Consider the following 72089-nt stretch of genomic DNA (forward strand, 5'->3'; position numbering starts at 1 on the left):
CTGTAAAGTGCCAAGTGATTGGCGCAAGGCAAATGAGGTGCCCATATTCAGGTGCGGCACCTGAGGGGTTAATTGTGCGGATCACAGCCCCCTGTAAGAGATCGGGTGCTGCCAGGCAGCAGGGGGCAGTTATGTACACAGTTCTTAGTATATTTTAACTTGAAGCATCCCCATCACCATGGGAACGCATCTGTGTTAGAATATACTGTCATATACCATGTTATAATGGAAAATAATAAAGTGAAGTTCGGGTCTCCATCAACTTCAACTTTTTTTTAAAGTTCGGCCGAACTCCCCGAACCCGAACATCTAGGTGTTCGATCAACTCTAGTGCTGGGCCCTTTATTATTTTATTTATTTATTAATGATATCTAGGATGAGATTAATAGCACCATTTCTATTTTTGCAGATGACACTAAGCTATATAGTACTGTGCAGTCTATGGAAGATGTCCATATACTACAAGCTGACTTGAACACTCTGAGTGATTGGGCATCAACTTGGCAAATGAGGTTCAATGTGGACAAATGTGAAGTTATGCATCTTGGTAGTAATAATCTCCGTGCTTCATATGTCCTAGGTGATGTAGCACTGGGAGAGTCACTTATAGAGAAAGATTTGGATGTCCTTGTGGATGGTAGATTAAATTACAGCATACAATGTCAATCAGCTGCTTCTAAGGCCACCAGGATATTGTCATGCATTAAACGAGGCATGGACTCGAGGGGCAGGGATGTAATATTACCACTTTACAAAGTGTTGGTTGCGGCCTCAGAAATCTGAATCTCAATTCCTTCTGGGATTCAAATCCCCACCTATCCCTATTATTTGTTTTAACTTGATGGACTTAACTATGTAACTATACTAAATGCCAAATATATTTTTTCTTTTTCCACTCATACACAGCAAAAAGGGCTTTAGAACATATAACTGCACCGATGAACGGCAAATATATTTTTATTTTGCCACCAATACATGACAAAAAGGGCTTTAGAACATGTAACTGCACCGCTGAACGGCAAATATATTTTTATTTTGCCACTAATACACGGCAAAAAGGGCTTCAAAACATATAACTGCACCGCTGAGCAGTAAATAGGCCCTTATTTTATTCCACTTAAACACACCACAGAAGGCTTTAGAACATATAACTGAACAGCAAATATATTTTACTTTTGCCACTAATACACGACAGAAAGGGCTTTAAAACATATGACTGCACCGCTAAATGGCAAATATATTTTACTTTTGCCTCTATTACATGCCAAAAAGGGCTTTAAAACATATAACTGCACCGCTGAACGGCAAATATATTTTTCTTTTGCCACTAATGCACGATAAAAAGGGCTTTTGGATCCCTAGTCAGTGCAGCAAGTTGTAATAGGATTGTTTCCAGGCTGTCCCCTCCCCTACTGAACCCTGTTCAACATAAATGCTGTGGAATTATTCCTCCCTATCCTTTCTCTACACCTTGAATAATCCTTCCATGCACTTGTAAATCGTTATTTTAGTAAGTTTTTTCTAGCACTGTCCCTAGCGCCTGCTGACGTCTCTCCCTGCACTAAGTACACTAGAAAATGGCATATTCCAAGATGGCTGCCGCTATTTATATGGCTGTGACATCACAGGGCTGGCTAGCTGCTGATTGGCTGCATGCATGGCATTATGGGTGATCCCACCTTCCCAGAGTTCCTTGCTCCATGTTCTCACACGTGCAGCAGCCATTTTAGGATTTGTGATTCGTTACCACAAAGCGTGAGGAAATTCGGATTAGGTGCAAATCGAATTTTTCCTGAAATTCGGATCGAATTCCACTTCATCAACTTCGATTCACTCATCTCAAATTGTAAAGATTAAACAAACTTGAAAAAGAAAAACTACAATTGTGACTTTCATTCTCAATCTTGCTGCACAAAGCGGCATTACAGTCCATAAGTCAACGGTTGCATACAAAAGACCCTCACATTTCATCCTGCCAGCTGTTGTTGGCAAGCTGCAGAGGATTCATCTTTTGGTCTTTTTAAACTGAACATGAAATACACTGATGTAAAGTAAAAAAATACTTCTATCGGAATAAAAATAAGAGGAAGCTGTAGATCAAATCACTTGGATACACTCTTATGTTCTGGGTCAAATCTTGGAAATGCATTTCAATCAATCAAAACCAACTGCATATAAAAATGATTCTTTACGTGTGAAAAAAGTATTGGGATTCTAACACATTATACCTTAAGGAGTGTTTATGACGTCCCATTCTAATTCCATGGGCATTAATACGAAGTCCTCACCCCACTATTGCTTTTCAGGGAAGGCTTTCTACAAGATCTCGGAGAGTGTCTGTGGGAATTTTTGCCCTCTAATCCAAATGTGAATTTGTGAGGTCAGACATGGATGTCGGATTTGAGGAACTGGTTCATCTCAAAGGTGCTCAATGGGGTTGAGTTCAGGGCTCTGTGCAAGCCAGTCAAGTTCTTCCACATCAAACTCACCCAACCATGCCTTTATGGACCTTGCTTTGTACAGGGGGGCACATTTATGGTGGAACAGAAAAGGGCCTTCCCCAAACTGTTCCCACAAAGTTGTAAGCAGACAATTGCCCAAAATGTCTTGGTATTCTGAAGCATTTAAATTTCCGTTCATTGGACCTAAGAGGCCTAGGCCAATCCCAGAAAAATAAATCCCATCTCCACCATATTTTAAAGTTGGCAAAATGCTGTCAGGCAGGTAAGTTCTCTTGGCATTTACCGAACCCTGACTGGTGCATAAGACTGCTAGAGAAGCGTGATTCATAACTTTACAGAACAAATTTCCATTGCTCCAGAGTCCAGTTCTGTGGGCTTTACACCACTCCATCTGATGCTTGGTATTATGCTTGGTGATGTAAGGCTTTCATGCAGCTAATTGAACTTTGAAACGGGCTTAAGACACGGGCAATTTGAGCAATCTACTATGATGCTCAAGAGCAATACATCATGGAGCAGGCATGCTCTGACAAAATGATGAATTTTCTATTTTTACTTTGACATTTTTTTTAAATGGTCAGTTGGACAAAGTCCACTGTAATTGTGATACGTATAACCATTAGAGGACAGAGATTTTCCAAAAATTTGATTCACGTCCAATTTGAGTTGACCTGATTTGATTCAGATCTAAATGAATTTAACTAGCTATTGTTTTCTATTCACTGTGAGATAACCTGTCTGTAGCTGTGTTCAGAATTGTTTCCTATATCTAACAGATGTGTTAGCCCTCCAATATTCAACTCTACAAAAACATGGCAGATCCTGGCTGGGAACTTAAATAGGGCCTAAGATACGTCCACTGACATCACAGCTAAAGTTCCTTATGGTAAGCTGAGGCTGGCTGTAGGACATTATGGGCAAGCCCAATGGACCTGTGATCGTCATCATCTTCTCATCCTTCTTGTGTTCTGATATGTAATGTGATGGATGCTATCTTCCCAAAAACGTCAGATTCATTAGATACCAAAGCTTTTGGGAAATTTGTGACAAACTCAATGTGTTTAGAATCAATTCACCATTCATCATTTATAAAAATGTTGTGCGACATTATAGTCGCACGGCAAATGTTGTAGTTAGTGATGATCGAATCGAAGCATACGAAGTGGAATTCAATGCAAAGTTTAGGAAAAATTTGATTTGCAACGTATCCAAATTTCCTTGCGCTTCATGGTAGCAAATAGTTTTTTTCCTAAAATGGCGGCTACACATGTTACAAAGTGAAAGTAAGAAGCCTGAGAACATGAGATTACCCATAATGTCATGCAGCCAGCCAATCCATAGATAGCTGTCTCCTGTGATGTCACAGCCCGATAAAAGCTTCGTACTGCCTGGACTCTGCCATTTTACTATAAACTGATCATAGGGACATACAAAATAAGTGCTAGGGACAGTGTTTCACAAAGCTTTTGTGATAGCCTGTAATATTATTACGCTCCAGAAATACATCCAGGCCCCTCTTGAATTCCTTTATTGTACTCACCATCACCACCTCCTCAGGCAGAGAGTTCCATAGTCTCACTGCTCTTACCGTAAAGAATCCTCTTCTATGTTTGTGTACAAACCTTCTTTCCTCCAGACGCAGAGGGTGTCCCCTCGTCACAGTCACAGTCCTGGGGATAAATAGATGGTGGGAGAGATCTCTGTACTGACCCCTGATATATTTATACATATTAATTAGATTTCCCCTCAGTCGTCTTTTTTCTAAAGTGAATAACCCTAATTTTGAATCTTTCAGGGTACTGTAGTTGCCGAATTCCAGTTATTACTTTAGTTGCCCTCCTCTGGACCCTCTCCAGCTCTGCTATATCTGCTTTGTTTACAGGAGCCCAGAACTGCGCACAGTACTCCGTGTGTGGTCTGACTAGCGATTTGTAAAGTGGTAGGACTATGTACTTATCACGGGCATCTATGCCCCTTCTGATGCAACCCATTATTGGCCTTGGCAGCAGCTGCCTGACACAGTTTTTTGCAGCTTAGTTTGCTGTTTATTAAAATTCCTAGATCCTTTTCCATGTCAGTGTTACCGAGTGTTTTATCATTTAGTATGTACGGGTGACTTGCATTATTCCTTCCCATGTGCATAACTTTACATTTGTCAGTGTTAAACCTAATCTGCCACTTATCTGCCCAAGCCTCCAATCTATCCAGATCCCTCTGTAGTAGTATACTGTCCTCATCAGTGTAAATTACTTTACACAGTTTAGTGTCATCTGCGAAAATTGATACTTTACTATGCAAGCCTTCTACAAGATCATTAATAAATATATTGAAGATAATAGGGCCCAATACTGACCCCTGAGGTACCCCACTAGTGACAGTGACCCAATCTGAGTGTGTACCGTTAATAACCACCCTCTGTTTTCTATCATTGAGCCAGTTACTTACCCACATACAGACGTTTTCTCCCAGTCCGAGCATTCTCATTTTACATACTAACCTTTTATGTGGTACAGTGTCAAATGCTTTGAAGAAGTCCAGATATACGACATCCATTGATTCGCCGCTGTCAAGTCTAGAACTTACCTCCTCATAGAAACTGATTAAATTAGTTTGGCATGACCGATCCCTCTCGAAGCCATGCTGATATGGCGTTATTTGCTTATTTCCGTTGAGATGCTCTAAGATAGCATCTCTCAGAAAACCTTCAAACAGTTTACCCATAACAGATGTTAAACTTACCGGCCTATAGTTTCCAGGCTCTGTTTTTGGACCCTTTTTGATTATTGGCACCACATTTGCCATGCGCCAATCCTGTGGGACATTCCCTGTGAGTATAGAGTCCGCAAATATCAGAAATAAGGGTACTGGCTATAACATTACTTAATTCCCTTAGGATACGGGGGTGTATGCCATGCCATCCGGTCCTGGAGATTTGTCTATTTTAATCTTTTTAAGTCGCTGATGTACTTCTTCAGTGGTTCTGGCCCAGGCACACCAGCAACTTGGCCAGGTTATTATAGTGCCACCTCTGCGTAGTAATCATGGGATTTCTGAACCAATGTCCTCCTCTTCCTCCTCATCCTCCTTGTCCTCAGCCTCCACTGTAGGCACAGTTCAGAGTGCTCCCCCAGCATACCACCTATGCAAAGAATGGCATTCTGCACCTGGTCAGTCTGATTCAACGGAGTCACACCGGGGAGGAACTGCCCAGCATCATCAACCAAGAAATCAAATCCTGTCTGTCTCCTCGCCAACTAGAGATAGGAACCATGGAGGGCAGACCCATGCACCCTGTAAGGCGCTGGTCTTCAATCTGGATGTCAACCAGTTCCTGAAGTCTTCCATGCAAATTTCCAGGAAACTGTGCATGCACTTCAGCCACTCTTACCATGCAAAATACACCCTCCTTGACCTCCGAAGGCAGAATGGTGTTCCCCTACATCGCCTCATATGTGACATTGGAACTCCACGCTCCACATGTTGGACGAACTGTATAAGCAGAGGAAACTCATTACCGATTGCTTGATAATGCAGATGGACAGGACTACTCCTCGTTGTAATTCAAATGTTAGACACTGACAGCTCATGCGTGTCATTTGCCGTTTGCTCAGGCCCCTGCACCTACTGTAATCTGCCTCCAGCTTGTGCTGTTACTGCCACTGCTTTTTTCCCTGTTCCCAAATCTGTTCTAGGGTCACTATTGTGAATCTTCATGCTGTTGCCACCCTCATCACTCTGTTATGGGGCCATTATTGTGACTTTTCATACTGTTGCCACCCTCACTAGTCTCTTATGGGGCCATTAGTGTCCCTGTTTGGCTGTGTTGACAACACCATTTATTTTTCCTTTCTTATGATCTGTCAGAAGAGAAGAAAAAAAAACGGTCCTGTCGTTTGAGTGTCCATAAGGCCTCTATCAGGATTTGATCATGATTTGGAAGCCGAAAGCAGGAGTGGGTCCAAAACATAGAACAGGTGCACATATATATTTCCATGACATTTTATCTCTGTTTTGGACCCACTCCTGTTTTTGCCTTGCAAATACTTATCAAATGCTGACCAAATAGTGACCGTGTTAAGGAGGATGCTCAAAATATAGAATCCACTTTTTTTTGGCTGTTCTTCTGACAGACCAGAAGAAGGGAAAAAAAAATAGTGACATCAACGCAACCTTACTGCAGACACCCTCTATCATGGTGCCACTACTAAAATCTAGGGCCACTACATGGTTCAGTCCATGCTGATAAATTAGACCTGGTGCTAACTTTGAGTTCACACTTCAGTTATTTGGTCAGTTATTTCCATTAGTTTTTGTGAGCCAAATTCAGGAGCCAAGCCAGTGGTGTACCTACCATATAGCAGACCACGCAGCTGCTATGGGGCCCGTGGCATGGGGGGCCCAGAGTGCATGGAAGGCCCTGCCCCCTACCTCTGCAGACAATTTATCGGGCATTGAGGCAGCCCGCCCACTTGTCCTCCATTCAGTCCTGGCCGGACCCTGCTTGCTTCTCCTATGCTCAGTCAGGGCCCCCCTCGAAACTCCCCCGTCCCCCCTATTCTGTACACAAAGGGAGCACACGCTGCTGATGTCCCAACCCTCCGTATCAGGCTCAAGCAGACAGAACTTCACCGGCCATGCCCACCTCCATGAAGCCCCGTCCTGTGAAGCCACGTTCCCATCACCAGCAGGGAAAAAAAACTGCAGCAGGAAAGAATCTCAGGTAGGAAACTAGCTGTCTGCCACCTCCCTCTATCCGGCTGTTGTTACCTATTAGCTCCCTCCTGGCCCCCACAGAACCTCTCTTGTATGCCCCTCTACTACTCTCCCCACAGAATAGCTGCCTCCAGCCACTATCATCTTTTATGTTTCCTGAAGTCCCCAGAGACTCCTTGCCACCTTCTGTGACCCAAAGAACCTGTACCACTTTCTGTGCCCCCTTCTCATAATAGAGCCCCTGCCACCTTTTGTATTCCTTGTCACCACCACCCACTCACAAAGCCCATGGAACCCTCTGTCCTCCTCCAATCTGTTTCTGTCCACCCATCAGTAACTCAGCCCCTATCACCTATTAGACTTGATGTGCCCAATTCCTTAGCACAAAGTCCTTGTCAACTTCTGCCCCCTGATCTAACAGAGTCCATGCCACCTGCTTCTTTCCCCTTTCATATAAAAGAGCCCATGCCAGCTGGTGCTAACCTCCCTCTAATAACAGATCTTCTCCATCTCCTTTTGTCTTTTATGTTCACTCCCCTCATAGAGCCTCTAGCAGCTTTTAATCTCCCACCCACTGCAGTGTCCCTGACATCTGCCTCCTCTAACAGTGCCTAGTGGCACTGATTTTGTGGCAATTATGGGACAAAAAATTGTTAATAGCTGCCCTGCCCCACTGCGTACGGGATATGGTGGCTTTATCTGTGTACATTGTATAAGGGTCCATTCAGACGTCCGTTGAATGGCTCCGGATCCATTCCACAATTATGTGGAATGGGTGCAGACCCATTCATTTTCCGGAGAAGATGCGGACAGCACACAGTGTGCTGTCTGCATCCACATTTCCAGTCCACTGCCGCGATCTTCCGGTCCTTGGCTCCGGAAAAAAATAGAGCATGTCCTATTCTTGTCCGCAGCTGCGGACAAGAATAGGAATGATCTATTAAGTGTCGGCGATGTGCATCTAAATGGACCCGTAACAGGATTATTTATCTGTATAGCATATTATGTTATTATTTGTGCATAGTGTATGGGAGAAGCACTATATGGTGGAGTTACTGGTGTGTGCAAGGTTTAACATTTTTGGTGTGTAACGTGTAATAGATTATATTTTTTGTGTATAACGTATGATGTTCACGCTTTTATTTCTTGCTTGTTATGACAGCAATATCAACTTATACTCTAAAGTCATTATTCATGTTAAATGGCTATTTTTTCTCATGGTAAACTAAGCATCAGCAGCAAGGAGTTAAAGCGGTTATCCAAACCCTATAATTAGAGTTGAACGAACCCGAACTGTAAAGTTCGGGTTCGTACCGAACTTTAGGGTTTTCGGCACCCGGACCCGAACCCGAACATCTACGTAAAAGTTCGGGTTCGGTGTTCAGCGATTTTTATGGCGCTTTTTGAAAGGCTGCAAATCAGCCAATCAACAAGCGTCATACTACTTGCCCCAAAAGGCCATCACAGCCATGCCTACTATTGGCATGGCTGTGATGGCCAACTGCAGCATGTGACCCAGCCTCTATTTAAGCTGGAGTCACGTAGCGCTGCCCGTCACTCTGCTCGGATTAGTGTAGGGAGAGGCTGCAGCTGCTGTGAGGGAGAGATCAGGGAGAAATCTTATCAAGAACTGGTTTATGTATTCAGCGATCTACAGAAAAAGTGTTTTGCGGGTGAAGTGCACAATTTTTTTAAGCCTGCCCTGAGCCAACTACTGCTGAAAACAAACTTTTTTTTCTTCAGTTAGTCAATATAAATACATGATCGGCAGCCATTTTATGCAACGATAGTGCACCAGCATAGGCTATCTGCAATTCCAGAAATACAGCTTTGGCATACAGGGGTGAAAAAACCCTCTAATATACTGCACATCTGGGATTAGACAAGCATAAGTCACTGTCACATTTAGGCCATAAATACGGCTTTGGCATACTGGGGTAAAAAAAGCCTCTCATATACTGCACATCTGGGATTACACCTGCATAAGTGACTGTCACATTTAGGACAGAAATACAGCTTTTTGGTTAGGGTGAAAAAACCCTCTAATATACGGCACATCTGGGATCACACGTGCATAAGTCACTGTCACATTTAGGACAGAAATATGGCTTTGGCATACTGGGGTGAAAAAAGCCTCTAATATACTGCACATGTGGGATTACACGTGCATAAGTCACTGTCACATTTAGGACAGAAATACAGCTTTTTGGCTAGGGTGACAAAACCCTCTAATATACTGCACATCTGGGATTAAACATGCATAAGTGACTGTCACATTTAGGACAGAAACACAGCTTTTTGGTTAGGGTGAAAAAAAAACTCTAATATAGTGCACATCTGGGATTACATGTGCATAAGTTACTGTCACATTTAGGCCAGAAATACGGCTTTTTGGTTACTGGGGTGAAAAAACCCTCTGATATACTGCACATCTGGGATAAGACGTGCATAAGTGAGTGTCACATTTAGGCCACAAATACCGCTGTTATATAGAGTTAAAAAAATTATAATAGAGTGCAATACCCTACATCAGGGTTTATATTGGCGGTTAATTATTTTTAACATACTTAACCACTTTTTACTTTGCTTTGTGAACGCTAACTATGAGGCAAACATCTAATAAGGGACGCGGTCATGGTCGTGGTGGTGGTGGTGTTGGTGGAGCCTCTGGTGCAGGTAGAGGACGTGGCCGTTCTGCCACAGCTACATGTCCTACTGAACCTATTACCTCAGGTCCCAGTAGCCGCCAGAATCTACAGCGATATTTGGTCGGGCCTAATGCCGTTCTAAGGATAGTAAGGCCTAAGCAAGTACAGTCGCTAGTCAATTGGGTGGCCGACAGTGGATCCAGCAAGTTCACATTATGTCCCACCAAGTCTTCTGCAGAAAGCGCACAGGTGACGCCTGAAACCCATGCCCATCAGTCTGTCACACCGCATATCGGGGAACCTGTCTGAGCCTCAAGTCATGCAGCAGTCTCTTATGCTGTTTCAAGACTCTGCTGGCAGGGTTTCCCAAGGGCATCCACCTAGCCCTTCCCCAGGGGTGGAAGACATAGAATGCACTGACGCACAGCCACTTATGTTTTCTGATGAGGACATGGGAATACCACCTCAGCACGTCTCTGATGATGACGAAACACAGGTGCCAACTGCTGCGTCTTTCTGCAGTGTGCAGACCGAAAAGGAGGTCAGGGAGGAAGACTGGGTGGAAGACGATGCAGGGGACGATGAGGTCCTAGACCCCACATGGAATGAAGGTCGTGCCACTGACTTTCAGAGTTCGGAGGAAGAGGCAGTGGTGAGACCGAGCCAATAGCGTAGCAAAAGCGGGAGCAGGGTGCAAAAGCAGAGCAGCCGTCGCCAAAACAGTTCGCCTGCTACTGCCACCGTTAACAGGGACCGAGCACACCAAAGGCAGCTTCAAGGAGTTCCCTGGCATGGCACTTCTTCATACAATGTGCTGACGACAAGACCTGAGTGGTTTGCACGCTGTGCCATCATAGCCTGAAGCGAGGCATTAACGTTCTGAACCTTAGAACAACCTGCATGACCAGGCATCTACATGCGAGACACGGGCAGTGGAGTAAGCACCTTCAAAACCAAGAAAGGGCTCAGGCCCCTCCTGCTCCCTCTTCTTCTGCTGCCTCGGCCTCTTCCTCCGCCTCTGGAGGAACGTTGGCACCTGCCGCCCAGCAAACAGAGGATGTGCCATCAACAACACCACCTCCGTCACCAAGCATCTCCACCATGTCACACGGAAGCGTTCAGCTCTCCATCTCAGCCCTGAATGCCAGCATTACTGGCCTTTGAAATTCTGTCATTCAGGCTGGTGGAGACGGACAGCTTCAATCTGCTCATGTCGCTTGCTGTCCCACAGTACGTCGTTCCCAGCCGCCACTACTTCTCCAGGCGAGCCATGCCCTCCCTGCACAACTAAGTATCGGATAAAATCAAGTGTGCACTGCGTAACGCCATCTGTGGCAAGGTCCAACTAACCACAGATACGTGGACCAGTAAGCACGGCCAGGGACACTATATCTCCATAACTGCACACTGGGTAAATGTAGTGGCGGCTGGGCCCCAGGCGGAGAGCTGTTTGGCGCACGTCCTTCCGCCGCCAAGGATCGCAGGGCATCATTCTTTGCCTCCTGTTGCCTCCTCTTCCTACTCGGCTTCCTCCTCCTCTTCTACCACCTCCTCATCTGGTCAGCGACAGACCTTCACCACCAACTTCAGCACAGCCAGGGGTAAACATCAGCAGGCCGTTCTGAAACTGATGTGCTTGGGGGACAGGCCCCACACCGCGCAGGAGTTGTGGCGGGGTATAGAACAACAGACCGACGAGTGGTTGCTGCCAGTGAGCCTCAAGCCCGGCCTGGTGGTGTGCGATAATGGGCAAAATCTTGTTGCAGCTCTGGGACTAGCCGGTTTGACGCACATCCCTTGCCTGGCGTATGTGCTGAATTTGGTGGTGCAGAAATTCATTCTCAACTACCCCGACATGTCAGAGCTGCTGCATAAAGTGCAGGCCGTCTGTGCGCGCTTCCGGCATTCTCATCCTGCCACCGATCGGCTGTCTGCTCTACAGCGTAACTTCGGCCTTCCCGCTCACCGCCTCATATGCGACGTGCCCACCAGGTGGAACTCCACCTTGCACATGCTGGACAGACTGTGCGAGCAGCAGCAGGCCATAGTGGAGTTTCAGCTGCAGCACGCACGGGTCAGTCGCACTGCGGAACAGCACCACTTCACCACCAATGACTGGGTCTCCATGCGAGACCTGTGTGCCCTGTTGCGCTGTTTCAAGTACTCCACCAACATGGCCAGTGGCGATGACGCCGTTATCAGCGTTACAATACCACTTCTATGTCTCCTTGAGAAAACACTTAGGGCGATGATTGAAGAGGATGTGGCCCAGGACGCGGAGGAGGAAGAGGGGTCATCTGTAACACTTTCAAGTCAGTCTTTTAGAAGTGGCTCAGAAAGAGGATTTTTGCAACAGCAGAGGCCAGGTACAAATTTAGCCCGCCAGGGCCCACTAATGGAGGATGAGGAGGAGGAGGATGGGGATGAAGCATGTTCACAGCGGGGTGGCATTCAACGCAGCTCGGGCCCATCACTGGTGCGTGGCTGGGGGGATACGGAGGACGCAGACGATACGCCTCCCACAGCGGACAGCTTGTCCTTTCCTCTGGGCAGCCAGGCACACATGAGCGACTACATGCTGCAGTGCCTGCGCAACGACTGCAGAGTTGGCCACCCTGCTGGATCCCTGTTACAAAGACAATGTGCTGTCCTTAATTCCCTCACTGGAGCGTGATCGGAAGATGCGCGACTACAGGCGTACGCTGGTAGAGGCGCTCCTGAAAGCATTCCTGACTGATGCCGGGGGACAAGTGGAAGCACAAGGCGAAAGGCAGGGGAGGAGGAAGAGGTCGCCAACGCAGCTGTGTCAGCGCCAGCACCTCATCAGGCAGGGTTAGCATGGCCGACATGTGGAAAAGCTTTGTCACCTCGCCGCAACAACCGGCCCCAACTGCTGATATGGAGCGTGTTAGCAGGAGGAAGCATTTGAACAACATGGTGGAACAGTACCTATGCACACGACTACACGTACTGACTGATGGTTCTGCCCTATTCAACTTCTGGGTCTCCAAATTGTCCACATGGCCAGAGCTTGCCCTGTATGCCTTGGAGGTGCTGGCCTGCCCTGCAGCCAGTGTACTCTCTGAACGTGTATTTAGCACGGCAGGAGGCGTCATTACAGACAGACGCAGCCGCCTGTCCACAGCCAACATGAACAAGCTCACGTTCATTAAAATTAACCAGGCTTGGATCCCACAAGACTTGTCTGTACCTTGTGCAGAATACAGTAGACATTTATACCACCATCAAACATACATTCCTGTACTCAAGTCAAGTGCAATGATTCTTTGTTTTCTTTTTTTTAATTTGCTTCAATATTTTGGGGGCTACCTACCCAAATAAAAAAAATAAAAAACATTGTTGGCTACCTGTTCCTCCTCCATTGTTGCCTCCACCTGCAACACCACATTCACCGCCTCCTCAACTTCCGACTCCATATCCACCTCCTTCTCTGAGTTGCAGGTAAGGCTACTTTCACACTAGCGTTCGGGTGTCCGCTCGTGCGCACCGTTTGAAGGGGCTCACGAGCGGCCCCGAACGCATCCGTCTGGCTTCAATGCATTCTCAGTGGAGGCGGATCCACTGAGAATGCATCCGCCTGCCAGCGTTCAGCCTCCGCTCCGCTCAGTGAGCGGACACCTGAACGCTGCTTGCAGCGTTCGGGTGGCCGCCTGGCCGTGCGGAGGCGACCGGATCCGTCCAGACTTACAATGTAAGTCAATGGGGACGGATCCGCTTGAAGATGACACTATATGGCTCAATCTTCAAGCGGATCCGTTCCCCATTGACTTTCAATGTAAAGTCTGAACGGATCCGCTCAGGCTACTTTCTGACTTAGAAAATTTTCTAAGTAATAATGCAGACGGATCCGTTCTGAACGGATGCAAACGTCTGCATTATCGGAGCGGATCCGTCTGATAAAACATCAGACGGATCCGCTCCGAACGCTAGTGTGAAAGTAGCCTTAATAATTTGTAATTTTTTGTTATTTTATTTCATTTTAAGTTATTTCCCTATCCACATTTGTTTGCAGAGCAGTTGCCATGCTCTTAAGCACATTTTACTGCCTTTTACATCCCTCTAGTCTTTTCAAGGACTATTTTAGAGCCATTATTAAAAAAAAAAAAAATAATGCAAATTTTAGTGCCCTAAATTGAAAAAATTCGTATTTTCAATTGTCGGGTGACATTTTACCATTTTTGGCGTATACAAACCCCTTCTGTGCCTGGGTGACAGGGGCCTAAATCTCTCAAAATCCTCTGTTCTATTTCTAGGTGACATGAACCCCTTTTGCCGTGAATAAACCCCTGCTGTGCCTGGGTGACAGGGGCCTAAACCATTAAAAATCCTCTGTTCTATTGCTGGGTGACATGAACCCCCTTTTGCCGTGAATGAACCCCTGCTCTGCATTGCTGACAGGGAACTAAATCTCTCAAAATCCTCTGTTGTATTGCTGGGTGACATGAACCCCCTTTTGCCGTGAATGAACCCCTGCTGTGCCTGGGCGACAGGGGCCTAAATCTCTCAAAATCCTCTGTTGTATTGCTGGGTGACAAGAACCCCCTTTTGCCGTGAATGAACCCCTGCTCTGCATTGCTGACAGGGAACAAAATTTAGTGAAAACATCTGTTACTGATCGGAAGATGCGCGACTACAAGCGCACGCTGATGATGATAGCATTCCCACCTGACAGCGGCGGCACAGTGGAAGCACAAGGCGAAGGCAGAGGAGGAGGAAGAGGTCGCCAACGCCGCTGGGGCACAGCCACACAGCCAGCACCTGAGAAGGCAGGGTTAGCATGGCCCAAATGTGGAAAAGCTTTGTCAGCCTTGGAGGTGCTGACCTGCCCTGCAGCCAGTGTATAGTGTGAACGTGTGTTTAGCACGTCAGAGAGCATTATCACAGGCCGCAGCCAATGTGGACAAGCTTACGTTTATTAAAATGAACCAGGCATGGATCCCACAGGACTTGTCCTTACCTTGTACAGAATAGACATTTATACCAGCCTCAACCATCCATTCTTGTACTCAAGTGCACTTATTCTTAGTTTTATTTTGTTATATGTACCAATATTTTGGGGGATACCCCAATTTAAAAATAAAAAAATAACACAAATCAGTGTTGGCTACCCATTCCTCCTTCACCGCCGCTTCCACCTACACCGCCACGTCAACCTATACCGCCACATCCACCAATCCACCGCCTCCTCAACCTCCTACTCCTAGATCCAGATTGTTATTTTTATTTTTTCTCTATTTTATGTTATTTTAAGTCATTTCCCTATCCACATTTGTATGCAGAATAGTTGTCATGCTCTTAAGCACATTTTGATGCCTTTTGCAGCCCTCTAGCCCTTTGCAGGACTATTTTAGAGCCATTTTAGTGCCCAAAAGTTCGGGTCCACATTGACTTCAATGGGGTTCGGGTTCAGGGTCAAGTTCGGGTCAAGTTCGGGTCCCAAACCCGAACTTTTTTTTCAAGTTCGGCCGAACCTGCAGAACCTGAACATCCAGGTGTCCACTCAACTCTACCTATAATGCCCCCCAAAATGCCAGGGCACCTCATACAGATAATACTTATCCCGCTCCCGACACCCGTGTCACTAATGCCCACACGGCCGCCACCGCATCCCCCACGTCACATGAATGAAAACATCCGGAGACGTGAGAGGCAGTCGATAGCAGGCCACAATGGGAACGAGCCTCCTTAGCATCAAGGGTGACGCTAGGGAGGCTCATTTCCTTCACGGCCTGCTATTGGCTGCACCCCCCCCCTCCCCGAGCATAATTATTATCTGTATGCGGTGGCCAGGCATTTTGGGGGGCATCACAGGGGTTGGATAACCCCTTTAACAGTTTGGATACCAGAGTTTTTTTTATTTTTGCATTTTCATTTTTCTTCCCTATCTTCCTTGAGCCATAATTTTTTAATTTTTTTGGTCAAATAGCCATATGAGGGCTTATTTTTTGCGGGACAAGTTGTACTTTCTAATGCCACCATGTAATATGGCATACAATGTAGTGGGAAGCGGGCAAAAAATTTCAAATGGGGTGGAATTTGAAAAAAACAACGCAATTTTGTTCCCACGGCGTTCCCTTTGCGGAGAAATTGACCTGTGCCTTTTATTCTCTCATTTTATTTGGTGGACAAAGCTCCTGCAGAGGCGCACAGTGTTTTTGTTTTTTTTTGCTTTAATGAAGGCCTTTGTATGCTTTTCTTTTGGTTTAACAGAAGGGATTAGCTTGGAATGTTGCTGGCCTGCACGATGATGCAAACGTCCATATATGTGACCTGCCTGTCATTCTGACACACTGTAACTGTTTTGCTACCAGAAAGGATTAACTATGCATGTTGGTGCAATGCACACTGATATACTCTCCTGCAAGTTTAACTGCAAGCAGGGATAGATCTGATTTAACATGCTTCGTGACAAATTAATTTGAAATAGAATGGTCCAAATCAAATTTTAGACAACCTCCCTCATCTCTAGTCGTCGTGTAGCCGTATACTTATGCATTCAGCACCTCAACACTAGGCGAGTAGTCTCCACTTCATGGCTAAGTTGCTGTGATTCCTTCCACTTTACAATAATACAACTCACAGCTGATGGTGAAATATCTAGGAGAAATTTCATGAACTGACTTACGGCAGCAGGGACATCCTATTAGAGGACTACAGTGGAATTCAGAGAGCTCTTTGAATTAGCCATTATTTTACAAATGTTTGTAAAGGCAGTGTACAAGGTTAGGGGTTGAATTTTATACACCAATGGCAATGGGACTGAATAAAATGCCTAATATGATGGTCTGGAAAGCGAGGTAGGAGTCCAGTGGCTGCAACTAGAGATGAGAGAATTTCTCAAAAATTCAATTCGGCCGGTTCGCTGAATTTTTTGAAAACATTCGGTTCGATCCAAATTTATTAGTGGCGAATTGTGTTAAAAAAAACTGCTATTTCCTGGCTGCAGAGAGCCTTTATAGTGCTGTAGATCACTATGCCTAGCAGTAACACGCATAAGGAGTCTGCGGTGGGAGTGACATAATACTGTGAGTCAGTATGACATGCAGATGACATAGATGTCTACAGAACATGTTCTATTAAATGCTTATACAAGTAGAGCCCCCCGACAGAGTGGAGAGGGTGTCAGCAGTAAGTTTGTGTTGACGTCACTGATTATTTTGCCCTTCTTCTGATCCGTCAGAACAATAACCCCCAAAAAATGAATACTGTCAGGGGAGCATTCACCTTCACTCAGCATTTGGTCAGTAATTCATCAATATTCAATTGTCCCTGCAGTGGAGGCTGAGGACACGGTAGAGGATGAGGAGGTAGAGGCGGACATTGTCGCAGGACCACTGGCGTGAGAACGTGGAAGCGGAAGCAGCGTCACCTGGCCAAGTTGCTGGTGTGGCTGGGCAGGAACCACATTTACCCAGTGGGCTGTAAAGGACATACAGTTGCAAGAAAAAGTATGTGAACCCTTTGGAATTATATGGATTTCTGCACAAACTGGTCATAAAATGTGATCTAATCTTCATCTAAGTCACAACAATAGACAAACACAATCTGCTTAAACTAATAACACACAAAGAATTAAATGTTACCATGTTTTCATTGAACACACAATGTAAACATTCACAGTGCAGGTGGAAAAAGTATGTGAACCCTTGGATTTAATAACTGGTTGAACCTTCTTTTGGCAGCAATAACTTCAACCAAACGTTTCCTGTAGTTGCAGATCAGACATGCACAACGGTCAGGAGTAATTCTTGACTATTCCTCTTTACAGAACTGTTTCAGTTCAACAATATTCTTGGGATGTTTGGTGTGAATCGCTTTCTTGAGGTCATGCCACAGCATCTCAATCGGGTTGATGTCAGGACTCTGACTGGGCCACTCCAGAAGGCGTATTTTCTTCAGTTTAAGCCATTCTCATGTTGATTTACTTCTATGCTTTGGGTCATTGTCCTGTTGCAACACCCATCTTCTGTTGAGCTTCAGCTGATGGACAGATGGCCTTAAGTTCTCCTGCAAAATGTCTTGATAAACTTGGGAATTCATTTTTCCTTCGATTATAGCAATCCATCCAGGTGCTGACGCAGCAAAGCAGTCCCAAACCATGATGCCCCCACCACCCTACTTCACAGTTGGGATGAGGTTTTGATGTTGGTGTGCTGTGCCTCTTTTTCTCCACACATAGTGTTGTGTGTATCTTCCAAACAACTCAACTTTGGTTTCATCTCTCCACAGAATATTTTGCCAATACTGCTGTGGAACATCCAGGTGCTTTTGTGCAAACTGTAAACGTGCAGCAATGTTTTTTGGGACAGCAGTGGCTTCCTCTGTGTTATCCTCCCATGAAATCCATTCTTGTTTAGTGTTTTATGTATCGTAGATTCGCTAACAAGGATTTTAGCATATGCCAGAGACTTTTGTAAGTCTCTATCTGCCACTCTAGGATTCTTCTTCACCTCATTGAGCAGTCTGCGCTGTGCTCTTAGTCATCTTTACAGGGCGGCCACTCCTAGGGAGAGTAGCAGCAGTGCTGAACTTTCTCCATTTATAGACAATTTGTCTTATTGTGGACTGATGAACAGCAAGGCCTTTGGAGATACTTTTATAACCCTTTCCAGCTTTATGCAAGTCAACAATTCTTAATCGTAGGTCTTCTGAAAGCTCTTTTGTGCGAGGCATCATTCACATCAGGCAATGCTTCTTGTGAAAAGCAAACCCAGAACCGGTGTGTGTTTTTTATAGGGAAGGGCAGCTGTAACCAACACCTCCAATCTCATCTCATTGATTGGACGCCAGTTGGCTGACACTTCACTCCAATTAGCTCTTGGAGATATCATTAGTCTAGGGGTTCACATACCTTTTCCACCTGCACTGTGAATGTTTACATGGTGTGTTCAATAAAAACATGGTAACATTTAATTCTTTGTGTGTTATTAGTTTAAGCAGACTGTGATTGTCTATTGTTGTGACTTAGATGAAGATCAGATCACATTTTATGACCAATTTGTGCAGAAATCCATATAATTCCAAAGGGTTCACATACTTTTTCTTGCAACTGTATATTGTCCTTGACCATACTTACAGCTACCGGCCAATCTTCCCAAAAAAGGCTGTATCACAAACAAATTTTACCACTGAATGGCTAATCAACTGAATGCGGTTCATAAAGAAGAAAGTCCACAATCACCCATCAATGTTCCCAAAAAAGGCTGTTTCACAAACAAATTTCACCACTGAATGAAAATGTAAATTCACCGCAGAACGGCTAATAACACGTATTTATTTTTCCCATTAATCTATTCCAACAATGGCTCTATAACAATGTCTGTTCACTGCAGATCGGCTAATAAGACGTATTCTTTTTCCTATTAATACACCCAAAAAAAATATAACAATCACAATTCACCGCTGAATGGCAAATATATATTTTTTTTGCCACTAATACACAGCAGAAAGGGCTTTACAACAAATAACTGCACCGCTGAATGGCAAATATGTTGTTTTTGGTGCCACTAATACATGGCAAAAAGGGCTTTACAACATATAACTGCACCGCTGAACAGCAAATATATATATTTTGGTGCCACTAATACACAGCAAAAAAGGCTTTACAACATATAACTGCACTGCTGAACGGCAAATATATTTTTCTTCTGCCACTAATACACACCACAAAAGGCTTTAGAACATATAACTGCACCACTGATGGGTAAAATATTTTACTTTTGCCACTAATACACGACAAAAAGGGCTGTCATTTTCGCACTTCACCACACAACGGCTAATAAGCCCTTTTTTCCCACTACAAGCCAAAAAATGCTTTCGAACATATAACTGCACTCAGAAGGGCAAATGAGACGTAGAAATATTTCCTTGAAATAAACTCTGTTAATGCCTGTTTCAAACAGCACTTGCACCCTAATAAGAACGGTTTGCTGGAATTACAGAGCTGTATAATGGCAATTTGGGTCCCCAGTTAGTGCAGCAAGGTGTAATAGGATTGTTCCTATTACCCAGGCTGTAACCTCCCCTACTGAACCCTGTTCAACATAAATGTTTCCTCTCTATCCTTTCCCTACACCTTGAATAATCTTTCCATGCACTTGTAAATAGTTCTGTTAGCACAATGAAGTTTTTTTTAACACTGTCCCTAGCACCTGCTGACATCTCTCTCTGCACTAAGTACACTGGTAAATGGCAGAATCTAAGATGGCTGAGGCTATTTATAGGGCTCGGACATCACAGGGCTGATTGGCTGCATGCTTGGCATTATGGGTAATCCCGCCTTCACAGAGTTCCTTGCTCCATGTCCTCACGTGTAGCAGCCATTTTAGGAAAAAATGCGATTCGTTACCATGAAGCATGAGAAAATTCAGCTTCGGTGCGAATCAAATTTTTCCTGAAATTCTGATCGAATTCCACTTTGTCAGCTTCGCTCATCTCTAGCTGTGACAATCTGAATGTCTAGAAATGACTGAAGCAAGGTGTAGTCAAATATCAAGTTCGGTAACATATGATTGCCAATAGTTGTAGCGGCATAGTCAGGTAACAGTCCAAGTAAGGTAACATATAAATACAACAGTTTGTAGGAAGCTAAGAAACAGTAACTGAACTATATATAGGCTGGAAGCACAATACTCTGGCAAGGAGGAAGTGCATAAGTACAAGTCCAAGAGTGGATCAAATTAAGGCAAGAAAAAAATAGGCAATGAGCAAAAAAATTTTCCATAATTGCCAGTAACTCTGCATGAAAAGCTACTGCCTGGGATGCAGGCTTTTCTGGGTTCAAATCTAGACACCTAAATTAATTGATTAAAAGTAGAGATGAGCGAATTTTTTTAAAAATTCAATTCGCAGATTCTCCGATTTTTCTTTTTACATTCGTTTTGATCCGAATATATATTTGCGGTGAATTTCGTTAAAAAACAGCTATTTCCTGGCTGCAGAGAGCCTTTATAGTGGTGTAGAACACTGTGCCTTGTAGTAACACGCATAGGGAGTCTGCTTTGGTAGTGAAATAATACTGTGAGTCCGTATGACATGCAGATGACAGAAGTCGCTCTTAGAATCACTTCACACTTCACTTATTTGGGCAGTCATGGGGCCAAAACTGACTAAATAACTCAAGTATGAACTCAGCCTTACAGGTCGATGTTAGCGCCAAGAAGAAGCGCACTCCTTTTACACCGTCATCAGCTGATTCCACATACTGTAGATGTCTACAGAACCTGTTCTATTAAACGCTTATACAAGTAGAGCCCCCCGACAGAGTGGAGAGGGTGTCAGCAGTTAATTTATGTTGACGTCACTAATACACACCACAAAAGGCTTTAGAACATAGAACTGCACCGCTGAACGGCAAATATGTTTTTCTTTTGCCACTAATACACGACGAAAAGGGCTTTACCACATATAACTGCACCGCTAAACGGCAAATTGGCCCTTATTTTTTTCCACTTTTCCACTACACAAGGCTTTTCAACATAAGTGCAACACTGAACGGCGAATATATTTTTCTTTTGCCACTAGGCTGTAACCTCCCCTACTGAACTCTGTTCTACATAAATGCTGTGGAATTATTCCTCCCTATCCTTTTCCTGCATTTATTAATCATTTTTTCACCACAATCAAATCTTTCCTATCACTGTCCCTAGCACCTGCTGACGTCTCTCCCTGCAATAAGAACGCTGGAAAATGGCAGAATCCAAGATGGCTGAGGCTATTTATAGGGCTGTGACATCACAGGGCTGGCTGGCTGCTGATTGGCTGCATGTATGGCATTATGGGTGATCCTACCTTCCCAGAGTTCCTTGCTCCATGTCCTCACACGTGCAGGAGCCATTTTAGGCTTCGGTGCGAATCAAATTTTTCCTGAAATTCGGATTGAAATCCACTTCGTCAGCTTTGATTCGCTCATCTCTAATTAAAAGCTGTGCCCTAATACTTCTGTGAGTATAGTGTTTATAAATGTTTTTTTACACTGTATTTATACTGTATAGTTGAGTAGTAATAATTGCCGCTCTTACAATAAGGTTTCAAGGTCAATGACAATCCAAATCTTTTTTTCCTTCAAAAACCACTTACATACATGATAATTATTCATTCCAGTAATGTATTTATTTAAAATGTTTGCTCTAGTGTTGAGCGAATTGAAACATCCAAAGAGGAGTTCGATCCAAAGTTTAGGAAATATTATTACCATGAATCAGAATTTCCATTCGCATCATGTAACAAATGTTTTTTTTTTCCTAAAATGGCGGCTGCATGCGATACAAAGTGAAAGTAAGAAGGCTGGAAACGCGAGAACACCCATAATGCCATGCAGCCAGCCAATCCACAGATAGCCCTCCCCTGTTATGCCACAGCCCTATATAAGCCTCACCCCGCGTGGTCTCATTGTGAGCTGAGCATAGGGAGAGACATGACAAGTGCTCATACGCTAGGGACAGTGTTGCAGAAAACAGTTAAAAAAAGAATACAGTATTGCATAGGGAGAGTGCAGGGACAGTGTAGGGAGATCGCAGGGAGAGTTTTTGAGACTGTAGGAAGAGCATAGGGAGACAGCAGAGAGACTGCAGGTTGAGTGTAATCGCTGCGTGCATCTTGTTCATCTGCTGAAACATTCGTAGTTAATCCATTATTTTACACATAGACTTACTGTACTGTGCCTTAATATTAAAGGGCGGTCTAATATATTGCCACGTACATCTTGTTCATCTGCTGAAACATTCATAGATAATCCCTTATTTTATACATATACTTATTGTGCATCAGACGCAGTATTAAAGGGCAGTCAAATATATTGCTGCATGCATCTTGTCCAACTGCTGTGACATTCATAGTTAATCTGTTATTTTATACATAGACTTACTGTGCATCATACTCCATATTAAAGGCTGGTCTATTATATACATGTAGCCTTGTTTATCTTCTTCAACTTGTCTCGTTTTTCAAGTCTTCCACTGAACTTCATGAGCTATTGCAGAGTCCTGATTGTCAGCGAAGCAGACACAGGCAGGAGCACGCTCCGCTCAGCTAATCCTGGAATAGCACCGGGTTACGGGGTGCCCATGTGCTATGCCAGGATTTAGTAATCCTCTGGGGGGCATGGGCAGGAGCAGCAATATATGCTTTAGGTAGGGAAAAATGTAATCAAAATACATTAATAAACTATATTACAAAATATGTTATTAGGGCATTAGGGACAGGTTAACAAAAATGTATACAAAAGTTTAGTTACACTTTAAGTCCACAGCTATAAATTAGATCTGATCGTAACATTGACCTGTAATACTAACGCATAGTAATTCCACAGTTAACAGAAGGGATTAGCTATGAATCTTGGTGCATAGCACAGTGATGTAGATGGCGATAAATTACACTTGTAATACTGACGGCGCAGTAACTACATAATGGATGTATTATGAATGTGGGTGCACTAGAACCTAATGCACAGGGTAATACACTTTTGCACTCTCCCATCAGTTTTAACTTCCAAGCCTTCACACTGAGGTTGGGCCACCAAGTGGGATGAATATGATTAGGTAGAGTGGCCTGGGTATACCTGATTTATTGCGATCCGTGACAAATTAATTTGTGACAAATCAAATTTGTTGAAGTTCGGCGAAACACCCAAATCAAATTTTTCAAAACTTTGCTCATCTCCCGTTTCATCCATTAACCTTCTGCGAATACTGTATATACAAATTTTAAATGATAGTATTTTTTGTTAATCTCTCTGTCTGTGTTTATATTTATTTTATATTTTAGTTTATATTATTTGCTGTATTCATTATTTTTTTAATTTTTTTAGTTGCTGATGCTGAACCGTTAGGATTTTGGAATGACAAAATACTAGACCTTCTGTAGATGTGAGGCACAGATACAAGATGTAAGATTACTTTGAAGCGCAGGATAACTTGTCAGCTAATAAATCCCTCTGACACAATGTTCTGTCTGCAGTACAATGCGAAATGGACAAATGTTAAATAACAATTGTCGATGGTAGATTACCAAGTGTGTTCTCGTTTTTCAGCCATTGGCCTCAGGTATGAATTATTCTGCTACCTAAAATATTATGGATTTTAGAGATATGAGTAGTTGATGATTTGTAAAGCTTAAATTTTTTGTGGATTTATAATGTAGATTTAGATATCTTAAAGGGTTTCTGTCATTTATCACAATTATCACTATTAAACAGGCTGACATTATACATGTGCAAATGTCAGCTGAATCTAACTGTGCTATTCTTTTTTATAGGTATGCCCCCGTTTTTGTGCAGTTTAATGTTTTATTATATGCAAATTAGCCTCTAGGAGCGGGAGGGGGGGGGGGTTCTCCGACCTCATATCCCGCCCTGCCATCCTTGATTGACAGGGCCAGGCAGCGTTCATCTCCTCCTGCCGGTCCTGTGCGCTGGGAAAATCTCACGCCTGCGCCATCCCGTTCAGTATTCGGCACAGGCGCGGTGAGGGAAGGACATTCGCCGTATGTCCGCATAGCTGTTCCTCAAAGAAATAGAGCATGTCCTGTTATTGTCTGCATTATGGACAAGATTAAGACTGTTCTATTAGGGGCCGGAGATTCTGTTCCGCAAAATGCGGAATGCACAGGGCCGGTATCCGTGATTTGCGGATACGCAATTTGCCGACTGCAAAAAAAGGCTAAGGTCGTGTGCATGAGCCCTAAGCCTCACCTTTTAGTGAAATAGGGCATATTGTAAGTTTTGCACATGTCAAAGTACCTGGACATTAGAGAAGTTCTGAAAGTAGCAAATCGTAATTCCTTGAAGTGGGACTCAAGCAGGGGATCAGCCAGAGGAGCAACTGGGGCATATGTTCTGGGTGAGGTTTCAACAAACCAGTTTCCCTGGGCCAGGCAGGGTATTTATATACAGGGTGAGGACAGTGAACTCATCCTTTTCCCCACGTGAGGATAAATGTGCATACAATAGTCATTTGGGGTGTCATAGCTTGGGGAAAGTATGCAGTTTGCAATGAGCAATCCATCTCAATCCTCCTAATTAAAAAACCAGACAAGAGTTGTTAGCACACTGCCTAGGTCACCATCAACATTTTGAGGGGTAAATCGCCAGTCCTGGATCAAGTGCACCATTGAGGCCTACTGACCTGCAGAAGTCATGGCCTAGAATTGTGGAGTCTACTGTATCCTTATATTAGATTGTTATATTTAGCACCTCGAGTTCTGACATTCAAAGATCATGAAAGACCTCCAAAACACCTAACTTCTATTTCCATCCTGAGCTATCACTAGCATCTGCGTCATCATTATCTATTTATGAATAATAGAAAACAACTGGGAAAAAATCAGGGGCTGCCTTGCAGAACCCATTGACTTCTCTGCTTCTCAGCCCAAAGTGCTTGTTGAAAAAAAAAAATGGCAGAACCTCTGTCTTCACTACTTCACAACCAGCAACACAACACCTCGAGGACAGATGCAGCTTTAATACTATAAAGTTCTTGAAAGCATAATGCCTGCTGATCTTATGTGCTATTGGAACAAACTCTGCCAACATCTGGTACCATCGCAATTTCCCAGAGAGTCAGGGGTGGATTGGGAAATTAAGAACTAAAGTGGCCCTGGAAAAAAACTAAAAGTGGTCTCATTTTGTAGGTGGGTTCAAATTGACATAAGGCGGGACAAATACAAATACACTGAAAAAAATATAAATGCAACACTTTCGGTTTTGCTCCCATTTTGCATGAGCTGAACTCAAAGATCTGAAACATTTTCTACATACACAAAAGACCCATTACTCTCAAATATTGTTCACAAATCTGTCTAAATCTGTGTTAGTGAGCACTTCTCCTTTGCCGAGATAATCTGAAGTTCAGATTGGAAAAAAATTACAACTATTAAAAAAAAAGATTATAGCACTATATTAGCTAAATTGCTCTATATTCCTTTTTTTTCAAATATTCTATATATTGCTATATTTTATTGTTTTTGAATATTACAAATATTCTAAAAAACTAAATATATTCGTTTTCTAGACTATTCGTCTTTTTTTTTTTTATCTGTACAGTTGTTCCCCTTTGCCATACTCCTCCCCGACAAGCGTCCCCGTCACCATGGGAACGCCTAGGGGTTAGAATATACCATCGGATCTGAGTTTTCACAATCTCATTGATTCTCATTACGAAAATTCGCATTACGAAAATTCGCATTTAACACTACTCCTAAAGTCAAAGATATTGCAGCCTTATCATTGGCCCACAAGCTAGAAGCAGGGAGGGATCATGTGTACTGATTAAAAAAAAATCTTGAATATTCGAAATTACGAATATATATCACTATATATTTTAAATATTCGCAAATCCTCGAAGTGCCGATATTCGCGATAAAAATTTGCAATTTTAATATTCGTGATCAACACGACTCGTAACCGACTTGAGTGGGCAAATGCTCACATTCTATAGCGTCTGGCACTTTGGAGAGGCGTTCTGTTCACGGATGAGTCCCGGTTTTTTACTGTTCAGGGCAGATGGCAGACAGCGTGTGTGGCGTCGTGTAGGTGAGCGGTTTGCTTATGTCAACGTTGTGGATCGAGTGGCCCATGGTAGCGGTGGGGTTATGGTATGGGCAGGCGTATGTTATGGACAACGAACACAAGTGCATTTTATTGAAGGCATTTTGAATGCACAGAGATACTGTGACGAGATCCTGAGGCCCATTGTTGTGCCATTCATCCACGACCATCACCTCATGTTGCAGCATGATAATGCACGGCCCCATATTGCAAGGATCTGTACACAATTCCTGGAAGCTGAAAACATCCCAGTTCTTGCATGGCCAGCATACTCATCGGACATGTCATCCATTGAGCATGTTTGGGATGCTCTGGATCAGCGTATACGACAGTGTGTTCCAGTTTCTGCTAATATTCTGCAACTTCACACAGCTATAGAAGAGGAGTGGACCGATATTCCACAGGCCACAATCACAACCTGATCAACTCTATGCGACGGAGATGATGTGTTGCACTGCGTGAGGCAAATGGTGGCCACACCAGATGCTGACTGGTTTTCTGACACCCCCCCCCCAGTAAGGCAAAACTGTGCACATTTCAGAGTGGTTTTTTATTGTGGGCACTCTAAGGCACACCTGTGCAATATTCACACAGTCTAATCAGCACCTTGATATGCCACACCTGTGAGGTGGGATGGATTATCTCGGAAAAGAAGAAGTGCTCACTAACACAGATTTAGACAGATTTGCGAACAATATTTGAGAGTAATGGGTCTTTTGTGTATGTAGAAAATGTTTCAGATCTTTGAGTTCAGCTCATGCAAAATGGGAGCAAAACCGAAAGTGTTGCATTTTGTTTAGTGTAGTTGCAGCCAACACAAGTACATCGGGCTAGCAATGTTAACTTAGCAATCTGGGCTACCGACCATGCTGTCTGGCATCCTCTGCAAGCTGCTATTTTCATTACTCCAGTCTCTGTTGCCCTAGGGTAGGGATGGGCAAATTGCGGCTCTCCAGCTGTTGTAAAACTACAAATCCCATCATGCCCTGCTGTAGGCTGATAGCTGTAGGCAGACTGGGCATACTGGTAGTTGTAGTTTTACAACAGCTGGAGAGCCACAGTTTGCCCATCCCTGCCTTAGGGAATGTGCTTGCTCACCTGTGGCCTCTTAAAGGGCAAGTGTGTGCATTTGAAAATCCTTCCCCAGCCAATGAGTCCCTGGGTATTTAAGGAACCCTCTCCAAGCAGAGTGCCTAAGCTTTAAGGTTCCCTGGGACCAGCAAAGGTGTTTGGAAAAATGTGTACTTCAGTGATTTCCTTGCGATTTACCTGCGTTATCCAGTCTGTGTTCCTGCTGTGTTCCCATCTTCACAGTTCAGTTTCAATTTAAGTCTTTGTTAAAGTTCTTCTGCTCTATCTGTCTGCGCTACAGTATTTTATGCCTGCCTTGTTCCTGCGTCCATCACTACTCCACCATCAGGCTCTCCTAGTGTCTCCTGTTCGTTGTTGCCAGATATCTGTAGTTCCAGTATTAGAAACTGTCCAGACTGGCTTCTGCGATTGCGGTGCAGCTTCCTAGCCATCCAGCCAAGTTTACTGCAATCAAGTTCTGAATAAACCTATAATCTGTATTAGTGACTGTTCATACTATACCTGTGGTTTTGGTGCATTTTCTGTGTCTAGACCCTCTTGTGCTAGCACCGGTGTCCTTGAACTCAGTAGGTCAGCTGCTAACTATAATGGGACTATCCCAGTAGGTAGAGTTCTGGAAGCTCCCCTGCAGCAAAGACCAGATCCTTGTACAGGATGTAAAGGGTGAATACCAGGGATGCCAGAATAAAGTCCTTAGGATTTAGCACAAATCCAATCCAGTTAGTTGGTGCAGCGGGCCCACACTCGCTGATCCATGACGCAATGTAAGAGTGCAGCATGGACCACCACCCAAAGAAAACCACAATACCACATTGTCGTACTTTTATTCCGACTACCTCTCGGCATGTTTACTGTGCTGCCGCCGGAACTCCGGCCCGCCCCATTATAGTCAATGGGGCCAGAGCAGTAGTCCGGAGGCACGCGTGCACTAGTGGCAGCACAGATTAGACAGGCTGTTCACCCGCCGGAACAGCCTGCCGGAGTTCCTTGCCGCTAGTGTGAAACTAGCCTAAGATGAGCAAAATTACATTTTACCTGATGATGTATTTTCCTTCCTCTGGATCAACTTTTGCAGGATAATAAGCTGAATTGGATGGATGTACAATGATGAGCAAAAAAGTAACAATGTTTTGAACTTTTGACTTTCAGGGTTCATATCTCACCATCCACTGCAGCTTCGAACATGAGACCACTATCATTTTATAGACAATCATCTCAGCTATCTCATACATAAATTGGACTTGCAACTATTTAACATATGATTAGTTATGCAGATTCTTGTCATGTAACTGCATTGTTACTGTTTTGCTCCTGATGATGGAACAATCTTTTTCTTCTTGTATACTACAAATTACAACCTGTTCTCACATTCCCTAATCGCTCAGTGTGTTATTAGGTTTGAATCCAGGAGCAGCCATGAAGACGATTTCCCAAGAAAAGAGAAACAGCATCATCCAGCTCATCGGTGGCGGTATCTTGGCTAAGAAAATTTGATGCTCATCGGTGGCGGTATCTTGGCTAAGAAAATTGACGAACTGCATCATGTGAGTGCCATGACAGTTGGAAGAATACGAAATGAAGTCCGTCCATTCATTCCAAAGCCAAGAGGTGGACACCGAAGCAAAATATCAGAGTTAACAAGTCAGCTCATCACAAGGTCTGTCAGTTCTGGTGCAACAAACACTGCAGTGGAGGTGGCTCGTATGCTTCGTAATAGTGAGATCACAGACGTCCATGCAAGTATCATGCGACGAGCATTACACAAGCCTGGAATGGTGGCCTGAAAAAAGGTGAAGAAGCCTCAACTTCAATATCGTCATAAGAAATGTCGGCTCCAGTTTGCAAAAAAGTACGAACAGTGGACAGTAGAAGATTGGAAATGGGTGATTTGGAGCGATTAGATGAAAGTCAATAAACTGGGCTCTGATGGGTACAAATGGGTCTGGAAGAAACAAGGGAAAAGGGGGCTAACGGATCAAGAAATTGAAGGAACTGTCATGTTCGGTGGAGGAAGCCTGATGATATGGGATTGTTTCACAGCCAAAGGCGTTGGATATTTGACCAGTATTGATGGTGGTCTCTAGGCTTAGCTACATGTGAGTATCCTACAAGATGAGTTACTTCATACACTCGAGTACTATGAGAATGAAAAGGACGACATAGTATTCCAGCAGGACAACATCCTGAAGCATATGCCAAGATTGGAGAAGAAATAGTTCAATGACAATGAAGTAGAGGTTCTGGATTGGCCCCCCACAGTCCCCAGACCTCAACCCAATCGATCATTTGTGTGTAGAATTGAAGGAAAAGCTGTATTTGTACCCAAGTTAGTCAAACAGTATGCACCAACACTGGGAACGTGTAGAAGAGACCTGGGAACAGATTTGAGACATGCTTGTATCTGATCGTGTACAAGCCCAGATGGATTTAAGCAGTGTTGAAAGCCAAAGGTGGATTTAAAAAATACAAAATAATAAAAATTAAAACTTAGATTTTTAGGAGCAAAACAGTAACAATGCAGTTACATGACAAGAATCTGTATAACTGATCATATGCTAAATAGTTGCAAGTCCGATTTATGTATGAGATATTCAAGATCATTGTCTATAAGATGATGATAGCTTCATGTTGAAGCTGTAGTGGATGGTGAGATATGGAGCCTGAAAGTCAAAAGTTCAAAACATTGTTTCCCTTTTGCTCATCAGTGTATGTATTTTTCAGCCTTACAAACTATGATACTATTAGTATATGACACTGGTATGGCTAAGGCTTCGTTCAGCCTTTCTGTTCTCCTGCTCCGTTTAGGACGGAGAAGGCACATAACTGAGCCAAACTGAGCCCTTAGGACCCCATAGACTATAATGGGGTCCGTTATGTTTCCGCTCAGAAGATGATTTTGAAGCGGAGACAAAAGTCCTGCATGCACAACTTTTGTCTTCACTCCAAAATCACCTTCTGAGCGGAAACATAACGGACCCCATTATAGTCTATGGGGTCCTTAGGCTCCGTTTGGCTCAGTTATGTGCCTTCTCCGTCCTTTCCGTTCTCCTGCTCCTAAACGGAGCAGGAGAACGGAAAGGCTGAACGGTGATGTGAACTAAGACTCATTTAGAAGTGGGCACTGTACAGTATAGTAATAATTATTGTAGAACAGTACAACACTGAATGTACCGCACATGGCACCCTCCAATGAAATGCTGGCCAGTTATATAATATCATTGTAAAATATTATCTGCAGCCATCTCTGCCCTCTCACAGTGTTGTTGGCATACTAAGTGTATCCGTTCGGTATATGGCTTTAAAAGCAATTTTCAATCCATTTTACTCAGGACAGTTTTGATTGAATATGTGGATGTATTCATGCACCCCTGTAGATGTTCTTCTCGAGCAGGTCGTATATGGGTGATCCTGCTGTACATCAAAGGCATCAATAGCTGTTTCCAGAAACATGTGTGGATGTGGATAGATCAAATAATTTGAATGCTGGACCAAGCAACACATCAGAGCTAGAATTTCATTACCTGCTGCCCTAGGCCTGGTTCTCTGTGCCTGCTGCCTTTTATATCCATATATATTATACAGTAGTTCTTCATGGTTAAAGCAGACGTAGCAGAGCTGAGTTAGTCTTTGTGGTAGAGAAGTGAATAAAGTATTTTGTTATATATATCATCATCAAACTAACAGTTCATCTGATTTCATGTGTGTGTTCTGGCAGGGAGGCAGATAGAAAAGAAAATTTAAATACATGAGGTTATTATTATTTATTTTATGCACTTATATAAAGCGCTACTATATTCCACTAATGTGTTCCCTCAAAGATTGGAGCTGATTGTTAAGGGTCCAACTAACGTAACACCCTGGGATAACCTCATTTGTAGACCCTACTAACAAAAAAATATGTCCAAAGCGGAAAAAGCCCTTGTGGCACATTATACCACCCCAACAGAGCCAAATACCACAGTCCATCACAAAATACTGCCAGCAGCACAAAATACATCCCCAAAAACTTCCACTGGCCGGCCGTGAGGAGGGGTCAGGCGCCCCCCTGGGCATCGGCCCACCGGGATATTTCCCTGTAAGGTCTATGGCCAATCCTCCCCTGTGTACAATCTATAATATAAGACATTTAGAGTTTTTGGTTGCAATATCCACTGCAAGCTGTGCTAGAGCACTATACATAAGTCAGATATAAGTGCAAGGTAATCAATTTCCAGAAGGGAAAATAGCTCAAGAAACAAGGGAAATTAAAAATGACTAAGTAATTAGAAATTATTGTAGACTATTCTCCTCGTACTCTATTCTCATGGCCGCCTAAGAATTAACAGTACAATTATACCATATTTTATATGATTCATGTATTCTGTTATATAGGCAAAACATATTATTTCACATACGGTAAATAATTTCATTTTTTTTATGGTGGTAAACCGAAAGTCATAAAATGTTCAACAGGAGCCGTAAGTGAAGATCCTATGCAGCGGCATAGCTAGGCTTACCTTTATTAAAGGGATTCTGTCACCAGGTTTCACCCCTGTCAGCTAAAAATATGCTGATGTTCAAGGCGTCTTCACGATTCCTAATGTGGGCTTATAAATGTCATCTGTGGGCTTATTTAGCTAAAAAACAGCTTTTACTAACCTGTAGGTCAAACAAATAAGGTGCCCAAGGGGATGTTAATGGATGCAAGGTGCCGGCCGCACCCGCCGCCGTTCATGCCCAGCGCCGCCTTTACAGACTTCTGCGCCGCCTCCTAGTCCTCTGTGCCGCCTCTCGCTCTCCCTCCCTCCCCCCTCCTCCTGCTGTAAGATCTCGCGCATACAGGGGTTGAGTGAAGTGCCGGCGCATGCGCACTTCGCTGTAAGAAGCCAAATGGAAAAGTCTGCACGGGCGCATCAAGCAGAGCCCTGTGCGCAAGCGCGAGATCTTACAGCAGAAGGAGGGGTGAGGGAGGGAGAGCGAGAGGCGGCACAGAGGATTAGGAGGCGGCGCAGAAGTCCAGAAAGGCGGCGCTGGGCACGAACGGCGGCAGGTGCGGCCGCACCTTGCATCCATTAACATCCCCTTGGGCACCTTATTTGTTTGACTGACAGGTTAGTAAAAGCTGTTTTTTAGCTAAATAAGCCCACAGAGGAAATTTATAAGCCCACATTAGGAATCGTGAAGATGCCCTGAACATCATCATATTTTTAGCTGACAGGGGTGAAACCTGGTGACAGAATCCCTTTAAGGAAAAAAAGATACATTTTCATCCTAGCTCTAATATTACAGTGTCTTGTGGGTACTAACACATATCAGGGGTGTAACCAGCGCACAACCATTGGGACCCAACAGTAAGTGTGCTCAGAATATCAATGGTTTATGTAGATTATGGGTGAAGCTATAGGGGGTGCAAGGGAATCTGTGGCACCTAAAACCCTGTGGAAAAACAGTAGGAGAAGAGGGACTTGACTGCAGCACGATCACAGCTGTACAATTGATAAGCTTTATTGATCATTTTACAGTATGTTTCGAGATCTAACGGGTCCATTCATCAGATAATAACCATCATCTTGGTTATTAACTGACGAAGGGACCCGTTTGGTCCCTAAACGCGTAGTAAGATTACCATTAAAGCTTATGAACTGTCCCTCTGTGTTAATTGAGGTGTAACTGTAGTCAAGTCCCTCTTCTCTTATTATTTTTCCTACTTGTATACCAGACCATTTTTGTGACCCGGTGGGGATTGTAAGCTGCACCTCTAGAATCTACATAAGGATTTTTAGGCTGTTGCTCACAACTCATCCAGGGGAGAGGCCTTTACTGTACATACGTTCCTGTCCATGATGCATTTGCCCCTATTCTATTACATGTCCTTTCACCTAAAAATGAAGAAGGCACCATGTTAAAGATGTTGCATTGAGGTACAGCAGATTTAAGGACCAACTCTACAATTATGTGTAAATGAACCACTGAATGGAGGTGGCACAGTTGGCTTCTGTTCTGGGCCATGTAGTTGCTGCTACAGCTGTTACCTTAAAGGGGTTCTCTGGGAATACTGAGTTTTTACAAGTTTTTACAAGTTCCTGCAGCCAGCCTTCATAAATAAAAGATTCCTACTTTCCTTCTCCCCACCTCTTCCGTCCTCTGTGCTGCCTCCATGATCTGGTCCCTGGTGCTGCATGGTCATAAGCTGCTCCACAAGACATTGGATGCAGCAGTCCATGACCATGTCCATGCAGTGCTAGCAAGTGCAAGACAGGGCCCAGAACGTGGACACAGTGGAGGCAATGAAGCAGACCACAGAGGCAGGGAGCAGGTAAGTGTTCCCAGAAGGGAGAGGAGCAAGGAAAAAAAATCAGTTACATTTCTCTGTTCTTTTTATTTGTTTGAATTTTAATTTAGTGACCCTTTAGAATGAAAAATAGATCTCATATAGTCTTGTTCGAACAAAAAAAGGACCAGTCCTGTACCTCACATGGATCCATAGAACTCTTCATTACAATGCTCCAGTGGGTGTGTCCTTTCTCAGAGGGCATGTTGCTTCCTCTGAAGCTCTCTCCCTTTAACTGTCAAAGCTTCTAACAGTAGATATTGCTGATGACAGGTGAAGAATGGAACTGAGCATGTGTGACCATCTTAGGGTACTTTCACACTTGTGTTGGATTCCGGCAGGCAGTTCCGTCACCGGATAACATTTTTAGACTTATCCAGATGTGGATTCGTCTTACAAATGCTTTGCAATACCGGATCCGTCTCTTTGGTGTCATCCGGAAAAACGGATCCGGTATTTATTTTTTCACATCACATCAATGGATTCGGTATTTTTCTCACACATTTTTTAAGGTCTGCGCATGCGCAGACCAGAAAATTGGATACGTTTTTCCGGAACACTTGGTGTATTACTGCATTAATGCATTTGAATTAAAAATAATGCCATGGCAAGTGTTCCGGAATTTTGGACGGAGAAAGTACCGTAGCATGCTGCAGTATTTTCTCTGGCCAAATACCGTAAGAGTGACTGAACTGAAGGAATCCTGATGCATACTGAACGGATTGCTCTCCATTCAGAATGCATTAGGAAAAAACTAAGATGGAACTCAATACCAGAAAACTTTAGCGCAAGTGTGAAAGTACCCTTAGTAGGTGGACATGCTCATTACTATACAGATTAAACATCAAGGGGCTCCATTCTAATGAAGTGCAGAGAATATCTCACACCTGAAGCATTTGCGTATCAAAAAATTTAATGTTGGTACAACTCCTTAATCAATTACACCAAATATTTAGACTGAAAATGTGCAGTACCCCAGACCATCTGTACTTGCAAAATTGTTTTGTTTAATGTAATGTCATTTAATGCCAGATATATTCCCAGTATGGTTATGTACAGATGTAGTAGAGTTAACACTCAAACTCTTAACTCAGATTTCTTAACTCATCGTAATATCCTGTAAAAAAGCCTCTGAAAAGCAATTGAAATTGTCAGCTTAACACAACTATTTTAGTCAATGCGTCTAGTTAAGCGTGTGTTAACTCTACTACACCTGTATGGAAGTAACAGAGTTAACAAACTCTCTGGCTCAGCCCCTGCAGGAAGTTAAGGTGGGCCTGGTTCTGCCCCTAGCTGTGTCTAAAGTTGTCAGTTCTAGTAAGTCTAGAGTTGGAGGAAGAGAGAACCTGCACCACTCCTTACGTGACTGGACCAAAGATCCAGAGAATAACCTTCTCTAAAGATTATCTACTGTGACAAAGATTTTACCATTTGTACAGTGCTCAAGAAAGAGAGAGAGAGAGAGAGAGAGAGATAAAGGAGAGAGCCAAGAATGTCTAAAATCTTCATGGCCGAGCATTGGAGTCAGACAGTTATGTATTTTCTGATCAAAGCTACGGTATAGACGTTACTGCTGTGAGAGGCACATTGTTGAGACATCCTTCACACTGGGACACCTCCTGGCCAGTCATATCTTAAACCCTGTATTCCTCAGTTGGAAATTACAGCCAGCATTGCAAGAGCCAAGGGAGCATCGACTTGAGAATAGCCACTGTGATTGACTGTTACAGCCAGAGCCACTACCACTTCCAACCTCTTCTCCGCTCCTCCTGAGTTGAGGTACATATAAAATAACATAAGGAAACAGTGGCACTATATAAATTTTGCTTTTATAAGATACATCTTAGATGAAAGGGTCCAGCCTTTCATGCTCATCTTCCAAGCTCTTTATAGCTCTTCAAGTTTTCTCTATATTATCAAAAATAAGAATAGCTTTACCCAGACAAATGGCCATTTCAGGATTGCCAGTGTGTGTCTATGGCCCGGCCAAATATTAAACCTGGATATTTCATGTTGTGATGAGGTAGATGGGAAGTAGTGATTTTGGAGCAGAAGATTTCACTCGCTTTATGAAGCTTTACATAGCTTTGAGCTGAGGTCATTACTCTACAGTGCCAGATGTAAAAAACACAGCAGAAAAACCAAAGGGATAAAACTATGGTATTAAGGTGAAGTCTCCCTGGAGGCCAAAAGATTTTACTTCACATCTCATCAAGAGTGAGTGAATTGGTAATTGGTCACTGATACAAAGATCCCGGCTTGAATTTATTCGCTCGCTGTGTTATTATTTTTTTTTACCTTTTTATGTTGCATTTCCTCAGTATGCCGAAAATTCACACAAAGGCATGGGATGAATTTTATTCTGCACAATGGCTACAAGAGACATAAAAATGTTAATCAACATCTGTTCAATATCATTTGTTTGCATATTTAAGGATCTCATTCTTGAGGATTATACCGGAGTCACTTAAGATGCTCATTTTATGCACTTTCATTGTTATGTACTGTCTTGTAGAGAATACTTACTGTGTCTACCTTTACAATTTATTCTTCAGTAATTCACAAGGACGTTCAAGATTTTCTCTACTCGCGTCTACATATTTACCTTGCTGGTTATCTATTCTCTCAGACAGAATTCTATATTGTATGATGATTACTGTAGAAGCACTGAACGCTGAAATCCAGAATCTGATGATTACTTACAATACAATGGCGTGTAGGCAAATATCAAGGGCCCCTTGTCTATCAGGATCAGAAGATCAAGCTACTGTACCCTCTTTTGCTGCGTACAGCCTTTCAAACAATACTGAATAGTAATATCCCATAATGTCACTTGTTGGGAAAGCGATTGAAGCAGTGAAAGTAACCAATATTATGCTATTTTATTGCACTCATCTAATTAAACCAACATGTGAGTGCATAGTCTTCACAACTCTCTTAGGCATGTCACCACCAAAAAGGTAAAAACTACTGTTGTTATGTCTGTTATGTTGGCAGCCTGTGCCCATCGGCAGGAATGGACTCCACTCCACTTACCCTATGACTGTCACAAGCCAGACGCTCTGGAGCAGGCCCGGGCACAGGTGTCCTGTGTATCTTTTGGGGAACATGTATTTTGATATTTTTGATTGACCGTTACCTCTGCAGTATTGCAAGGGCTAACTACTCCTTTGGTTCTGTATACAGCTTCTAGGCTGCTTGTAAAGTGTTATCAGCTTCTGCTATATATGCCATGCTATTTGTCTCATTCTCTACCTGAGCAAAAGATTATGTAGCTTGCTAGTTCTTGCAAATGTGTGCTGTTCTGTTTGTCTGCCCATGTACCGATCTCTGCCCGTTTCCTGACTCTGACCATCTGCTGCCTGACCTGACCTCTGCCTGATAACTGTATTGACCCTTTTCTAACTGCCTTGACATACAATTTGTATTGTTTTATGGATTGACACGTACTCTGCCTGCCTGACCTCAGACTTTCACTGATTTTTATGTACTCTAACTGCCCTGGCCTCAGACTTATTTCATGGATTCTCACATACTCTGCCTGCTCTGACCTCTGCCTCTCCCTGACTATGAGTCTGTTTGACCCTTCAATGCCCTGACACTGGTGTCTCTGAACCCTGTGAGTCAGCTGTCAACCACATAGGGACTACTCCAAAAGGTAGCTAGTGGCTCCCATGCAGCAAAGACCAGATTCCTGTAAATGGATTAAAGGGTGAAAAGCACGGGATTGCCAGAATAATGCCATTTCGATTATCCCAAAGTCAAACCTATTGGCTGGCACAGTGGTTTTATTTCCACTGCTCATTATCCATTCATTTATATTGACAGCAATCATCTTCTGAAGCTCTTTAGAGTCTAGTTCATGCTTGGAGTTGCAGCTGCTTTTTTCTTAGCCTGTAGGAGGGTCAGTTTGTGTAGGCACATATCAAGAGCCCCCTGTCTACCAGGACCAAAAGATCATGCTACCTTCTACTGCTATATCCAACCTTATGAACAATACGAAATAGTAATTTTATCCCCAAATCCAAGTTGTTATTTGGAAACTTGACCATAAGATTTGGAGAAGAGAAAGTAGCCAATATTGAGATATTTTATTGCACTCATCTAACTTTACCAATATATTTTTCACAGGTTGTGAGCTCAGACCCCATACCATTTTTCATTAGCCATTACATTGTCAGATTCATGTTATGTTATGTTATGTTATGTTACTAAGTCCTTATATAGCGCTCTAGAGGAACTCAATCCGATCGAAGCGCTTGTGGACGGCTGTATTGGTGGGCCCCTACGTCATCCTACACAAATAGCCAGGTCTTAACCAGCTTCCTGAATTCCAGGTAATCTGGTATAGTTCTAATATGTTCTGGGAGGGAGTTCCAGATCTTGGGGGCTAATACTGAGAAACGTCTGTCCCCCCTTGTCTTGAGGCGGGTTCTTGGCACCGACAAAAGGGAGGCTGAGGTGGATCTCAGTTCTCTAGGAAGATGGTAACGTGTTATCTTTTTTTGCAGATAAATGGGGCCTGTTTTGTAGAGAGCTTTGTGTGTTAAGCAGCACAGCTTAAACTGCACTCTCTCTTTCACTGGGAGCCAGTGGAGTTCCCTGCGTGCTTTTGTAACAGAGTCTGTCCAATCTAGTTTCTTGATGAGCCGGATGGCTCTGTTTTGAAGTCGTACAGTAGCTGCTTTTCTCTCCCTTTGGGCGGACCAGCTTGATACCTGTTTTTAACAAACTTTCATGTAAACATGAGCACCCTCTTTTTGTATACCTATATACATGTCTCAAACATCCTGGATGCATCAACCTGAAAGACCATGGAATCAAAAACTGTTATGCTCAACTTCAGGGACTCTCAACTTCAGGGACTGAGGTTATAGACCATATAGAACATATGGCTTATGGCAATTGAAGATTTAAACTGAGCATGTTCGACCAGCTCAGTGACATGGACAAGATATAAGGAAAAGAACAAACAGCAGGTGGCGCTATACAGATACATTTTATTGAATAGCTCCCTGGCTATACTCAATTTTCAATTATATGCAGTTACAAAAGTATTCAGATCCAGGCACTGGTTTGAAAAATATAGAATATAGAATAACAGCGAATGTGCTAGGTTTCGGACATTTATATGATCAGATATTGGTGGTCTGATAGGTCATCAGTATTAAAATCCTGGACAGGCCATTTAAACAAACATATAAATGCAAGGTTTCTGCCTCCTGTTGTATGGCAGGTCTGTGGAATGGTCATACGTTACTGTCATCATAACTCACTATCTACCAGGGCCGCACTCTTTGTTCAATGAAAAGACTGGTAAGGTGACTGATGCTGATACAGTTGAGGAAACCATGAATAGAATTGCATTTCATCTTCCTTAAAAAGCCCTGTCACCGGGCTGACACGGATCCATACGAACAATGCGCAGGGAGAGAAATCACTCTCAATATCATCCCTGAATGTTTCAAGCGCTGAGGCATTCACTATACAACAATGGATTTTGATCGTTTGTTGGAATTTCAAACTCCAATATCAAGAGAAACATTTAACTGAGTTTTATGATGATCAATATCTATCGGTATTCAACACTGTAACTGAAATTAGAGTGTCCTGAGCCCTTAAAGGGGACCTACCCCCTCTCCTCTTTTAATAAATACTACACCTGCATTTCCCAGGTAACAACAATCCTGGAGCATCTTTTCGTAATGACTCCATGTTGTACCATTCCCCCTGTTATTCATACTAGAAGTTCATGAATGTGTTGCCAGCAGTCTGCAATAAAGGTCTATCTGGGTGTTACCAGATTGGGGGGTGTTCCTTCACAGTCTGACAATGAAAGCACTAATTGGATAGTGTCAATGAGTGCAGGGAACTCATTGGGGGACATTTATCAATAATGGCGTAATTTGAACCAAACGAATACAGTACTAACGTTACAAATCAAAACTGGTGATTAGTTTCACCTCATATAGCAAAAGGCGCACACCACTTGTAAAATGTGACTTTTTAAAATGCCAACTTGATTATACACCTATTTCTTTGGATTTGCGACATTCTAACACAGACAGCAATAAAATGCGACTTTTTTGAACCAAAATGCGCCATTTCAGCCACCCCCCTGCCAGACTACACTTGTGACTTTTGAAACATAATTGCGACTTTTGAAGCAAATTTGCAACATTTCCACTGGTAAATTGGAACTTTTGTTTCACGCTTGGGAAGTTTTTGTTATTGTTTTGTTTTTGTTGGATGTCAGTTCACTGATAGAACACTGTTGTTTAGCTCATATTAGAAAAAATAATTGCATCCTGTTTTAATATTTACCCATCATTTGTTCCCATCACGAGTTGGTTTCACTTTTCATAAATGCGACTTTTTACACAAAACACCACTACATAATCTGGCTTAATTGCAACAATTTGAGCCATTTCTGCCCAAAAGAGGATGATAAATGAGGAGTAATATGCACCAGTTTGATAGCCCCGCCCACTTTGCCATTTATAACTCATTTCTGGCGTGAAGCATTCTTTATGGTGAAAATTCTGGAGAAAACAGTTGATATATTTGATGCAAATCAAAACGTCATTCTTTTTGGTGCATTTTACGCCATAATTCTGGTGCAACATGCTTAGTAAATCTCCCTCATTGACTTCTGTGGAAGAATTTTTTTAATCATGCTCTGTGACCTATACAGAATACATTGTGTGGGGATTGGGGAGAGGGAAGGACTGTGAGCATCACCTATTGTGAATGATAGATCATACATACAGGTTTTATCTGTTATTGTTTTTTGTCATTTTGTCATGTTGAGGCCTTGATGTGCTAAAATAAAAAAAAATGTTCACATTTCCCCCATTATTCTGAACTTAATACCCCATAGTGAAAAAGATAACATTAACAAAATGTTTTAAAATAATTTATTACACATCTTAGCTAATTTGTTAAAAATGGAAAACTAAAATCTTGCATTGACATAAGTATTCAGACCCATTACTCATGACTTTGTTGAAGCCCTTTTGGCAGTAATTACAGCCTCTAGGCTTCTTGGGTATGATGACACAAGGTTTCCACATCTGGATTTGGGGATTTTATGTCATTCCTCTCCTCAGATCCTCTCAAGCTCTGTCAGGTTGGATGGGGATTGTTGGTGGACAGCCTTTTTTAGGTCTCTTCAGAGATGTTTGATTGGGTTCAAGTCAGGGCTCTGGCTGGTCCACTCAAGGAGAGTTGTCCCTAAAGGCCCCTTTACACTGCAGATGAAGCTGACGATTGTCGGATGGAAGTGTTCCTTCACAACAATCGCGAGTAGAGGTGACCACCACATTTAAATATATAGATCCTTTCCACAGTATGGAGAGGAGCGATCTCTAATGCAATCGAATAATTGTTTGTGGGCAGCAGAGTAATTTTTAGACAGCACAATCTGCTCGCCATAAAGGATAATTTAGGCAATTCTATTACTCGATGAGTGAGCATTTCGCTCATTCATTGGGTAATTAGTAGTGTTGATCGAGCACCAAAGTGCTGGTGTGCTCTGGCCAAACACATCAGTATGTTTGAGTGCTCTACTGAGCACCCGAGCATAACGGAAGTCAATGGGAGAACCCCAGGCACCCCCTGCTCGGAAGAGAAGAGGATGTCTTTTCACAAAAAAAGGTTAGAAATTGATGGAAAACCCATCAAAATGGTTTGAAAACAGCATTAAGAGGATGGCTGGATGCATCTTGGACTCCTATTATCTATTACATACAATAGACAACCACACAAAGGCTATATGCCAAAAGCCAGGTATGTGGAAGTCAACAATCTATCCATGAGACAGATAACAGTCAGCATACCTTACAATGGCAGCCTTGTTCACTATGTGACATTCCAAACCAGCTCTCATCTGACTGAGAGCCAGTAAGGCTACTTTCACACCTGCGTTCAGGTGTCCGCTCGTGAGCTCCGTTTGAAGGGGCTCACAAGCGGCCCCGAACGCATCCGTCCTGCCCTAATGCATTCTGAGTGGACGCGGATCCGCTCAGAATGCACCAGTCTGGCGGCGTTCAGCCTCCGCTCTGCTCAGCAAGCGGACCCCTGACGCCTGGCCGTGCGGAGGCAAGCGGATCCGTCCAGACTTACAATGTAAGTCAATGGGGTCGGATCCGTTTGAAGATGACACAATATGGCTCAATCTTCAAACGGATCCGTCCCCCATTGACTTTCAATGTAAAGTCTGGACGGATCCGTTCAGGCTACTTTCACACTTAGAATTTTATAAGCTTATTATAAGTTATAATGCAGACGGATCCGTTCTGAACGGATACAAACGTCTGCATTATAGGAGCGGATCCGCCTGAAGAAACATCAGACGGACCCGTTGTGAACGGCAGTGTGAAAGTAGCCTAAGCCTCAAAGTTGCTTCACATCTGTTGGATGGCTTGGGCGGACCTACGCAGCTAGATCAATATCATTAGGGTGACAAAAAGTTTACTGATTGTCCTAACATAATATTCAATAACCTTTCTATACAGTTTTGTCATGTAAAAACTAATTTGCATAAACATGGGCTTATGGGAAAGACATGCAAATGAACAGAATCTGTCTTGTTTTTCAGGAGAAAAAACATTTGCATGAAAAATTTACGATCTACACTACTCATGAACAGCGGCATCTATTGGATTCAAAGTCTTGTCACCGAGACACTCCCACCCCTCAAAGTCCTCCCAAACAGAAAAGGGGGAAGCTAGTGGAGCACAAAAAACAGGGAGGGGGGGGGAGTTGCAGATTCAGCGCCAGTGCAAGGAAGTCTCTCCAAGACCCACCAGCCCCTGGAGCAATACACAGGAACCAGGGAGCCAGCCACCAAACAGCCCGGAGAGACCGCACTGAACACTGCGTCCACCTCAGACACGGTTCGCACCAAGTCGCTGCATCACATCCCAAAATTGGTGAATTTCATCCGAAAATGTAACAGACAATTTTTTTTTTAACCTGTCTAGTAGGTATAGCAGTGGTACATCACCCCCAAAAATTTGTGAATTTCACCCGAAAATGTAACAGAAAAAATTTGTAATTTTTTTTACCTGTCTACTAGGTATAGCAGTGGTACATCACACCTTAAAGGCGGTGGACGTAGCGGTGTAGGTGGAAGCAGCGTTGGAGGAGGACAAGGTAGCCGACACTGGTTTTTGGTTTCAATTTATTTTTTATTTTTTAATTAGGGTACACTCCAAAAAAGTGTGAAATATCCAAAATACAAGAATGAGCAATTGCGCTGTAGTATAACAATGGCTTGTTAAGGCCGGTATACATGTATATTCTGCACAAGGTACAGACAAGTCCTGTGGGATCCATGCCTGGTTCATTTTAATGAACGTGAGCTTGTCCACATTGGCTGTGGACAGGCGGACAAGTTGAAGGGGGCAGACCAATCATTCAGTACGTGTAGGCGTGTGCACACATACTGCTCCACCATGTTGGTGAAATGCTGCCTCCTGCTAAGACATTCCATATCAGCTGGTGGTGCTGGTTGTTGTGGCGTGCTGACAAAGCTTTTCCACATTTCGGCCATGCTAACCCTGCCCTCTGAGGTGCTGGCGGTGCCCTAGCTGCGTTGGCGACCTATTCCTCATCCTCTGCCTTTGCCTTGTGCTTCCACTGTGCCCCCGCTGTCAGGTGGGAATGCCACCAGCAGCGCGTCTACCAGCGTGCGCTTGTACTCGCGCATCTTACGATCACGCTCCAGTCAGGGAATTAAGGACGGTACGTTGTCCTTGTAACGGGGATCCAGCAGCGTGGCCACCCAGTAATCAGCACAAGTTAGAATGTGGGTAACTCGGCGGTCGTTGCGGAGACACTGCAGCATGTAATCGCTCATGTGTGACAGGCTGCCCATAGGCAACGAAAAACTGTCCTCTGTGGGAGGTGTATCGTCTGTGTCTTCTGTATCCCCCGAGCCACACACCAGTGATGGCCATGAGCTGGTCTCGGTGCCACCCTGCTGTGAACATGGTTCCTCCTTCTCCATCTCCTCCTCATCCTCCACCTCGTCATCCTCCAGAACTGTGCCCTGGCTGGACAATAGTGTACCTGGCGTTTGTGGGTGCAGGAACCCATCCTCGGAGCCACTTGTAAATGACTGGCCGGAAACCCTACGAAATGATCCCTCTTCCTCCTCCTCCTGTGCCACATCCTCTTCCATCATCGCAAGCATAGGCATAGAAGTGGGATTGTAATGCTGAGAACGCCGTTAGAGGCACTGGCCATGCTGGTGTAGTACTCGAAACAGCGCAACAAGGAACGAGGTCTCGCATGGAGGCCCAGTCATTGGTGGTGAAGTGGTGCTGTTCCGCAGAGCGACTCACCCGTGCGTGCTGCAGCTGAAACTCCACTATCGCCTGCTGCTGCTCGCACAGTCTTGCCAGCATGTGCAAGGTGGATTTCCACCTTGTGGGCACGTCGCATATGAGGTGGTGAGCGGAAAGGCTGAAGTTACGTTGTAGCGCTGACAGGCGAGCAGCATCAGGGTGAGAACACCGAAAGCGCTCACAGACGGCCCGCACTTTATGCAACAACTCTGACATATCGGGGTCATTTTTAAGGAATCTCTGCACCACCAAATTCAGCACATGCGCCAGGCAAGGGATGTGCATCAAACCGGCTAGTCCCCGAGCTGCTACGAGATTTCGCCCATTATCGCACACCACCAGGCAAGCCTTGAGGCTCACTGGCACAAACCACTCATCAGTCTGTTGTTCAAGGCCTGACCACAGCTCCTGCGCGGTGCGGGGTTTTTCCCCCAAATAGACAAGTTTTAAAACTGCCTGCTGTTGTTTACCCCTGGCTGTGCTGAAGTTGGTGGTGAAGGTGTTACGCTGACCGAATGAGATGCTGGTAGAGGATGAGGAAGCGGGGTAGGAGGAGGAAGCAACTGGAGGCAAACTGAGGCGCCCTGCAATCCTCGGTGGTGGAAGGACATGCACCAAACTGCTATCCGCCTCAGGCCCAGCCACCACTGCATTTACCCAGTGTGCTGTTATGGAGATATAACGTCCCTGACGGTGCTTACTGGTCCACGTATCCGTAGTGAGATGCACCTTGCCACAGATGGCGTTGCGCAGTGCACACCTGATTTTGTCCCCTACTTGGTTGTGCAGGGAAGGGATGGCTCGCCTGGAAAAGTAGTGGCGGCTAGGCACGATGTACTGTGGGACAGCCACCGCCATAAGGCCTTTAAAACTATCCGTCTCCACCCAATGGAATGATAGCATTTCAAAGGCCAGTAATTTAGAAATGCTGGAATTTTGGGCTAGGGATCACGGGTGGGTAGGTATGTACTTCCTCTTCCTCTCCAGTGTTTGGGAGATGGAGAGCTGAACGCTTCCGTGGGACATTGTGGAGATGCTTGGCGACCAAGGTGGTGGTGTTGCTGGCAGATCCTCTGTTTGCGAGGGGGCAGGTGGCACTGTCACTCCAGAGGTGGATGAAGAGGCCGAGACTGCAGCAGAAGAGGAAGCAGGAGGAGCCAGAGACCTTTCTTGGTTTTTGAGGTGTCTACTCCACTGCAGCTCGTGCTTAGCACTTAAATGCCTGGTCATGCACGTTTATGCCTCGCTTCAGGCTCTGATTGCACAGCATGCAAAACACTCGTGTCTTGTCGTCAGCACATTGTCTGAAGAACTGCCACGCCAGGGAACTCCTTTGAGCTGGCTTTCGTGTGCTTGGTCCCTTGCTGCGGGGGGCAGTAGAAAGCGTACTATCTAGGGGACGGCCGCTCCACTTTTGCACCCTGCTCCCTCTTCTGCTGTGCTGGTGGCTCTGTGCGACCACCGCCTCTTCCTCCGAACTACATAGGTCACTCGCATTACCTTGATTCTATGTGGGGTTGAGGACTTCATCATCCTTCACATCATCTTCCACCCAGTCTTCACCCCTGCCCTCCTTGTCAGTCTGCACACTTTCGAAAGTCCCAGCAGTTGGCACCTGTGTTTCATCATCATCCGACACATGCTGCGATGGTCCTCCTATGTACTCATCTTGAAACATAAGTGGTTGGGCATTGGTGCACTTAATCTCTTCCACTTCTGGGGCAGGGATAGGTGGATGGCCTTGGGAAACCCTGCTAACAGAGTCATCAAAAAGCAGAAGAGACTGCTGCATGACTTGGGGCTCAGACTGCTTGGCTGATTTGCAAGGGGGTGAGGTGAAAGACTGATGGACATAGGCTGCAGGTGCCAACTCTGATCTTTCAGCAGGAGACTGGGTGGGAGACAATGTGAAGGAACTGGAGGCACTGTCAGCAAGCTAATCTACTATCTCCTGTACTTGTTCTGGCCTCACCATTCGTAGAGCCCCATTAGGCCAGACCAAATACCGCTGCCGGTTCTGTCGCCTACTCGCACCTGAGGAAGGGGTTTCACTTGTGCGTGTAGCTGGCACAGATCAACCACGTCCTCTCCCTGCAACAGGAGCTCCACCAGCAGCACCACGACCTGGGCCACATCCCTTAATGGGTGTTTAATTAATAGCAGAATAGAACGACAGTAAAGTTTGCATCTCACACGTACAGATGCAGACTAGGCCGCAATTAAAGTTTTTTGCCCAAAATGGGTTTGTTTAATAACTGAATATAACCACAGTATCTAAAGGGTGTATCTCACACGTCCTGATCCAGACTAGCCCGGAATTTAATTTTTTTGCCCAAAATGGTTGTTTTGCAAATATCTGACTAGAACTACAGAATCTAAAGTGTGTATCTCACACATCCTGATCCAGACTAGGCCGGAATTTAAGTTTTTTGACCAAAATGGCTGTTTTTCAAATAACTGAATAGAACCACAGTATCTAAATGGTGTATCTCACAATGACATATGCAGCCAAGGCTGCAAAATTTAGTTTTTGGCCCAAATTGGGTGTTTTTTTAATAACAGAATATGACAGCAGTATATAAACCTTGAATTTCACATGTTCAGATGCAGCAAGTGCTGTAAAATTGTGTATTTGGCCCAAAAAGTGTGTTTTATTAATAGAAGAATATAACCACAGTATCTAATAGGTGTATCTCACACGTCCTGATCCAGACTAGGCCAGAATTTAAGTTTTTTTTTAACAAAATGGCTGTTCTTCAAATAACTGAATAGAACCACAGTATCTAAAGTGTGTATCTCACAATGACATATGCAGCAAATGCTGCAAAATTAAGTGTTTGGCCCAAAATGGGTTTTTTTCAAATAACAGAATAGAACCACAGTATCTAAAGTGTGTATCTCACACGTCCTGATCCAGACTAGGCCGCAATAAAAAAATTTGCCCAAAATGACTGTTTTTCAAATAACTGAATAGAACCACAGTATCTAAAGTGTGTATCTCACAATGACATATGCAGCAAAGGCTGCAAAATTAAGTGTTTGGCCGAAAATGGCTGTTTTTATCAAATAACAGAATAGAACCACAGTATCTAAAGTGTGTATCTCACACGTCCTGATCCAGACTAGGCCGCATTTAAAATGTTTTGCCCAAAATGACTGTTTTTCAAATAACTGAATAGAACCACAGTATCTAAAGGGTGTATCTCACAATGACATATGTAGCAAAGGCTGCAAAATGAAGTTTTTGGACCAAAATGGGTGTTTGTTTAATAACAGAATATGACAGGAGTATATAAACCTTAAATTTTACATGTTCGGATGAAGCAAGGGCGGTAAAATTGTGCATTTTGCCCAAAGAGGATGTTTTATTAATAGAAGAATATAACCACAGTATCTAAAGGGTGTATCTCACACGTCCTGATCCAAACTAGGCCGCAATTAATTTTTTTTGCCTAAAATGGCTGTTTTTCAAATTATTGAAAAAAAACACAGAATCTAAAGTGTGTATCTCACAATGACATATGCAGCAAAGGCTGCAAAATTAACTTTTTTGCACAAAACGAGTGTTTGTTTAATAACTGAATATGACAGCAGTATATAACCCTTAAATTTCACACGTGCTGATGCTGCAAGGGCTGTAAAATTGTGTATTTTTGAAAACCCAGAAAATGATGGCTGTATTTCTAGCTTAAATTGCACACTGACTACTCCAGATATTGGATATTGCCAAAAAAGTGTGTTTTTTTACTAACAGAATATGAAAGCTGTATTTAACACTTGAATTTCACACGTGCAGATGCATCAGGTGCTGTAAAATAGTGTATTTTGCCAAAAAAGGGTGTTTGTAAAACCCCAGAACATTATGGCTGTATTTCTAGCTTAAATTGCACACTGACTAATCCTGCAAATGCACCAGATGTTGTATATTGCCAAAAAAGGGTGTTTTTTTAAACCAGATTATTAGTGCAGTATTTCAAGCTTGGATTTGAATGTAACAAAAGCTCAGATGCAGTGCTGGTGCACTGAGCTAGCATAAAATGGCCGCCACCGCCGCCCACCTAACTGACGGATAAAAGTTTTTTTTTTCTGTAACTGGGCTCAGGGCAGGGTAAAAAGATTGTGCACTGCACCCACACAACTAAATCTATTCTCTTCAATAAAATAAAATAACAAAAAACACAACAGAAAAATAAAAAAGATAGAGTTCACCACTGTGTTTTCACCGTGTGAAGCGGGCTTATTCACATTCAACAAACAGTTCAAAGGAAGGTGTCTCACTGCCTCACTTGGCTGTGATTCAAAGTACTTGATCAGGATACGATACGACAGCTTTTAGGTGATGCCAAACAACGAGGTTCCACAGGAGGATAATCTCGGTCACAAAACCACCCCTCTGTAGATATAAAGGTGCAGGCACATAGTGAAGGTCCACCAATGTTTTCAATGGTAATAGCTTTTATTATACTCACAAAGGTATAAGATCAAAAGGCAAAAAACAGAATAAAATCTCCAGCTTCATCAGGAGTTCTGATCACAGATTCTTTCCTATTCTCTCCCTGAAAGCACCAGCAGCATCCTCTCCCTACACTAGTAACAGCAGAGTGACGTGCAGCGCTACGTGACTCCAGCTTATATAGAGGCTGGGTCACATGCTGCACTGGCCAATCACAGCCATGCCATTAGTAGGCATTGCTGTGATGACTTCTAAGGTCACACAGTTAAACGCTTGTTGATTGGCTGCTCTGCAGCCTTTCAAAAAGCACTAAGAAATCGGCGAACACCGAACCCGAACCAGGGTCCAAAAATTCGGGTCCGGGGTCCAAAAATCCTACAGTTCGGGTTCGCTCAACCCTAATGATAATTAACAGGGAATAAAAAAAAACTGAATATTATAATGGCTATAAGCTATGTATATATGAGCATATAAACTATGTACTTATCAAACTATCGTAATGGCTCAAGTGACATCATGGAAGGAGAATCGTAAAATTATTATTACTCTCACAATCACACGCCAAGGACATACGGGTAATACACATGAAGAATTATCATTTGCAAGTCAATATGAAACTAGGAATAGACCATACCGGGTTAAATTGTGATTCATCTAACTTGCCTCATAGTTTTTCTTATTTACACATTATTGTTAATTCTTGGCAGACATGTCAGCAAAATAATCTGTGAATATACTAGTTTAAAGCAAAGCATTGGCTTTGATTGATCTTTGCGCTACAGTCAGAAATGACTATGGAAATGGCCAATGTTTCACAACTGGCACTTGTCATCTTTGCTTGGGTTTCTAATTTGACCTAAAAGCCCAACATCCCAGGAGGCTGTCAATCTTTGAAAAGTCCCCAAAAATTTTGTCACACTTTGGCAAAGTTGTACATTTTATATTGTTCAATTGTTAACTGAAAAGCAAGTGGTGACATGGGTTTACCACTCATTAGATAATTTTCTATACTATACTATAGCCCTGCAGCAAAAAAATGTATAACTACTGTACGTTTATGTTCCTTTTTACACAGTATTAGTTTAGAAATCTTCAGTTACGTGAACAAAATGAAAATACATTGTAGGTAAAGCTTGTACACAAGTATAATAGTAACTTTCTAAGTATTAATAAAAAGCAATATAATCGATGCAGTAATATGACTAGAGATGAGCGAATTTCCGCTTATGAAATTCGTTCACACTTCGTTTGCTGGTAAAAGGTGAATTGCGTTATGGATTCCGTTACCACGGACTATAACACAATTTTATGACAGAGAGGCATTCCGTTATTCATTCCGTCATAATAGAAGTCTATGGGCTGCAAAACGGATCCGCATCCTCAGTTCTAAAGTGAAGGCACCTATCACAGACCTCTTTGCAGAAGATCTGGCCACCAACTTCACAGAGAAAATAGAAAACATCTGTCATCAATCCCCTCCCCCCCATCTCCTCTGACTCACTGTCCATGTTTGACCCAATCACTGAAGAAGAAATTTTCAAGGCTCCTTGTCCCCTTCCCGTCCTACCACATGCACTTCTGACCCCTTTCCCTTACACCTACTACAATCTCTCTCTCCAGCTGTCACCACTCACCTAACAAATATCTTAAACCTCTCTCTCTCTTCTGGTATCTTCCCCTCCTCTTTTAAACACTCTATCATTATTACATTATTTTAAAAAAAAACCTTCTCTTGATCCATGCTACACAACTAACTACAGACCAGTCTCCAATCTTCCCTTCATCTCTAAACTCCTGAAGCGTCTGGTCTACTTTCGCCTCATCCGCTATTTCTGCTTACTCTCTACTTGATCCATTACAATCTGGTTTCCGCACCCTACATTCTACAGAAACTGCCATCACCAAAGTGACCTCCTGACAGCAAAATGTGATGGTGACTACTCTCTACTCATTCTCTTTGAACTCTCTGCAGCTTTGGACACTGTAGACCACCATCTCCTACTCACCATGCTCCAATCTATCAGCCTAAAGGACATTGCCCTCTCCTGGTTTTCTTCATATCTCTCTGACCGCTCTTTTTAGTGTATCATTTGCTGGCTCCACCTCTTCTCCTCTCAGCCCCAAATGAACAGACCATCAGCAGATTTGGTTCCCAGTACTATCTCTATGCTGATGACACACAACTATACACTTCATCCCCTGTCTTTCTGCCATCTCTAACATAATTTCCTCTCTTTATCTTAAACTGAATATGTCAAGAACTGAACTTCTTGAGTTCTCTATATCTACTAACCTACCTAAACCTGATATCAGTGTGTGGCACTACCATAATGCCTAGGCAGCACACCCACTGTCTCGGTGTTATGTTTTACACTGATATTTCCTTCACACCTATATTCAATCTCTCTCGTTTATGTTGCCTGCACCTCAAAAACATCTCTAGAATCCACCCCTTTCTCACTATGAAGACTACAAAAACTCTTATTGCTGCCAAGATCTATTCCCGCCTTGATTACTGTAACTCACTATTAATTGACCTTCTTATCATTAGACTTTCCCCTCTCCAATCTATCCTTAGTGCAGCAGCCAGTGTCACCTATCTGTCCAACCGCTACTCCAATGGCTCCACTGTGTGCCAGTCATTGCACTTGTTGCCCATACAGTATAGAATCCAATTTAAACTGCTCATTTTCACCCACAAAGCTCTCCACAGTGCTGCACCACCCTACATCTCTTCCCTCATCTCTGTCTACCACATTACCCTAGCTCTACGCTCTGCAAGCGACTTACAACACATCTTTTTAGGGTGGCCTATCACATCCCCTGATCTAACTCCCCTTCATATATAGCCCATTTATCATCAGTTTCTGAACCTGATCCTCAACCAAACTCTCCACCCATGCACCCAAAAGCACTACAGATATTGGCAGGTAACTGGCTCATGCAGCTTTATATCCACTCCCCTATTTTCCAAATATGATTTGACCATTGCACAAAACAAGCACTCCTACCTTTTGTGTCACCCATTTCTCCTCAAAGATTGTAAGGTCTTGCGAGCAGGGCCCTAATTCCTCTTGTTTTAACTATGGTCTGTTCCTATGTTATTCATGACTGTTTGTACATGAACCCATGAATTGTAAAGAGCTGCGGAATATGTTTGCGCTATATAAATAAAGATTATTGTATTATTGCCATTATTATTTTTTGGTGGCAGATTGTCTTCTCATTTGTAAAATGCTGGTTGCCATTTTGAGAAATGTCTAAAGGGTGAATCACAGGAATTTTGGAATCCCCAAAATTAGAATATTTTTGGGAAATTCATCACTAATTTGATTTGTGAAGAATCGATTCACTCATCTCTACTAATAGCTAAAATATTAAGTCTACAGTAAGTATGCTTGGTAGATACTAGTGACATTGTAAAGCATGAGCATATGTGTAGAGCAGAATGTTTTTCAGTTTAGACCATGATCATTTTAGCAACGGCAACCCCTCAAAATAACAGGACTATGCAATTAAAATTGGATTAGTCAGTTTCCATGCAAATGCCTCTGATGAGATAAAATAAAACCTCCCTAAAATTGCATTGAAAAGTGGTTTCAAGAGACATAGGGGGAGATTTATAAAACTGGTATGAAGTAGAATTGGTTTGATTGGCCATAGAAATCCATCAGATTCCACCTTTCATTTTCCACTGGAGCTGTCAAAAATGAAAGGTGGAATCTGATAGATTGCTATGGACAACTAAGGCAGTTCTACCTACTTTACACCAGTTTGATAAATCCCCCCAATATTCTTCTCAAATAAGATAGGCAGTATGCATAATATAAGGCGGAACTGAAAATCTGTCATAAGAAATATGGACTGGAAAAGAGTATGATCTTCTGAAAGATTTGGTTTGTTGGAGAGGTCTTATTGTATTACCATTTCTTTATAATAAACTTGCATAGCAGTTCCTTGGTCCCACCATAGGAAATTATTCTCAGAGCCCAACAGTATATACTTTTGAATTGAAGTAATAGACACAAGTGCAGGGATGGCTAACCTGAGGCTCTCCAGCTGTTGCAAAACTACAACTTCCAGCATGCATACAGCTATCAGCCTACAGCAGGGTATGTGGCAAATTGTAGTTTTACAACAGCTGGAGAGCGGCAGGTTGACCATCCCTGCACTAGTGGCAAGTGATTATCTCCAAAATCTGCTCAAAATATTTTTTATTTGACATGGACCTTTGAGGCTCACTATGGTATCAAAGCCTTTGCCCACAGGAGAATTCTCTGGTACTCTGGTGGTCCAGCCCGACCCTGATTATAATATATATATAATATATATAATCTCATTTTCATGATTTTAGAATGTTCTGTCATTAAGAAGACGTTATTCTACTTCCTTCCATTCAAGCACAATTACTTTTTCAATTTTTAAAGCTGCATCACTGTCTATTGACCAAGATTAATGATGCTTGTATGAGTATTGCACTTTCAAGTGGTCACCTGTCAAAAATATAATTTACAAGAGATGGATTAAAATGTGTATAGCCTAAAAACATTTACTATTCCATTTAGCATATAGACACATTGCTTCTGCTTTTCCTACAGTAGAGCGTTTCTCTTACTAAATGAACTCCAAAATGTGGAGGTCTTTGCATTACTTCTTGCTTCTTGCTTCGATTTACGAATTTTTAACAATCAACACTACACCTAAAGTCAAAGATATTGCAGCCTTCTCATTGGCCCACAAGCTAGAAGCAGAGAGGGATCATGTGTACTGATTTAAAAAAATCTCGAATATTCAAAATTACCAATATATATCACTATATTCTAAATATTCGCAAATTCTCGAAGTGCCGATATTCGCTATAGAAATTCGCAATTCGAATATTCGTGATCAACACTACCCATTAATATGTAGTGGGCGCAATGACGGTGATGGCTATCACGCGCCCCTGTCATTTAACCCCTCAGATGCCGCATTCAACACCGATCACGGCATCTAAGAGTCACATTCAGACTATAAAGGGGGTTAATCAGGGGTTAAAAAAAATATAATTTTCACCTCATTAATCACAGCCATCTTGTTTTAAGAAAATGCACCATTTCAGGAAAAAATATTAATTACCAGGAAGCGCCAAGAAATTCACATTCGTGGCAAATCAGATTTTCCCTGACATTCGGATAGAATTCGACTTCGTTAACATTGATATCAATAGCCAGCAATAAGCTGGGGGGAAATTTTACACACGTGCCGTTTTGAGGCCAGGAGTAAGCATGCGTGCCCTAATAGACCGGCCTGGTGTCCTAGCAGAGAAGTGCAGGCAACAGCCTACAGAAGACACCAATGGCACTCTTGCCTGCAAGAAGGAGTGGGATAGTGATGGGCACGGGATGCCAGCGCAACATTATGAGACCATCACCTTCTAGTTATGCACTTAGTTATGCCTGTGTTATGTTAAGTTTTTATACGTTAAAATTTAAGGTATTAAATACACAATTCATTTATATGTGTTATATGTCAAGTTACCATTTGCTACAATTATATACCATACAATATTTAGCCTTAGTCACAAATACCCTTTATATAATGTTCCTTTCTGGATATGAAGCTGAATAACCCACTATGACCTTTCTTTTGTATTGTCATTTTCAACTACAATAATTTTAATGGCTAATACAGGAGTCATACAAGGTTCATATTATTCTATCATTTAGCATATAGTTCTGAGGCAATGTAGTATGTCACTGAATTCAAATCATTTTAATACATTTTTTGACCTATAAAAAAAATCATTACAGTAGCTTTATACTTTGCGTCAGATAATCAGGTACAAATGGTTAGGTCATTATCACATCACGTCTGAGCCTTTTTACAAATGTATACCTCTGTTGTAAGGCACTAACACGAGGCATTGTATATCCATTAATACCCATATACAGTGCTCTATGTCACCCATTAAAAAATTAAACTTCATGGTATGGGGGGGGGGGGCAGTGTAAAAGAAAGTACAGTGTGCTGCACTTTCCTACATATTATAAGAGATGTTCTGACACATACCAGCCTAATGAAGGCCAAACAGACCCTGTTTAGGCATTGGGTGAATGGGGTCTGTGGATACATTTGACACCTTTGCATTACATACACCAAATGTAAGCATATAATGTCATGTTACCATTACTAAGCCTTCATGATTGAAAATGTGAATATTGAAATAATAGGGATTGGTTTCTATTAATAAAAAATAATAAAAAAAATCGGTAAAGAATACAGATGAGTGAACTGATTCTGTTTTGGAAATTTGACCTGAATTTTACAAAATATTCTGATTCTACCAAACTCAATTTTTTAGTGATTTGATTTGGAAGGAGAAGGAGAAACAAAGATTTTTCCAGGCAATCAGAGCACTTCAGTTGAATTGAATCTGACCCTAAAAGAATTTTAAGAAACTTGCTCATCTCTACTAAAGAAGCAGTTATACATTGTGGATTAATGGTGGATTAAATAGAGTCAAAATATTGCAAACTTATATCTTGGGTATCATGGTTTGAATTGAAATATTATTAAAAAAAACACTGCTTGTTATCATGAAAACTGAATAAGATATTCCAAAAATTTCTGCTAGGTGGAGATCTCACCTGTAGGACACCCATTTCTTGGGAGAATGGGGTCCTATACAAGTTTATGTTACTGATGTTGCTGCTTCCATATATTCTGTGCAAAGTTTGATAGATGCACATACTGTATAATATGCAAATATACATCTATCCCCAGTCAACTCATGGAAAATCCTTTAATGTCAATTGGGTAAAAACCCAGAGAAAGACAGTATCATGCTTGCCCCAATCCACAGAACATGCTTAGGCTTATCTACTGTTTGCTTACCAATTCCCTCCCCTGAAGAATATGCCATAACATTATGATCAGTGGGAATCTTTTCTATGCCCCATCAAACCTGAAAATGAAGAGACAGAAGTCTTCTTGATATTTCTCTTGCACGGTAGCCACCTGCAAGTAAATGGGAGTGGGCTGAAGCTCCCAAGATATCAGGTTGCCAGAAGCACCGATGCACTAGGAAAATCTGTGAACTAATTGCCATGTTTAATTAGAACCACACCACTTTTACTGTAAGGCCCAATTGGGGTCCCAGCAGTCAGAACCCACCCATTAATAAGTGATGACACGTGCTAATAGTAGGTAAACACCATTAAATTGAGAGTCTACTCTTCAATTTGTTTTACTTTTTTAATGTAACTCACCTGTCCTGGATCCAGCTGCTACCACTCTCCCAGCTTCTTCTGGCTGGTCCAGTCTTTTCTCCTATCCATCAGGCTTCCATGCCAATACAGAGTCCCTCTGCTAGATTTATTTAACCCCTTAAGGACCCAGGACGAGAATGCTCATCCTAAATCGCCGGTACTTGGTGCCCCAGGACGAGCATTCTTGTCCTGCGGTCCTTTTGTTCCCCCATGTGCGGTGCCACGATCAGCGGCAGGGATTTGGCTGATACTGATAGCCGGATCCCTGCTGCATTCACCAGCATCTGTGATAACGCAGATGACGGTTGATTAACCCCCCATATGCTGCGGTCAGCGCTGACCACGGCATGTGGGAAGTTTGCGCTTCCTCTCCTCATCAATGGGGTCCCCGCGCTGCTGTGACGAGGAGTCATGGCATCCCCAAGCCATCCCCATGGCATCCCCAAGCCATTCAAAGGCCTTGGAGCCTGGCAGCTACGGAGGCCTATGAGGCCCAGCCCCCAGGCTGGGTCTCATAGGCAAACTATCAGTGTATTACACTGTGTAATTAACTGATAGTCAATGCAGTATAATACAGATTTATTGTTCTGCATTGAAACAGGGATCACACCCTGAAATGTTGAAGTCTCACAGTGAGACAAAAATAAAAAATAATAGAAGTGAAATAAAAGTGTTTTTAACATAAAAAATGAAGTTTCAATAAAAAAGCCCCTTTCCCATAAAAAGAGACATGTAAAATTATAAAAAATAGAAAAAATAAATAGAAACAGACATATTAGGTATTGCCACGTGTGTAACAACCTGCTCTATAAAACTATCACATGATCCACCCAGTCTGGTTAACACCTTAATTTCTTTTTATAAAACTGTGCTAAAAAATAAATTTTTTGTCACCTTTCATCACAAAAAGTGTAATACCAATTGATCAAAAAAACATATGTATTCAAAAAATATACCAATGAAACCATCATCATTCCTCAAAAAATTAGATCCTAACTAAGACAATTTACCACAAAATAAAAAAGATATGACTTTCAGAAAATGAAGACTTACTTTTTTCAAAAATGCTTTTATTGTGTAAAACCAAAATAAATATAAAAAAATTGACAAATTAGGTATCGCCGTGTCCATAACAACCTGCTCTATAAGGTGAAAACCATAAAAAAAAAAAAAAAATTAACTGTGCCAAAAAAAATCTATTTTTTGTGACTATACATCACAAAAAGTGTAATACCAAACGATCAAAAAGTAGTATGTACCCCAAAATAGTACCAATCAAACCGTCACCTCATGTCACAAAAACTGAGCCCCTACATAAGATAATCGCCCAAAAACATGATTTATTTCAAAAATGATTTATTATGTAAAACTGAAACAAAATAAAAATAAAAGTAGACATATTTGATATTGTCGCCTCCATAACAACATGCACTATAAAAATAGCACATGATTTAACCTGTCAGATGAACACCGTAAAAAACAAAATAAAAACTGTGCCAGAACAGCCATTTTTTGGGTATCTTGCCTCGTAAAACGCATAAAATAGAGCAATTAAAAGTCATATATACCACAAAAAAGTACCAATAAAAGTCTTACCTTATCCTATAATTTCCAAAATGGGGTCACTTTTTTGGAGTTTCTACTCTAGGGGTGCGTCAGGGGGTCTTTAAATGTCATATGGCAACTTAAAATTATCCCAGTGAAATCTGCCCTTCAAAATCCATATGGCGCTCCTTTCCTTCTGCGCCCTGCCGTGTGCCCGTACAGCAGTTTGCGACCACATATGGGGTGTTTCTGTAAACTGCAGAATCGGGGTAATAAATATTGAGTTTTATTTGGCTGTTAATCCTTTGTGTGTTACAGCAAAAAATGAATTAAAATGGAAAATCTGCCAAAAAAGTGAATTTTAAAAATGTAATCTCCTTTTTCCGTTAATTCTTGTGGAACACCTTAAGGGTTAACAAAGTTTATAAAATCATTTTTGAATAACTTGAGGGGTTTAGTTTCTACAATGGGGTAATTTATGGGTTGTTTCACCTATGTAAGCCCCACAAAGTGACTTTAGAATTTAAGTGGTCCTTCAAAAAGTTTGTTTCCGAAATTTTCTTAAATTTTTTTAAATTTGCTTCTAGAATTCTAAGCCTTATAAGATCCTAAAAAATAAAATTGCATTTACAAAATGATTCAAACATTAAAGTGGACATATGGGTAAAGTAATAACTCTTTTATGATGTGTCACAATCTGCCTTCCTTGTGGTCCAAGTCTATTCTTCCAGGTAAGCGGATCATTCTCACCAGATGAGAGCCCAGCAAACAATTATCTTTATACTGTTAGACATAGTTCTAAAACATAGAGCAAAATTTATCAATCAGTTTGCACAAATTTTTTGGTGTAAAACAGTTAATGTTTTCTGCTAGCCTTATTTTCTGAAACGTGTGATTTTTTCAATTTTCCACTGCCTTTGCCGTGTTAAAAAAAGTGGGCATGCCCATCATTGGTTCGATAAATGTACCATAATGTACTGACTACCTACAGCCACCACTAGAGGGAGCCTAGTAGCTTTCTGCATATTGGTTAAACATTGAACTCAATGATAAAATAGAATGCAGCAAGCTCCATCTAGTGGTGACTGCAGGCAGCCATAATGTGACATTTTTTAAATCTCCATCTATGAAAGTAATTTCTATCTCTGTATAAAAAAAATGGTGCATCAGACCTAAAACAACATCTGATAAAAGTCTAAAATTCACTTTAAAGTTGTTCTAATGGAAAAGAGGGTCCAAGACTGTAATGGAGCGCTGGTCTTAATACAAAGAGGACCACTGAATGTATATAATGTTCTTTCCTGATATGCCCCTTACATTCTTCGTTGATGTGCTCTTGGGTGTCTAATATGCGCCTTTTGCCATAGTATATTTAGAAAAACACAAAGTTTTCAACAGAGGAACTCGGAAAATTGAACTTGAACAAGCATTTTGTTCATGGGGCTGCAGAATGCCTCCGGCAAGCAGCGAAAAAGAGAAATCCTCAAAGTTTGTTGCAAATCAACAGGTCACTTTTCATTTACCACAGAATGTATCATTTCTGGAAGTCTTCAGCTTTTGTAATAAATAGAAAAATAAGTTACTTGCAGTAAAACATCAGTGAAATAGTAACAATGTACAAAAAGATCAGGTGATGTGAGAAGAGTAGTATTCCAACTTTTGGATGTAGCAAAGCTGATTGTGCCAGTGTAGAAGAGCTCATGATGGCATGATATATTATTAAGAATCTTCCATGAGATTTCATGCAAACTTGCCAATTTTACCAACTATATGACAGGTCACAAAGAATGTATCCATATCTATAAAGCAGTTTTGGAAACTGGTGTGGTTTTTCTGTGGTTTTTTGGTCTTATGGTTTTTACAGGTGAAACACATTAAAAACATATGTGTCACCTATAAAAAAAACATAGAAAAAGAACACATTCACAGAAAACTCAGTGGGGAAGATTTACTAATCCTGTCTTAGAATTATACAGTCTAAACTGCGACAAAGCAGTCTAAAAATGCTCTGATTTATCAGAGTATTATGCTAGGTGATACACCTGCTGCTAGTCTAAGTTTAGAAACTGTAGTATAAAGAAAAAGGTGCAGAGCTCTGCATAGAGTCATACCTGAGCTACTGTGAGCAATAGTGGGTGGACTGCTATCGACTGACATTGAGGTAGGATGCAAGCATTGGCGTTTGGAACAGTGGAACAGTGAAGGCAAAAACTGATCCTGGACCAGGGCTTTCCATGTGACACATGTGCCCTCTGGCCCAAAGTACTGGTGTAATGACCGGCGTCACGCACAGGGAGGGAAAAGGGAAAGCCCTGCCCAAGGGAGAGGGAAAGGTGGTGACCCCTGACTCACCTTGCGGCTGGCACCTGACTGCCCTGACGTCCCTAGACGGGTTCCTCACCCGTGCGGCGATCACGTGACTAAACCCTGGCTTTCCCTAAAATGAGCCCTAGATAGTGAACGGCCTGGTGGGATCGCTAGTCCGCACCACTGACACTAAGAGGGAAACACCAGGGAGAGGAAAGACAATACAGACAAACACATACACCCAGGTGGGCGACCACAGCAGACTACAAAGGTCCAACAGGGATCCGGAGGGTAACGTTCTGGACCAACAACCAGAGAACGCAGCAACACAGCTCCAGAGGGTCAGTATAGAAGTCCAGGCAGGAAGCTCTATATCTGGCAACCAGAGAAGTGTGAGAGGGGAATATGAGGAGGTTGGGAGTGCTGGACAAGGAACAGCTGAGGAGAAGGAGCTATGGATCCCTGAGTGAGCCAAAAAGGGTTGCAAAGCAAACCCAGAAAGCTACCATAAGGAAACAGCCCTATCTTACATAGAGCGCGCAGCCAACCGCTGCGACTTCCTGACCCCAGGTATAACGGAGTCAGGCGTGGTTCTTGACACCCTCGTGACAACTGGCTAGAGATGACAGTGAGGTATCCCACTAGGAAGTTCAAACTTAATCTGAAGACGCTGGTCCAGGATCCTTTTTTAAGTTTATACCACTTATTAATTTGCTTACTTTATGCTACAATTGTGTGCCAAAAATTTGAGTATTTTTGTTATATCTTAAGCTACACCCTCTTTACTGAAGGCAATGCCCTTTGCCATACAAATCATGAAAAGGTTGTAAAATTGTATAAATCAATAAATGTATAAAGCAGTACACCAGCTTTTTTTGGGCACAAATTGCACTAGAAATCTGTCATATATTGATTAGTAAGCGTACCCTCATTAAGATATAAAAATTAAATCCCATGGAAATTAATGCTAATATATCATAACATCATGACAAGGTCTTCTACACTGACACACTCAGAATTGCTACATCTGTAATTTAGAATACGCTCCTTCTCACAGGGAACTGTCCAGCAAACAATTACCCTGCAGCCCTTTTAATTTTTCCATGAACAGTTAATAACACAGTCGATGAGAGCCACGTGCCATTCTGAGGATGTCAGGGCTAACTGCGGTCAGACCAGCTCTGTTAAACAAGAGACGGTATGTCCTAGCCATATTACATCAATGAGTGAAAAATTGTACCATAATGTGAATTCAAAAGATTTGAGAATGAATAAACTTACGCAGGTTAAGTGAATAAATATATTTACTAAGTGTGATGACATATACGATAACAAAAACAAATCACATACAGAATAATGAAAAGTAAATAAACACATCACTAGCCTAAAGATAGGGTAGGGATCCAGTCGGACATGCTGTAAAGCATGGCTGTCAACCACGTTATAGCACATGACCGACACCCCAGGGTGTACAAGAGATAGGGCAAATTAATACTTACATCCTACCTAGGATGAAGTTCCCAGTGGATTCCTAATTGTTAGTGCAGACCACAGTTATTCCCATCAGCCACTCCTTCAGTGTGCATCACGCATGTCTCTGAGTTCACTTAGTATACAAAATATTATACAAAATACTGTGGTCTCATTAGTCATTTGTAAAAGAGTAAAAGTGTGCTCTGTGATTTTATTTGCCTTGACAGCAGCTGTTAGGCACTAGGCAGAAATTTAAAGTTCCTGTTAGAGACAAGCAAATTTTCCAAAAATTCATGTTAAATCTGTTTTAGTTGAATCGGTCATCAGAATAGTTTTGGTTTGAATAAATTTGACCTGAAAAGAAAGTGTCCCAATTGCGCTAACAAGTCATGTATGTCACCCTGAGGTCTCCTAGGCCTATACTAAACCTTTTTCCAGCTCTTTAACGCCAAGGCAACATTAGTAATGTCAGAGTGACAGTGACATATATAGCTATGGTTAACTGATGGTAACACTGTGCAATGGTCCAAACATTAACCATTTTTGGCTGCAGAAGCCTAATTCTCTGCCTTCCAATCTGTAAAATTGTGGTCACCAGTTTAAGCAATTCTTGCAGGAAAATTTCTGATTCGCCAAAATTGGAAATTCATAAAACTGTTATCAATTTGATCATTTCTAGTTATTGTTCACAATATCCCTGAGTCCTTTTCAGTATCTGTATTAGTTTTCTCATATCATAAAGAAGATGTCCCACCATGTCAGTCACTGTCCATATGCCTGTCACACGTCCCCCATCATGGAGGTGGTGAGGTATGCTTAGACATGTATGCTTCCCCCAGTGATCACAACTATTAGAAGTGCTGACTTACTTTGAAAAAATGGTTATCAACTTCATTAGCATCACAATTATCGACCTCAAACTTAATTAGCCATAACCTCTTTTGGCGATTTGCTAGCCATATTGATTAGTGACCCTACTTTTGTTTGAAACCATTTTTCCCCATCAGGAATATGCATGACTCAGTATGGCTCAGTATTAATGGATTTTCTTTAGGTGACAGTAATAGATTAGGAAAGCTAGACGGCAAATAAAAATGCTTTATCTTTTATGGAGAAAGATTCATAAAGAACAATCAATGACAAAGCAGGAAAAGTATTATTGAGCTTGAAGCTAATTAGTATATATGTATCGAATGAAGGGTTTTAAGAAACCAAAGCCTCGTTTTACAGCCTGGCACTGTAGCTTCATAAACAGAATCCTATTTTCCCAATTACCTAATATTAGTTTAAAAGCCTCTACACACTTCTAAGAATTGATTTTGATTGAGAGAAGATATATATCATGTCATTCAATATGCTTAGGGCTAGCATATACTTCAAGAAAGTTTACTTAGAGTGAAATTGTGTGGAGAGATGGTCAAACCAACACCTACAAGTCTATTTCAATGAAGTTATTATATAATTCCTAAATATTATTACTATAATTTAAAATGTGGAACTGCGATATTGGATGCAAAAGTACTTTTCATTTCATCCTTCAGAATCATTTGACTTTCTTTAAGAGCAAGATATAACAAAGTTATCACATTGTGAGCATTATATCCAAGTTTTTGAAATTTATATTGAACTGATAATATAATGCTGATAAAATTAACATTTAATTAGTTATTACATATATTATTTCACTTTTTTCATTTTTTTTGTAAAACCTATAACTAAGCTACTTCTGGAGGTTCTCTTTTAGTGTACTCTGCAGGCTATGGCACTTTTAGGTTGTCTAGTGCTGTGGTCTGATGGACTGTGGTATTTGGTTCTGTTGGGTTAGTACAATCTGCCACAATATGGTATTGCTGGCCCTGTCTACTTGTGTTGGCCCTGACTTTCATCAATTTGGACCTGTCTTTGGGCCGCTTTTGGTATTTTCTCTAGGGCCACTTTAAGTTCCCAGTCCGCCCCTGAATACAGTCATAAGGGAACGCAGTGAAATACTTGCTGCTTCAGTAATAATAGTTTGCCGACTGTTTTCATTACCTCAGTTTAGGATCAACAGGATCCACAAACATTCCGGAAGCTGTAATTATGAGGGGGTAGAAGGTCTGGTAGAGCATGTGTTTTGGTTGCAGGTTTCCAAGGTTCAAGGGGGTACCAAGACTTACATTGATAAGTCTCTTGTTTCCCTTCATCACACAGTATATTATGAAACTGGTGTCCTGCAGCCACCACTGGGAGTTGACTCAGTGTATAAAAATAAGAAATTTACCATTGATTTGAATGGAAACTGTAAATAATGTCTTTCCACTGAGCTTTGACTAGTAGCTGTTGATGGAAAAGGCAGTGAATCTATGTCAGGAGCTAGAGAACCATCCTAGTGGCCGGACCCTTCCCTCTGGGCACCATAACAGTCTCTATTATAATTTCCTCCCTAGACAGTTGCAAATGTAGATTTGATGAAGTGCAGGTAAAAATGATGTGTTTTTTATGGGAGGCTGAAAACATGCTTTCTCTCTGCTAAATAGAAGGCTCTTGCTGTTATGATCCTAATGCTGTGTTTAGCAGTTTAATGTTGTTTCACAAAAACAGAGAGAAACTGCAACTGCATCCCCCTCCTCCTTCCTTCATCTCACCCTTTACTGTCTTGCTGAAAACAGACATTTTGGATGATTGTGGAGGTGTCTGAAGATTTACAGAGAGTCTGCAGTAAGGCTAAGGTGAACAACAGCGTGTTGGAAAGTGAGTACCATGTCAATTGCAAAGGTAGAATGGTTAGAATAAAATAAATAATGGATAATATTTGATAGTCAAATACTATTTATCCAATTGAGATATGGTATTGAAAATAGTTAAACACTATATCTCTTGAAAGACATATAAGGACATGCTAAGATAAATGAGCAGTTTAATGTGGTTACTAGTGATGAGCGGCAGGGGCTATATTCGAATTTCGCGATATTTCACGAATATTTTACAGAATGTTCATCATATATTCGCGAATTTCGAGAATTTGAGATTATTTTATTGAATGCAAAAAATCGGCAATGTAAAAATCGCGTAATGCGAATTCGTAACGCGTAATAAGGGTGTGGGTCACTTTGGCTACATTTTTCAAGCTGGTATAAGTTTCCTGAGACTGGAAAAAATGGTTGGCACGGCAGAACATTAGAATAGCTTTATATGCAGATAGAGTCATGTGCTCCAATATATTCGCGGTTGCGCTAATCGGCAGTGATTAGATATTTTTTCACATTTTAGCAGGTCTGACTTCAGATTACTGATTGGTGCACCAAGTATTGTTGTGAACTTGACATTGCTTCCTTCTCATTGGCCCACAAGCAAGAAGCAGAGAGGAATTATGTGTTCAGATGGAAAAAAATGCTGAATATTCAAAATAACGAATATACCGTATAGCACTATTTTCTAAATATTCTCGAATTCTCAAAGTGGCGATATTCGCAATAAAAATTCGCCTTTCGAATATTTGTGCTCAACACTAGTGTTCCCTTATGTATAATTTCAAGCAATCTCTATCTTTATGAGCTTTGTCAATATTAACTTTAACATTTCCAATAAGAAGGGAAGAGCAAATCGATTTTAAACAAATTAAATTTGAGTTCCATCTAAATCTGAGTTTTTGGTGGTTTGAGAGAGGGAGAAACACAAAATAAAAAAGAGAATTTCAAGGAGAACTCAAAGGGTCATACACTATTTTTTAGGCCAATTGGAGCACTATCAATTCAGGTAAAATTTATTCGGACCACATTCGATTGGGCAGACTGAAATGAACCCGAATCGAATTGTGAACGATTAGCGCTACAAAACAAAAAGTAATTAATAAAAGGCATAAATATAATTGTATAACTTGTCAACTTGTCAACTTATAACTATAAATTGTCAACAAAATTTGTAAAAATCAACAACATGATAAAAAACCAAGATATAGAATAGATATGGCTGCTCCAACTTTCCAAAACCGCAGGTTAATTTTCGACGCAGCATGATCCATCCCATGTAGCATTTCCCAACAGACTATGCTTTCACCATTAAGGTTTAAATGATAATTAAACTAATTACACAAATGAAACAAGCTGGAGAAGAAAGAACACTGTAATTTCCCTTTCACATTACTCATAAAGTGAATCTTTATTAAAATGATGATAACAAAAAGAGGGAATCAAAATGAAGTACTCTTCTATTAGAGATAATGATTGCCTAGCCTTGTATGGTAAACAAAAGGCACAAAAAACAAATGCTACATAGTGATGCTTTATAGCTTCCTCTTCATGGGGCTTGTAATTAGGGAATGGATTTTTATGTTCAAGGGAAACAAGCAACAGCAAAAAAGGCTAATGACACTAATGACATTTTATGTAGTCATTGACAGTAGTAATATAGGAATAGAAGGAGGCTGATGGAAAAGGTGGATGTCCCATCTAACACAATATTTGCCAAATTTATATAAAATCATTGGATCTGCCAAAGGCTTAAATGTATAGTGGCTCTTAAAGGATCATTTGACCAACATCTAATTTGAAACTATATTGAACAGGTTCAATTTCAAAAGGTCAACCTATCAGAGAAACATGGCTATTAAAGGTTAAGTCCACTGGGGAAAATGTGGACAGATATTCCCAGGATGTCGGAATCAGTCAATATTCTATCCCTGGGTGAACTTTTTAGTAGAATAAGGGCTCCTGCATACTCCTTACTGTACCTTTGTGTATCTCAGACGGTATATGGAAATAAGATGGCTCCTTCCTACATTCATACAGTACAATATATAAAATTGACTTTACCTCCTGATGATACCAGTGGAGGATTATCATATTTATATATCAACTAATGGATAGTCTTCTAACAAGTAGAGCTATTGGTGTATCATACCATACCAGCCTATTTGTGTATCTATTTATCTATCCAGCTTGTCTATAACATAAATATGACTTACTAGGCGGTCTTTTGATCTGGTTCTACTAATACTTTATCTATACATTAAAGGGGTTGTCTCAAGTCCTGCTTCCCGACATGTCTGCTGCTCTGTGGGCCTGTTTCTGAGCTTGAGTGGGGGTGGGGCTTCTCTTTCTGACTGACAGCAGAGGCAAGCAGGACTTTGATCAAGTAAACCTGCCCCTTGCCTCTGCGCGCTCGTGCCAGAGGCTGCAAGCATCTTAGAATTTTACGTTTTTTTTAATTAATCTTCATTTGTAAATTCATGATACAATCCCTTCAATAAATAAAAAAGAAAGGAATATATAATAAATCTAGTTTATCATAGCCCCTTGGTACCCCTATCCCACCCAAACCACCCTGTCGACCCGTGTTTGCGATGTGTCTCTGGTAGGAAAAAAACAAAAAAGGAGGGGCGGGGAAAGGAGGAAAAAATAAAAAAAATAAAAATAAAAGCTGCGACTGGAAAATTTCTTAAAAGAACAGGCTCCCTCTATTCCATAAAACCTCCAGGGTAGCCAAAATCCTCTTCCACTTATCCTCATTTTTTCTTTGCTTATATTAAATGCTTTCATATCTTTTGACTTTATTCACTACATTAACTCACATCTTTACATTAGGGGAGTTCCTAGAGAACCACAATCTTGTAATCATTAAGCGAGCCAGAAAGATTACTCTAATAAGAAGTATTTTGATATCTTGAGTACAGTAAACCTCAGAAAAATCATTCAACAAACAGCATGGTGGGATCAATACCCCCAAATTGTGCTCTATAAATTCAGAAATTAATCTCTAATAATTACTTATCTCACAACAAACCCCAAAAATGTGTAAGAAGTCTGCGTCAAGGGCGTCACATCTGGGACATTTAGACGTTTCCCTATACCCACATCGGAGTAATATATAGTCTGTGCATAATATTAAACTGAACTACAACGTTGTTAAAATTATGTGAAACAAATCTTAGGTTTTTAAATATATCCTCCCTATCTAACGTGTCTATATTGAGACATTCCATCCCCCATGCTTTTTGCCCAGGGGGGACTGTTATATTAAACCGTGACTTAACTAATGTCTTATATAATTGTGCAATCTTAACCTTACAATACGGATTCTCTATCATACGTACCTTCAATCATTGTGCAAGGTTCAATTATCAGTCGTGCGTTTTCCCTAACCCTACCTAATACCGACCGTAACTGAAAATATCTAAACCAACTTAGAGCACTTAGCATCTTAGAATTGTTATGAGCCTCGGTACCTCAGACCTTTACCTTTGTGCAGATCTGTTTGCTGTTTTTTTATCATCTCCCCACTCTTGCCCTATATAATACAGCCCCATATACAGCTGTCAGTCAGGAGCTCCAGATTGCAGGCTGATACCTCTGTAGATTTGCATATAGAGATAAGAGCAAGAGCAATGTCTGTCTCCTGATAAGGTTATCAGGAGAAAGATACTATCGCTCTGCCATGTACTGTAGGAAACTTTCAGGTCAGACCTGGAGCTTCCTACAGACACAGATTGCAAGTACCTGCTGTCATATTACAGGTATGGGGCTATTTGTGCAAGCCCCAAACCAGTTATACTTTCTCTGGTTTCATAACTGTATAGCACAGCTTCAGGGCTGCAGTGTATGCCCTGGAGCTGTTCTATAGAAGGAATGAGGTGGCCTGGGGAAGAGCTTATCCAAGAAGCTAAGCTCAGACTACAATACATAGAGAGGAGGCTAGGGACGGCAGCCCATGCACTGGCCTGTATGAGCGCTCGCTCCCGCAATTCCCAGCCACCAGGGAGGCAGGGTATTTCTCTCTTAATGCACAAGCAGGGCCACCTCATGTGCATTGCATAACCCCTAGAGATGAGCAGGGTCTAAAAAGATGGATAAAAAAAAAATTGTGAAGAGAAGCATTATTGAAAATAGGAATGTATTAATAAGTGATTGTAAATACATTTATACACACAATAGATATGACTTTATGAGCTGAGACAGCCCCTTTAAGTCTGATATGGATTCTACCTCAGTATCATCGGTTATCATACGTTCCCTTTATCATATGTTCCCTTTACTTATAGCCCCTGATGAACCCTGGATATGATAATTTGGGGGGGAACCACATTGGGCATGGCTATTTATTTTCGGTTTTGTATGGCACCAAGGTTTACAAGGGCTATCAAGGTCTAGATCCGAAGAAAGTGGGATCGCTCTTATCATGGCGGCTATTGCGCTTTAGGTAGGGCAAACAAGGGACAGTTCATGTAGAGTAGGTACTACATTCATCAACCCATAGGCGTGGTACCCTGGTTGAGACTCCTTAGACCAGGCATGTTCCACCTGAGGCCCTCCAGCGGTTGCAAAACTACAATTCCCAGCATTCCCAGACAGTCTACAGCTATCAGCCTGCAGCAGGGCATAGTGGGAGTTGTAGTTTTACAACAGCTGGATGGCCTCAGGTTGAACATGCCTGGTCTAAGGAGTCTCAACCAAGGTACCACGCCTATGGGTTGATGAATGCAGTACCTACCCTACATGAACTGTCCCTTGTTTGCCCTACCTAAAGCGCAATAGCTGCCATGATAAGAGCAATCCCACTTTCTTCGGATCTAGACTTTGATAGCCCTTGTAAACCTTGGTGCCATACAAAACCGAAAATAAATAGCCATGCCCAATGTGGTTCCCCTTCAAATTATCATATCCAGGGTTCATCAGGGGCTATAAGTAAAGGGAACATATGATAAAGTTGAGCATCCTTGCCTTAGACTACACAAATTTATTCTTAGCAATTTTCTCTAAATCAGATGTCAGTATAGCAGAGGTTTTGATAAATGGGATCAAAAGTGGACTTTGGTTTGACATTGATTGTTTGGAAATGGTCTACAGGATCTGAATGGGGTTGACACTTCCTCAGTTTTGTCATTATGGCTAGTTAGGATTAACTAGCCATGGGATAAAAAGAAAGACTGTTCTCAATGCACCTAACTTACAGTAAATGCTGTTCTGAATGTGATTTACTAAATTAAAAAACACATTCTTCTGTCAAATTGTGGCAGGTCAGTTTTCTTCTCTCACCTTTGTACCTCTTCTCTTTCCTCTGGTCTTTCTTAGTTTTTTTTGGTACCTAATGTAGTGAAATGCTTACTGGTGTTGATATTTGAACTTGCTAACCAGGGAAGGAGGACATCTGTTTAACTGGTGATATAAATCTAAAAAAAGATCTTACAGGTGCATTAGTGGAAAACAAGGTGTCCACTGTTGCAGGTTCTACTTTGTCATTCGGTTATGTGGATGAGTATTCCAAAGGCTCCTCATGGAAAATACATTTTTACAAATTGATCAAAGACTCTAAATGGTGAGAAAGATTGTCACAAAATAGCTTTGTCTAGCCTACAATAGTCATCACATATATCAACTGATCTACATAATATAAATAGTACCCACCCAGAGGTTCCCCCTAAGGCCTTGGAACTAAAAAAGCTGTTCTCATCTGCTTTTCTCTGATACAGGGCCTTTGTCCTGAAATAGCTAGGTACAGATGTGAGGCTGGCTTAGCTATTTTCCTAGGTTTGCTACATAAACATGTTTAAAAGGCAGGAAGACATCTCTGCCAATCCACTGTGTGAAAATAATGCAGCACTCATATGGATGCTGTGTTCTCCTTACTGTTCACCTACTTGCTGTGCTGGTTTTGTGTGCATTTGAACTTTTTGAGAAATTCTAACCGAATCATGAACCAATAGAACCAGTTTGCTCATCCTTCTTATCATTGTATTCTTGTCAAAAAGTTTGTTATTTATTTGCCAATGAGATCACTGTTATTAGATAGTAATCTGTTAGAGATTAAGGAATTAAGAATATATTATTTTTCATGTGCAAAAAAGTTGTCAAATGGAACCTTAAGTGACTCAGTCTCTGCATGTGCCCATTTGTCTTTTTGTCTTTGTTTCATACCATGGGATCAGTTTTCCATATAATTCTCCATTAATCTGTGAAATAACATTGTCCTTTAAAGTTGACTCAAAGCAATGTGAAAAACCTTCAGAGAGATCCTTTCATTAAAATATATATTCAGAAAAGCAATGTCAATATTATGCTGTATTTCAATTTTGACTACCACAATGACACTTACTACTGACCTTGACCCTGTTCCATGGCTATGCCTAATGATTTGTTACTTTATTGCATGCACTGTTGCTTATCTGAACTATTTTTAAAGACATATAATTTCTGCTAAAACATGTCCAAAAGAGTATTGATTGTCCTAATAACCCAGTGTAACCAAGCCATGGAATTTAAAATGAAGGTCAACCATGAGTAGCAAGTTGTATAGAAATAAATGGCTTGCATGTTTTTCTATCCCCTTTGTTATGAACATGAGGTTGGATTTGGAGAACATTACAGATCATTAGTGTAATGTCTTCTACTCCAGTATTGCTGGGAGATTAAGAGATTTACCATTCAGAATTCTGGGAAAACTAAGGTACATATTACAATTCTACTCAATGATTTTACTCCTCATAGTGTTGCTTGAATTGTACAGCCCACATTAAAGAAATGATTGGCAAGATCTGGCCTCATATGTTACAGATCAGTGATAGTGAACCCACTGTATGAACTAAACAGTTTGGCATAGGGTATTATTTTGGCGCTTCCCTGGTATTCAGTCTTTAATCCTTATACAAGTATCTGGACTTTGCTGTGGGATAACAACAGACTGCTACATCCTGGGATAGTCTCAGTATAGTTGGCAATTGACCCACTGGAGTGCAAGTACTAGGAGCTCTGGATATAAAAAACACAGGAAACCACTTGTACAGTCTGAACAGGCAGCAAAGCTGGTTTTAGAGATCTAGATCCACAGGAAAGACTTGAAAGTGAGGTAGTGGTGAGGCACATACAAGGTAGGCAGGATAGGAACCTGACTGGAGCACAGACAGAGAAGACAGACTGGGTGAACTTAAACACAAACTGAACTGAAAATGCACTTGACAGGAACAGCAGGAAATAACGATGGATAAATGCAGGTAAAACACAATAGCATTAGACTGTCAAACACCTTTGCTGGTCACCAGGGAACCTAAAGCTCAGGCACTCTCTGCTAGAGAGTGTCCAGTTTTCACACTACTCACAGGCACTACAGGTAGTAGGCGAGACCTGGAAACATTTTTAGGTTTGAATCAGAGAAGATTCTGAATGACCCTCAATCTCTTTCATAGAGAAAAAAAATAACACCACACGTGGATAGTATATTTAAGGGCAATATCATCAAAAGGTGTCAAAGAGATCTAAACAGACAACTTGCCCCCTGAAGATCTATAGAGTCGCATATGAAAAGATTCGGTATGGATATGGAAAGTTACTCCCTCCAAGATTATGAGATAAATGCAATAAAGGCTAGAGTTTAGAGCTTATAGGGCATTCAATATACCGTTTGAAATGAATGCCTAAGATTTGGAAAAATCAAATAGATAAAGCTGAATCTTATGCGGTTTCTTTTTTGAGAGCCAATGGAGCAAGGGAGTAATGGCTATGGCACAATTTGTGGGAAACCTTTCATCCTCTTACCAATAATTCTTGTTTATGTGGAAAAGATCCCCACCTCGAATGGCCCTAGTTTGTCACAGCTCTACCACGTGTGGAACATCGTTCTTCTCTCTGTTCCACATTGCCAACAGGGACAGTTCCACAGTGTCTCAGGGCCCTTATGATAGAGCTGATGTAGCCTCTTCAGGATTCAGTGAAAAAACAACTTTCTATGCAATATTTGGATAAAAACAAAAACATGATTAAGTATAATATGGATACATGGTTGAAATACTTATCGTACAGAGTTTAGGAAACCAAGCCAAAGGCCTAGGCATGAGAGGGAGGAGGGATTACAATTCTGAAAAGAGAATGTGGTTATTGCTTATTGTAGTTTTTAAATATTTGCCTACCACCACACGACTTTATATGTTGTGGAAATAGGCTCTTACCTGTAACC

At 41.9% G+C, this 72089-nt stretch overlaps 1 long non-coding RNA gene across 1 annotated transcript; it reads left to right on the plus strand.

Moving 5' to 3' along the window:
* Positions 1–24030: 24030 nt before the first annotated feature.
* On the plus strand, positions 24031–44499 carry LOC121004367. Its single transcript, XR_005779700.1, has 4 exons — positions 24031–24171; positions 30482–30486; positions 35322–35325; positions 44489–44499. It is a non-coding gene; the product is annotated as an uncharacterized LOC121004367 (long non-coding RNA).
* Positions 44500–72089: the final 27590 nt, after the last annotated feature.

The sequence above is a fragment of the Bufo bufo genome, chromosome 6, assembly GCF_905171765.1.
Source record: "Bufo bufo chromosome 6, aBufBuf1.1, whole genome shotgun sequence".
Lineage (NCBI taxonomy): Eukaryota > Metazoa > Chordata > Amphibia > Anura > Bufonidae > Bufo > Bufo bufo.